Here is a 66,839-nt window from a genome sequence, read left to right as displayed (position 1 = left end):
GTAGTCGGTTTCGATGAAGAAAAAGTGGAAAACGTGGTCTAAAAATAGCGACGCCATCTCCTTCTAGGGGGACTTGCACTAAAAAAAACCAGATGGCAGCACGATGTAACGCCACGTCCCTATTCCTTCCTTCCAAAATTTCTCGATAGGAGCAGATGGGAATGGAACCTAGAACCTTCCGCTTACAAAGCGAAAGGCGTAACCACCTTTTTGAAGAGTACACAGCTAAAAAAGTAGTAATCCAGCTGCGTGTAAAAGGCCTGAGTGTAAAATAAATATTGCATTATTTTATGCAATTTTATGTAATTTTACACCCTGAAATATGTAACCCGTCACTATGGGAAACCTACTTGACCGAAATGTCAAGCTCATATATGTGTTTATCCTAGCAGCTTCTCATTGGTCTGATGGCCGAGTGGGCCAAGGCGCCAGTCCTTACTGTTGGTGCTGGGTTTGAATCCCGTCGGTTGCAACTTTTTTTTGTGTTTGCAAAAATTGTACATGCAGTGTGTAATATTAAGTGTTTATTTTGACGTAGGTGATGTGCATGCTTTTGCATGCGATTTTACAATCGGATGTTTTGCTGTTTAGGAACCAATCACAAACTTTCGAATGTCCCTGGGTGTCATCCATAAAGTATGTCACACAAAAATCGGCTGCGTCTGCAATACGATACTTGTATGGTTTAAATAGTTGCAAAACATGGAATTATCATATCCATCCAAAGTTCAACTTGAAATAATGACTGCTTAATAAATAAGTGCTAAAAAACGGCCCAAGTTTTCGATATTTTTTTGCACCATCTTTTTTAAGTCAGTCTCCTATAAATAAACTAATATTTTGAAAATAAAAAGTACGTATTTTTGGAATTTAAAACATTGAATACGAAATCCGGATTTTTTCCGTGTATCTATTTTTCCGAAAAGACCTAATTATAACCCACAACTTTGCCGAAGACATCAAATCGGTCAGAAAATCCCAGTTTCGTCTCACTAACTTTAATAGGGTTATCAGAACTTCAATCTTTTCCCCATTGAGGTGAAGAATGCAACAATGAAATTATGTTTTATTTACTCACCTTATATTTAGAATCAATAATGCTTTAAAAATACACCTTATTTAAGGGCACGTAACAGTTCATCCAAACCCTAATCCCATTTGTCAACGATGGGATGATTCCGGTCGCCACCATAAGCAAATTGAGGATTGACCCGATTTCAAACGGCAAAGGGAAAATAACGGATGACTATTGCAGCATCAGAGGGTCGTCTGTCATTATAGCTAAATGTTGTCATGTAATAGTTTTATTTTTATCTATTTCCCGAGTCACTCCCTTCCCAATTTTACCCTAGTTATATCGTTCTGTATAAACGCTTGCCAAATGTACCAAAAATCCCACGCGCCACAATATGACATGCCGCTAATGAGCACGCCAAGTACCATTAATCTGTGCGGTTTCGTCGCAATTTGTCACTCTCTTGGTGGGAAATTTTCGGCTTGTTAGAAATTCAGGAAGAGATAAAAAAAAATCCACTTGTGTTCGGTTTTGTTCAGCTTTTTTTTTTGTTTATTTTTTTAGATTTTTTTTTCTATTTCACTTAAAATAATGATCTTTTAATCATAAAAACAATAATTTTTCGGCTCCTCGCGTCCCTCTATTTCTCTCTCTTTTTCTGCGTTTTTATTTTCATTTTCATCTGATCATTTCCACACTTCAGAAGTCAATCCATCCCGAGAGAGGAAACGCGAGGAACGTCTTTCGGGCAATGAAAAGAAAAACAGAATAACAAAAAAAAAATCTTCTCTCCCCTTTTCGTTACACTTCACATTAGCTCTCAACTATTGTTCTTGTTTCTCTTTTGCTTTTGTTGTTTTTAATGATGTTTTATGATTTTTGCTTCGCAGATGATGGTAAGGCGCAGAAATTTCAAAATTTTATGATTTGCAGAGTTTTTAATTTATTTTTTGCTCAAATCAATCGCAACAAAAATTTTAGAAAATTGCTGATGGAAAGCATTTTTATATGATGCAGAGTTTTTCGCGCTTTTTTAGCTTCTCAAAAGTCTCTGAGTTGTTGCATTTTCAATTTCACGTTTGAGTCATTCTTTGCTTTTGTTTGTAGCTCTCTGTCTTTTTCAGTGAAACGGCTTTTTCGTATTGCAAAACGAAAAAGATTTTCTCGTTTTAGTTTTGTTTTCATTTGGGAATCGCACTTTGCTCAAGGAAAAAGTTTGACAATTTTTAAGAGGTTACAATTCAAGATCTGTCAAAATGTTTGGCAAAAGTTCACGTTTAGAAATTTGGTTACTTTGATGTAAATTGGATTGGACGAGACAATTAACGAAAGTTTGACAGATGAATGTATTATGTAACACGTTTTCGAAAAAATAGTTAAAATAAGGTTAAATTTCATCCAGTTTAAATTGAAAAGCGGAAGTATAAGGTTAGTTTTCTAAAATTTGTTGAGTTTGATACTCAAAACATAATAAATAATTTTGAAAAAGGTCAAACAATAATCCAATTGGAAATTGTCAAACTTTCTCCCAAATTCCCACTCGACTTCCCAGTTGCTCTCGCGCAACTTATTCTCTCACCACTACTCACCTTTTGTAAGCTTACTCTGCTTAGCTTCGCATCTCACTTATTCTCCTATTTTGATTAACATGTTTAACATGTTACGTGTGGTTCACCATCTCTTTCTCTCACTTACTTCTTTTGGTTTTGCTTGCTTTTTTAATCTTCTCTTTTCTCTCCTGCTTTTCATCATTTCTTTTTCTCCACTTCACTCACAGTAGTTTAGCACCGTTTTACTGTGTCAATATGATTCTCCTCGTTTCATTTCTCTTTCTTCTACGCGATTTCCGTTCTCGTTTGCTCCACTTTCTTTTCACGACTTTTTTCCGTGTTTATTTCATAGGTTCCTACGTCCGAGTTTTTTTTCCGCTATTTCTTATTTTGTGTGTGTTTCTTTTGCTAGTTTTTTTGTTTGTTTCAATAAGTTACATTTGTTTATTGGCTAAATTTATTCGATTCTCCGCATCCGTTTTTTCTTCTTCTCTCTCCAACTCTCACTTGCTCTCTTCCCGCTTCTCATTGATTTCTCGTTTCTACGTTTTATTTCCTTGTCTACTCTACACGCAATCGCACTCATCATTTTCACCTTTCATACTGTTAGTTTTCATCACTCTTTTTCTCTTGCATTAATCTGGGAACTTTTCCGTCAGTCAGGAAAGTTAGTAATCGCTGGATTTCTCACTCACAATCACTCTCGCATTTTTTTCCACCCTTTCGTGCACAAAACCAACGCAATTCAATGCTTCTTGGTTTGCCTATTTTTAATTGGGTTTTCCTTGCGCTTCATCGTCTTCGTCGAATTAATTTACCTAAATGGAGTAACGGACCTTCGACCATCTTCTCTCATTACGCTTTGAGTCAATATTTTACAAATTTATTTGCGTCTTCTTTCTTCACTTCGCTCTTGCTTTTTGCAACTTTCGGTTGAAGCGGTTGCTGGTCGCGTTTATTTCTATTTCTTCAGTACCGTCAGCAGGACATGGACATTGGGTCTGATGGGGTGAGATTGGGTCATGCAAAAATGTTGACATTTAAATGACCCAATCTCACCCCAAACCTTATGTCACTCCGGATGACGGTACTACGGCATTGAGGGATAATTTTGTTATGTACAACCTCAAAGATTTCTTCCAGGACCAGTTGTGATAGTTGATGCGGGGCAAACTTGGACAAGAGTAAGAATTTTAGGATTTTTGTCCATCTATATATTTTTTCTAACTTTTTCGAGAAATTGAATGATTTTATTCCAAATTATAGTGAACATTGAAATGATTCTGTTTGTTCATGAACAGGTTTGGTTTTAAAGAAAACTGAGAGAAAGTAATTCGAAATCAGTAATTTTCCCAAAAACAATTACTAGGATTTTGTCAAAGCTTCACCTGGTTAACAATAAGTATAAAGACAAGGGTAAGAATTGAGTAAATTCAACTCAAATCTGATGACATTGAGGGTAAAGATCCAACACAACTGATTAACAATTTACTCATTTTCCAAGTGCAAGCTAAAGGAGCCATTACACTACCGCAAACAAACTCGCAATTTTTCGTGTTTGACAGTTTGCCAAACTCGCAAACATGTTTGCGGCAAACACGCAAACAAGGCCAAATGTATGCAGGCTGACGTTTGTACAAACAAAGTAGGCAAACTGGCCAACTGTCAAAAAGTGCGAGTTTGTTTGTTTGCCGTAGCGTAATAGCTCCTTAAGTATTTTAAGACTTGTTCTTACTCTGGGTGTACGAGTGTACTCTCGAATGACCCTTGGAAAAAAAATCACTGTGAGTGAAACTTGTAATAAAATTGAATCATTTTTTTTGAGAAACCACTACGCCGATTTCATCGAACTCGAACCTACTCAGAAATGAGTGATTTTTTCCCCAAGGATCATTCCAGAGTACAAATTTTGGCAAATTTCACTCAAATTTAATATAAAATTAAGAGTGATTACGAAAATCGGACAGAGCGGATTCGTTCATTTGAATGCATTCAAGTTAGCGAATCCGAATTCGATAATTGGAACGACTGCACAATTTAAACTTTTTGACAGTTTGCCTGCATTTGTTTGCAGAAACGTCAATGCAGGTTGTGACATGTGGCTTTGTTTGCGAGTTTGGTAAACTGTCAAACACAAAGACAACACAACTGTCAAACTTTTTGACAGTTTGCCTGCATTTGTTTGCAGAAACGTCAATGCAGGTTGTGACATGTGGCTTTGTTTGCGAGTTTGGTAAACTGTCAAACACAAAGAAGTGCGAGTTTGATTGTTTGTTTGTCATAGTCTAATACCTCCTTCATTTAACAGCCAAAATTATCCCTTTCACAGTTATTTTCAACAAATATTTCGATAAAATCGGGTTTTTGAAGGTTTCTTATTATTCATTATTGAGTAGTATCACTCTAATTTGGGTTGCCCAATTTTGAATGGAATTCTCTCAAAACTAAGCAAAAGAAATCTTTCGAAATTAAAGCTTGATGAAATCTTGGTGAACTCACTGAAATATATATATATATTTTTTCAATCGAGCGTGTAAATTGTGCAGTGATCTTTCTGTTAGTTGAATGCAAACTTGTATTGAATCTTGATAAAAAAATTATCTGTTCTTTTTCTATTGTAAACCAATCTATTTTTTTTATCTGCTGTAAGAATAAGTTCAATTAAAATCAAATAAATTCTAAATTTGCCTCTTAAAATTCAAATTTTAACAAATCGATGCCTCTCTTGTACCAAGCTCGTTGGGATTCCTATGTAGTTACCAGAAGAGAGCATAGATGCATCGACATTGTCCATCACAAGTGAACCCAACTAAAACTGAATAAAAATCAACTCATCTTCAGTTGGGTTCAATTTTGACAAAACAACAAAACACAAAAGCATTTGAAAGGGTTATTTTCGATGAGTGTGTATTGGCCAGCGATGAAAAAATCTTCATCTGAAGAAATTCTTTTGACGCTCATCAAGAGAAAAATAAAATACAAGAGAACTTAGCTCTCCTCTCACGTGCAAGAAAGATCGGTAAAAAGAACCTCAAAAAATCATCATCTGAATTATTCGGCGGAACTACGATTTCACTACTACACTTACAGGTGTAAACTCATATGTCTAGAAATTACTTTTCGAAGGTGAACAATGTTTGTAAACAAACAAAATAAATAAATAAGAGTTTAACTGATTGATTTTTTCAAAAGTTTGGCAGTATGAATTTCGTCTCCTCTCTCTTTCGTAAGTAAAAAGTAGAAAATACCCAATTTTGAAACTCTTTAAAACTCATTCCAGAATAGTTTTGTTTCGACGAAATCTTGGTTAAAATAACGCAGAATGTTTAGTTGAATTAAGCGTGTAAGGCCAATTTTAATGCATTTTTTTTCAAATTTATCTTGTTCAAACATAAGAATCTGTGAATATTCTTTTGTAATTCTGAAAATTCGGAAAATCTGTAAAAACTCTTCAAATTATATCTGCTAGGAAATAATTTAAAATTCAAAAATCTTTTTTCAATTATTCAATATTGCTTTGTGAATCAAATTATTAAAATTGCTTCAAAATAAATATAAATATAAAAGGCGGTTTGATTGCCAAGTACTAGTTTGGGTTTATTTAAGGAACTCTGGCGAAAAAACGTTGATTTTGTGATAGAAACGGAAATCAGAGTCAGGCTAGCTTACAACGTTAGTTGTTTGATAATAGTGACCTACACAAATTGACAAAAATGACCGCGCTGGCTCTACTCGAGGAGAAGCATAAAGTTTAGGGTCCCCAGAAAAACGTGAACTTTGATTTTTCCAAAAATATTGAGACGGGGCTGAATGGCTGCTCCAAAGTTTGTATGGAGAATTAGGGCGGTTCATCACTGTTGCATACAATCCAAAAATTGCATGCAATATGTGGGAGTAGCGAACAGCACTAATTCTCCATATAAAGTTTGTAGAAAAAACATTCGCCTTGTCGAAATATTTTTGAAAAAATCAAAGGTCACGTTTTTCTGGGGGCCCTTAATTTTATGCTTCCCCTCGAGTTGAACCTGCGCAGAAATTTTGTTGGTCGGTGTAACTATTTCGGCCAGCAAGATGATTATTGAAAGGATTAACATTACCGAGAGTCAGTTCAGTTACTTGTCATGTATTTTTCAGTATAACAATTCTTTGCTCTTGTCAAAATTTACCCGCTCCTTCATTTCCTTTTTAAAGTTTGTTTCAAGAAATTCCCACTGTTTAATCGTCTCACAAGAATAAATTAAACAAATAACTATATTTTTTTCTTCAAACCAGTAAAAACGAGATAACAAATATGTCTGTTACGAGACACCGTTCGCGTCTCCGCCGACCCTTTTCTTCCCAAACAACCGCCTCGTCTCTCTCATTTCACGTGGTCCTATTTGCGTTCATTTCCTATTGTTTTCTCCGAAGTAACAGTGTTTTGCTTTCTTTTCGCTTAACCTAAGCCGCTTGGTTTTGCGCTTTTCCTCTAATCTACTCTTCTCGTACGCGGCGACACCTCTCCTCCAAAAAGTGAAACAAAATGCATCCTCTTTTTCTACCTTGCTCAAATGCACCCGCGGCAAACGCAGCAACAATTCAATACTATTTTACACAATTTTGCGCGCCGCAAAACAATTAAACAACTGAAAAATAGTACCACCACGACCAGCAGCAGCAGCAGCAACGACAACGCCATCAACTCTCTATCAGTTCTTGATCGGCTTACCGCGGCCGTAACCACCGTGATGATGTCCGCCGCCGCCATGCTGTCCTCCTCCGGTGGCCGCTCCGCCGTGATGTGGATGCGGCGTGTGCGGATGATGATGGTGCTGGTGCTGGTGATGGTGCGGCACGTGATGGGCATGATGGGCGGTGGTATGACCATGCTGCTGCTGTTGTTGCTGCTGTTGCTGGGCCGCCGCGGCATTGCTACTGACGCTGCTGTTGACGTGGTGGTTGTGGCTGTTGCTGATGCTGCTGCTGCTGGTGCTATTGGTAGCGTTGAATTTATGCTACTGGGCGGGATGCTGCTGGACGTGCATCACGTGCAGATTCTGCTGGTGGTGGTTCTGGAGGGGCGCCGCCTGGGCCATGTTCTGGTACGCGGCCGGGACCATCTGCGGGGCGACGCACATCATCTGGTAGTGCGGCGGCTGCTGCTGGTGGGCCGGAGCGTACGTCGGCGGTCCGGCCGAGGCTGGCGACGGTTGCGGACCCGGGTGGTACTGCTGGTGGGGCTGGCCAGGCGAGGGCGTCGTCGAGGGTGGGGTGGCCGCCGCCAGGTACTGGATCTGCGTCGGCTGGGGCGTTTCGTAGATGCGGTACGGCTGGAATGAGGGCGCCGCCTGGAAGTGCTGATGGTGGAGCGTGGGCGGGTACGGCGGGAACATCGGGATCGGGCCGGGCGTCAGCAGGGGCTGACCGGTGGCGGCCGCTGCCATCTGGGAGGCGGCCATCTGCGAGGGGGGAACCACCGACACTGGAAGAGAAGGGATGGCGGATTAGTAAAATATCACAACATCTGGAATGTGCTCTACAACTTTCCCGAAGAGAGTATAGTGTTAACGTGCTTTTGAAAGAAGATACAGCGTCTTAAAAACTCGTTTGAAACGTGATTTTCGAGCAAAAGCCAATTTTTGAAATATCAGAAACTGTATCGCTTTGCGCAAAATGGACACATAACCAATCGTTCCCAAACTTTGGTGAGTTGTTTAGGACCTGAAAAGGGACTGAAAAGTTGCTATGCTCATTAAATTTGAACAACTTATTTTTTCCATACAACTTTAATACACCCTAATGGCACATATGTATAACAATTTTTTGTGCAATTAAAAAAACATGTTCACAAGATCCTCTGTAATTACGCTTAGCTTTAAGTAAAATGTAATTACAAAAACCGACTCGGTGAAAGGATCGACAACGCCGTCTGAGCTGAAAGCAGTTCGGGCAATTTTCAACATCATCGTGTCTTGGGAACGTTACCGTCCAGTGCACCGTGACGTGACACAGTGTTCGAACCGTTTGCAGTTTGGACATGGTGGAAGGAATTGTTTCATCAAGAGTCGTTGTGCAACCTGCGGAGGTGAGCACAAAACTCAAGCTTGCGAAACAATCAACGAGAACATGGAAGCGAAATGCTTCAATTGCGACGGCGACCATTCTACCAAGAATCGTAGCTGCCCAAAACGAGCTGAGTTTGTAAAAATTCGGCAGCAAGCGACGACGAGGCACCAACCAAATCGTGGCAAAACACCACCAACATTCACGGACGTGGATTTTCCTGCTTTGGCGTCACCAGGAGCTGGATCTGCTCGTGTGGTTTCAACTCTGCAGCCAATGCTGTTGAATCAGCGGCAAAAAGTTGCATAGAATACAACACCTCCTGGCTTCAGTCAGCAACCTAGGGAAAACCACCAACATCAACGGATGAAGGCAGTAGTGACCTGTTTTCATCACAAGAACTTCTGAACATTTTCACCAAGTCTGTTTGTCCCATCGTTACATTTCTACACATAATTGTCCCACCAGGGTCAAAACGACTTAACGTTCTAAACTAAACTTAAGGATGGCCACCAACGCATTATTTCTCTTCGGGTCGATTCCTAGCGGCGACTTCTGCTAGGACATGGTTTTCATCATGTCTCGACCAGCTTCCGCTGTTTTTTGACAGTAGGTGGCAATAGGTCAGCTGTCTGCATTGGACAGTATCGCCGTACCTTACATCAAATCGGCCTTTGCTGAAAATGTTTTTTTTTACGTTTTCCACGTAGGGCCACCGCCACCGCCGAACGTTCGTGGTTCCGGAAGCTTGGGCCGACAACCTGCTCCACCACCGAGTTAACGTAGCTCCGAAAGCCTCGGCCGGCAACCTGCTCTTCCTTTGCCCAAAATTGAGTTCCAAAATAATATTGAGCTCGCCGGGAAAATATTCACTTGTTCCGTCGAAACCGCAAAATTCTTCGTCCTCGCTGTCGCTACACCCGTACCCACGTATAATGGACAACGCATCCATTAGCCTTTTCAATCCACTTTCGGCAAACAAATCTTTAAAATCGTCTGCAAATCAATAACAAAACAAACGAGCAAGTGTCAACTGCTAATGCGAACCACTGACAGCGAGACAAATATGCGTAGAATTTTTCAATGTCGAGCAAAGTTCTACGCATAATCGTCACGCCACCTATTTTTTTTTATTTTGAACATGAAATATTATCACAAAAACTTTTTTTCTAGAAAACTCGTTAAAATATATTTTTTAAAGATAAATGAGCAATTCCAGCTCAAATCAGGATTTTTTCTGTTACTTTTGTACCCGACCCTCTCCGATTTCAATGAAACTTTGTAGACATGTGACCCTGGGCCTATATAAGCCATTTTTGTTTATATGGAGCCAATAGTACTCGAAAGTAGCATTTGAGAAGGGCGTAAGGTATTTAAATATTTTTGTATTTTGTAATTTAAAAAATACTATATCTCGAAGCCGTTGCATCGTATCAAAAAGCGGTCAAAGACAAACTTGTAGGAAATTGGACGGGCTTCCTGAAAAAAATACACTGAAACAAAAGTATACGCCACATCTTTGAGATTTTTTGATTTTTAAGTCTAAAACTTAAATTTAAAGGTGTTGTCACGATTTTTTTTTCGTTCAACATTTTTGAGGAAATAGCCTAAAATGTAACCAAAAGACTGACGAAAAATGCAGGATGGTATGTCTCTCCTAAAAAAATACAAAAATCATTTACTAAAACTGTTTTGACATAGGACTATGTCTTTACTTACTATACTGGGGGGCCAGTTCAAAATTTCGATCCCAAGCGTCACATTTGGCGAACGTTATTTCAAACGGTAATATCTTCATCCAGACACATTGGAATAACATAATTTTTGGACCATTCGATTCGGAAAACCTTCAGCAATTTTCTATAAATCTCTCAGTATTGGCAGAATAGTATAACTATTCAAACAATTCAATGTTTTAAAATGCTTAGAAATAGCTAACAAAACGAACGCTTTTGAGGAAAACCGCCGCAGCAGAACTGGTCGTCGACGATCGTGAAAAGAGGGGAAGTAATAGCGAAGTAGAAGTATAAAAATGCGTTCTACCCTTTCCACTCCACTTAGTTGCCACCGAGATGCTGAACAAGTCGGGTCGGCTCATAATATCTGAGCCGCAGACGGGTGAAGCAGCAGCAGCAGGGAGAGAGAGAGCCCTGGCAACGCAAATTCTCTCTTCCGGAGAATTACCTTTATTTTCTAGAGAGAGAGAGAGAATCGGAGAGCAGCACTGAAGAGGGCAAATTGTGTGCGAATGCCGTAGGATGGCAGATGCAAGAAAATTGCCAAATGCGCGTTCACAAACATACACACACACTCCCGTTTCATGGTACACGCTGATTGGGTTCGATGCGTCGAGTTTCCCTTCCACGGATGTTCGATTGATGTATCTAAATTCGTCACCTGAAAAGGCCATCAGAGACTGCGACCAACTACAGATACACCCGGGGACGAGCAAAACCGCCAGCGGAGGCAGTGGAATAAAATCGCTTAACCTAGTAGACTGTGTGAAATTTGTTGTAGCCCTGTTGTATGGGTTAGTACAATGAATCTACTACGAGCTCGTGTAATTGGTCACGGCCCCGGGATGCACAGCCGGGTCAGTCAGGAAGCTTCCCCCAATTCGTTCGAAGATTTCGTTTACGCCAGTGGTGGCCAAAACCTGAAGTGGCCGGTGCCCTCAAGAAGGTTCCCCGGGGCCTGGGGGACATTTACAGAACCATACGAGATGTTGCAATATGGGTATCAAAATTCATGGTATTTGATACTGAACATGAAAATTGACACTTCGACAGTAGTGGCCACAACCTGTACTGGCTGGTGCCCTCGAAGCAGGTTCCCCGGGGCCCGGGGGACATTTACAGAACCATACGAGTTGTTGCAATATGGGTATCAAAATTCATGGTTTTTGATACTGAACATGATAATGGCCATTTCGACAGTAGTGGCCACAACCTGTACTGGCTGGTGCCCTCGAAGCAGGTTCCCCCGGGGCCCGGGGGACATTTACAGAACCATACGAGTTGTTGCAATATGAGTATCAAAATGCATGGTTTTTGATACTGAACATGATAATGGCCATTTCGACAGTAGTGGCCACAACCTGGAGTGGCCGGTGATCTCAAAGAAGGTTCCCCCAGGGCCTGGGGGGACATTCACAGAACCATACGAGTTGTGCCAATATGAGTATCAAAATTCATGGTTTTTGATACTGAACATGAATATTGACACTTCGACAGTAGTGGTTACAACCTGTACTGGCTGGTGCCCTCGAAGCAGGTTCCCCCGGGGCCCGGGGGACATTTACAGAACCATATGAGTTGTTGCAATATGAGTATCAAAATTCATGGTTTTTGATACTGAATATGATAATGGCCATTTCGACTGTAGTGGCCACAACCTGGAGTGGCCGGTGATCTCAAAGCAGGTTCCCCCGGGCCCGGAGAGCCTTTTACTAAACCATACGAGTTGTGGCAATATGGGTATAAAAAATCATGGTTTTTGATATTGAACCTGCAAATGGCCATTTCGACAGTAGTGGCCACAACCTGGAGTTGCCGGTGCCCTCATGGAAGGTTCACCTTGGGGGAACATTTATGACAATTTTTCCGACAAATCTATGAAACAATATACAATAATCTTATTCCAGATTTCACTAGCAATCCAAAAACTCATTCAAATTGTTTGGTCCTATGTCTTTCGGTTATGTCTCTGACAAACCATCTTGAACTTTTTTTTAAAGGTGGTCTAAACGTCAAAATTTTTAAAACCCAGTAGTGGGGATCGATTTTCCAGACAATTTTACATAAAAGTCTCCATATTGACCATTGTTCTATGTCCAATACTTGGGACAAACTTATGGGAAATTGGATGAGCTTTCCAGTAAAAAATTTACGAGACTAAAAACCAAGTCTGCCATATAGAAATTGCCAAAAACCACAAAAAAACCCGTTTTTTCAACATTTTTATTTTTAAAACCGCTGTATCTTCCCAAGGATTGGACATAGGACAATGGTCAATATAGAGACTTTTATGTAAAATTGTCTGGAAAATAGATCCCCACTACTGGTTTTTAAAAATTTTGACGTTTAGACCACTTAAAAAAACATTTTTATTAAATGATTTTTGGAGAGACATACCATCCTGCATTTTTCGTCAGTCTTTTGGTTACATTTTAGGCTATTTCCTCAAAAAATTTGATCGAAAAAAACCGTGACATCACATTTAAATTTAAGTTTTAGACTTAAAAATCAAAAAAAAATCTTATAGATGTGGCGTGTATTTTTGTTTCAGTGTATTTTTTTTTCAGGAAGCCCGTCCAATTTCCTACAAGTTTGTCTTTGACCACTTTTTGATACGACGCAACGGCTTCGAGATACAGTAATTTTTAAATTACAAAAATATTTAAATACCTTACGCCCTTAATCTTCAATCGCGATTTTCTCGATTGCGTGTTTTTGAACATGGGACAATCATGCGTAGAACGGCAGTGAAAGGGTTAAAGCAGGGCGGTCACGAGATTTCGATTTTCTAACTCCCGGGAAGTTTTACAACAAATAACATTACACCCAACTGGCAGTCGCATGATTGTGATGCATGGCGGCATGAAAGTATATCAGAATCTGCATGAAATCTGTCCTCATGCATTTTTTGCGATATAGGGGTATGACATTTTTGCCCGTTACCGACAATTATCGACATTACCGACGGCTTTTTGGTTGTATTTCACAAAAACACTTAGCAGAACGAGGATTGAACCACCAACTTCTTGGTTATTGATCCGACACGCTACCACCGCGCCATGGACGCTTGATGAAAAGTGAGTGAAAGAGCACCAACATATGCTTCTCTTTGGAGTGTTGCTCGGGGACGGGCCAGCATTATATGTGTTGGTGAGAACTGCAGATCGCTGAAATTTTTACATGCGGGCAAAAATGATCTACGGGTTTGCTGCAAAAAATGTTATAAAATATGACATTTTCTGCACCAAATCCAATGTTGCAGATTTTGAGATATATTTTTCCTTTGGGTGTAGGAACGTGCTGACCCGGCGGACTGCGAGGATAGCTTCGCTTCGCTTTGCTAGGAGACGCTCCCATCTCCACCGCGCACCAGGGACAAGGAAAGGGATTTGGAAGACGGGAAGTGTTGATGCTCCACTTTTTTCAGAGTATTAATGGAAAATCTCCACGGTATCCTCAAGTAAGTTTCGCTTGGAGTTGGACGGTTTTTTTTTGGGAAGGTGAATGGTCTGAGGAGCCACCACGAATTCTTCGTGTGCTCTCATTTCTAATGGGAAAGCTTTCAATTCTTCTCATCTCTTATTGGATGAATTCTATCAGTCGCCCAGGCTACTTTTAGCGAGGTATTTTAAGATTCAATTTCAACTGCGCTTGCAAGCTTGCATGCAATCATGTTTTCAGTTCTGATATTCAACTTGCATTCAATTTGATTCTTTGTCCGGTTCTTGGATTCAACTATATCAGTCTCAGTCCTCCTCAACTACCAATGCTCCACGGTTAAGTGGAAAGCATTTTGCTTGCCAATCCTAAGGACAGGATCGAACCCCGCTGTGTGGGCTTAAAGTTTTCCATTTAATTCAAATTTTAATGAGTCCAGAACTTTCTCGTTGGGAGCAGATGGGTATGACCCCGCGGACTGCGAGGATAGCGGAAGTTCGACGAGCGGATCAACGAGGACTCGCCTACGGGGTAACCTGGACGAGCCAAGGGTAGCCCTCCAGAGCATCGTTAACACAACAACGGCTACCGAAGTGATCGGCACGACCAGAGGACGCAAACCCAAAGGGTGGTTCGATGCGGAGTGCCAGCGAGTGACGGACGAGAAGAACGAGGCCAGGGTACGCGCCGAAACTGTGAGTGATACAGTGAGCTGCGAAGAGCTGAGCAACGATCCCACCGCCGAAAAGAACGGGAGTACGACGAAACGGTACTTGCCGCGAAGCGGAAGCGCGGCGAACGATAAGCGGAAGTTTTACGTATTTTCGTTTTTTCCAAGACTATCTTTTCAAGAATGCATGCATCCTGTATTAGATATTACACCATTTTAAACCCTTTCCCAAATATGCCTTTTTTAGCCCCCTAACCATGTAAAAAATCGAGGGTGAAAAAATTACGTTTTTTGAATTCAACTGTTAGTGATAAAAAGTCCAAAAAACTAAAATAAACCGTGTTCCTGTTTTTAAGGTGTTAAGTCTCTGGAAGACTTCTCCCCTATCGGCCATTTGCCCGCCATGTTTGCTTTAGAAAAACATTCAAATCTTGATTCAGAATGTTTCCATCAAAAAAACGGGCTTCTTTATGTTGTTTGTAGTGATAGTGATTATTTTTTCATTTCAATTTACTATTTGTGAAACCTGAATTCAGAACCATCATTGAAAGTCATTGCCCCAAAGTGGAGGACACCATCTACGACCCTAATCATTACTTACAACTATGCCGAAGACACTAAAGCTATGAAAAATACCTTCCCAACATAAATATTTTCGACTATTCCAAATGTCCAATTAGTGTGACCAGCTCGTAAAATTTTAAGGAGCCTGTACAAACTCATAATGCAAAATAGCTTGTTTTTGACATAGAGAATGCTTCTAAAAAACTTCCAATGCTGCCAAAAATTCTAGAAGTTTCAGAAGAATTAAAATTCAAGTGGCTTCGCCGATGAGTTAATACTCCGCTAGAGCTGTAGAATCCTGATCTGGTGAGATCTTTCCTCTTTATCTATAATTATTTACAATATGATTTTATTCCTTTATACTATTATTATTATTTGTCAAATTTACACTGACTTTATACTATTATTATTATTTGTCAAATTTACACTGACTTTATACTATTATTATTATTTGTCAAATTTACAACCACAACTGTGCTAGAGCGTTTGGTACGGTATGTCCACGCATCCTTTCTCCCCAGTTGATTCTGTGAAGTGTGATCAGGTAACAGAATCCTCTCTGCGGTTAATGCAACGCAGTAGGCCTGGCCGTTTTAATGAGTACAGCTCGGTTATTCTCGAATGTACTACACTGCCCATATTCGCATAAAAGTCCCATATGCAAAAACAGCAAGGTGAGAAAAACGCATTTGAATTTTTTCCCACACATAAGGCTACGTGTTAAGTTTTTGTGAAAAAACTGGATTTCCTCCTGATTTCTAGAACAAAGTACTGGATGTTACATGCTTTTCTGAAAGAGCACACGATGTTGAACCAAACTGCATCAAACCGATGAAAATGCATATGGGACATTTATGCAATCAGCGGCAGTACAATCATTAACAAGAAAGGACTTCTGGCCTAATCCTACCACAAGTTCTTCCAGGATGCTTTCTTCGGACTGGCTGCGCTTGCGTTCGATTATATTAGAGAAGTCGATTTGCGAAAACGTAGAGGATTACTCTACTTTGTTGATGAATTTGGGTTATTCTACACATCATCGAAGTCTCGCCCTGGGATGTCCAAGGCCATCCAAGGGCTACTTGGAGTTAAAACCGGTTCTTCTGCCGCCGAAACATACAAGAGGTTTTCAGATTTTGAGCTCGGCTCCCATGCAGCCGCTCGACACGAAGGCACATTCGCTCTTTTAGTTATTCTCTCAAAGTTTCTCTATGTTGCTACGTGGTGACAGCTTACATTTGAATGCAATCATGGGAAAGGTGACGGAATTTCGGTAAAATGTCAAACGAACGTGCCCTGAGCGATTTTTTTCACGGTTTTGAAAATCTTTGGATGGGAATTACAAATGCCACTCCGATGAGTTATAAAATCTGATAATAGAGAAATATTTGAATAAAAGTAAAACTAAAATTTTAGAATGACCCCGGTCGAAAAAGAATATGATTTGCTCCCGAGTCCCAGGTCTAGAAATGTGGACACTTACTGGCTTTCCGGATGCGCGGCTGCTGGCCGGCGTGCGGGTGCTGCTGCGTCGTCTGGAATGCGCTCTGCGGCGGCTGCAGCACGTACGACATCAGGATGGGCTGCGGGGCGTGCACCTGCTGCTGCTGACCCGGATAGGCCTGCGGTGGCTGCTGCTGCTGCTGTTGCTGTTGTTGTTGTTGCTGCTGCTGTTGCTGCTGCTGCTGCTGGACCATGACGGGGTTGGGCGTTTGCGGCGTGTGCGGGCTAGAAGACGTGTGACTGTGGTTTTTTTTTTTTTTTTGGGAGGTTTGTTGTGTTGGGATAGCACATGAAACATGTAGAAACACCAGAATTAGTATTATGAATGCTGATTAGAAGTGGGTGGGGGGAGGTTTTGTTTTGTGGTGGGGCGTGAGGTTAGTTCCGATGAGACCCGTTACCACAAGCGCGTGAAAGAGAGAGAGTTGTAGGTACTTACCGCGAGGGGTTCGGTGTGCTGGGGCTTCGCGGCGTGAACGGCTTGGCGGCCGGGTTCAGCGTGAAGGTTTTCTTTGGTGGTGCCTTGACGGCGGGCGCAACGTCGGTGGCAACTCCCGTGGCGTCCACCGGCGTCACGACGGAGCTGACGACGGCCGGGCTGACGTTGACGTTGCTCGTCGCAGTGTTCATCGCCGAGGACGCCACCGGAGGTGAAGTCGTGCTCGGTTGTGGGTTCTGCTGCTGCTGCTGTTGGGGTGGGGGTTGAGATTGTGGCGTCGGTTGAGATTGAACCATGTGCTGGGGAGGTTGTGGCTGCTGGTGAACCAGTCCCGTTTGGGAGGATTGGTTCTGCTGCTGCTGGTGTGGGGGTGGTTCCGAGTGCTTTTGCGAGATTGGCGGTGAAGATTCGAGGGGCGGTTGTTCCTGCTGCTGCTGATGCTGTTGAACTCCGTGCTGGGAGGGTGGTGGAGGCTGCTGGTGCATCGGCGGTTGCTGTTGCTGCTGTTGGGGTGGCGCCAGCTTGAAGTCTTGGCCAAACTTGCGCAGGTCGTCCATGTCACGCCGCACAACGACTTGGCGTTGGGGTTGTGGCGGAGGAGGTTGCTGCATTTGTTGTTGTTGTTGCTGTTGGGGCGCTTGGTTGATGTGTGGCGGCGGCAGACCAACGTGGTGCGTCGACATGACGACCTGCTGGGGTTGAAGCTGCTGCTGCTGCTGCTGTTGTTGCTGATCGTTGGCCACCACCGGCGGAGGTGGCATGTGAGTCGCGTGGTGTGGATGAGTCACGTGCATCGGCGGTTTGCCCATGGACTGCATCTGGCCGCCGGCGCCACCACCCTGCTGTGGTCCCAGCGATGGCGGCGGTTCGGCGTAGTTTGGCGCAGAGCTCGGATATTGCCGCACGGTACGCTGCGGCAATGGCTTAGTGTTACTATTTACATTCATGCTACTGCTGTTGCCACTGCTGTTGGACATTTCCCGGTCGCCGTTCATCTTGTTCATGCTCGTGTTACTATTTACAACCGAAGGCTGGCTATGCTGCTGCTGCTGCTGATGGGGTTGATGCTGAACGTGGCCGCCGTACGGCGACTGGTTCGAGTGCATCGCGTACTGAGACGCGCCTCCGCCGTGCTGCTGATTGCTAGGTGGAACCTGCTGCTGCTGCGGGGGCATCGACATGTTTTGATAGCTGTTGTTCTTGTGGGGTGGAGCTTGTGGGCTCAAAGGTTGTTGCTGTTGCTGTGGCTGCTGCTGCGGAGGCAGCGTCTGTTGTGGTTGAGACTGCACTTGCTGTGGTGGCTGTGCCACCTGTTGCACTTGCTGAATTTGCTGAACCTGCTGCTGCTGTGGTGGTCCTCCTCCGTTGTTGGTCAACGGCGGTGGCGTGCTTCGGGCGGTCAACTTACCCGCGTGACCCTTGCGCTTGGCCGGTACGATGTACTTGGCTGTGTTCGATGGCATCACCCCACCCTTATCGTTCATACTATTCGGGTTCGACCCGGACGACGGCTGGGGACTCGCGCTCGCCCCACCCCCCGGTCGCACCACCGCTGCGAATGCGTCCTCCTCGTCGCCGTTCTCCAAATCGATCCGGTCCTTGTACACCGGATTGTTCTCGATTTCGTTCGCGATCCGCTCCGCCTCCGACTCCTGGTGCTTAAAGTCGTCCGAGTCCTTCTTCGTAATCTGCACCGTGTACCCGGTCAACGACTGATCAAACGTAGACTGCACTCCGTAGATCGTCTCGTTCTTGTGGAACATATCATTCACGTCCCACCCGTTCGCATTCGCGTCCAACTCCAACGAAAACTCGCCCAACCCGCCGTCACCGTTCAGCCCACCGAGGCCACCGCCGCCGCTTTCGTCCCACGGCTCGAGTTCGCGCTCCTCCGGCCGGCCGTTTCCGTTGCACCGGGCCGAACTAATGGCCGTGTCCGTCTTGAAGGTGTCCCGCGTCGCGTAATCCAGGTCCACGTCCTTCGCGGCAATACTGACGATGTCGCACGGCTTGAAGATGAGCCGGTCCACGACGGTGTCGACGACGATCTTGTTTTCCGCTTCCGGGCCGCCGTGCTCAATGCGATGGGCCATTTCCAGCACGACCTGGAGGAAGAGAGGTAAAAATTGATTATTGGAAAGTGTTCATAAAAATAGGTATGCACTAATACTATATCAGACGGATGCCTTCCCAGCTACAACGCTAAAGAATCATTTGAATGGTTCTGGATTTTAAGATACACCCGTCACCATCAAAATATTCATCATTTTTTTTAAGCAGCAAATTACCTTACTTTCATTTCAAAAAATATTGTAAGGAACCCGTTGACTCGATTTTTCCAGCACTCGTCATACTTAACCCATTCGCTAAATGGTCCCAAATTTCGCTCATTTATAAAACTATTCTATATGAAAGTTAAAACTCAAAATTTGAAAATTAGACACATTCTTTATTGGGACATTCGAGTGGTCCTAGCCAAGTTAGGCTCGTTAAAACTTAAAAATTTCTTTCGACTTTTTCTTAAAAAATATATGCAAATTCTTATGTTTTAAACAAATGGTTTTGCAAATGAGCAATTCTCTACAATTCTCTTTATTTTTTATTTGGCTGATTGGTTTGGTGTCTTCGGCTTAGTTGTAGGTATTGATTAAAATTATTCGAAAACGATAACGAAACTTCTGTCTAGTTCGGGACGATAACGATAACACTCGAGGGGAAGCATGAATTTTGGGCTCCCCAGAAACACGTGCATTTAGAATTTTTCAAAAATATTTAACTGGGCCGAATGGTTTTTCTCCAAAGTTTCAATGGAGAATTAGTGATGATTTTTAAATTATTGATTTCCAGTACGTTCAACTCAATTAGTGGGGCAAGACGAACAATGCATGAAACATCATGTTAATTGGCTAACAATTGAACTGTTATCACTTAGACACATCAGATCAGAATGTATTTAAAACTCTTTTTAATTTTTTTGATGAAGTAATAACATTTTTCTAATAATTTGATAGTTTTCTTTTTTACATTTCGGTAAAATACCGTATTCTTTGAAAATATTCAAATTATCAAACTTTACCATGTGGGTATCAAACAAAGCGAAATTTTATGTGCTTTTTCACTTTATCACACAGCAAAAAATCCTATGGTAAAATCGCATGCAAAAGCATGCACATCACATTCGTCAAAATAAACACTTGCAAACACAAAAAAGAGTTGCAGCCAACAGGATTCAAACCCGGCACCAACAGTAAGGACTGGCGCCTTAGCCCACTCGGCCATCAGACCGATGAAAAGCTGTAATGATAAACGCATTTATCAGCTTGACATTTGATGGGCTACATATTTCAGGGGGTAAAATTACATAAAATTGCATAAAAAATGCGATATTTATTTTACACCCAGCACTTTTACACGCACTTGAATTACTACTGTTTTTAGCTGTGTAGGGGTTTTTTGGAGAATGCTTAAATTTTCACAAAGTACCTATTTTTTCGAAAATACTCAAATTTTCAAAATTTGCTATATGGGTACCAAACGATACGAAATTTGTTATTCATTTTCACACAAATAGAGTTTTTTTTAACTAAAATTTTCACAAAATACCGTATTTTTTCGAAAGTACTCAAATTATGATGATTTGCATCAAATGAAGCGAAATGTGTTATGCATTTTCAGTCAACTAGAGTTTTTGCCTTCTTCACCATACTGAGGAAAGGCTATAAAATCACTCGAAAAATAAACTTCTCAATTCGACTTCGTAGACCCACCTTCACGTATACCTATCGACTCAGAATAAAAAAAATTGTCGCTCGACTATCTCCGGATTGACTTCACGGATTTTAACCGTTTTGGTTTCATTCCGTCCATTGAGTCTCTATTTAAAATCAGCAAAAAACATTTTGAGGAAAGTCCGGAAGATCGAAAGACCGAAAATGCATTGCAAAAATTAAAGCGGCCAGCCCTACTACGTTGTGTTTACCGCAGAGAGTATTCTGAGAGCGGATCACATTTCACAGAATCTACAGGGGAGGAAGGATGCGTGGACATACCATACCAAACGCTCCTGTTTACAGTTTCATATGTGTTTTGTATAATGTGTTAAGTGTAAAATATAGTGCAGTTATATAATCAATTAAATATAATAATGCAATATAATGATCATTTAATAAAATCCCTTCACCTATATATAATAACCACACCACTTGGGTGCACACAAACAGCGACACAAAAGAAATGAAAATGAGCATGCAAAAACAAGACAGCGCGTCCCCGTGGTCAGCGCACTCGAAAGTCCGGAAGATCGTAAAAAGGGTGGTTTATTAGGAATTATTAGAAAAATATTTGAAAGACCTTTCCAACGAGCCCGAAACATCGAAGATCTGATAACCCTATCAAAAGTTATGAGCACTTAAGTGTTATTTATACACTGTTTTTAGATCGGATTACAGATATTTCGATAAAAGCAATATCCGGATCGATAAACCACCGTTTGTTGGATAATTAAAAGGCCTTTCAAATGATACTATAAGATTGAAAATCTGCTAACCCTATCATTTGTAGTAGAGGTGGGCAAAAAAAGAGCGAGCCGCTCAAAGAGCCGGTTCACTGAAAAGAGCGAACGAACCGTGGCTCACAAAAAAAGAACCGCGGTTCTCTTTTAATCTCCGGTCTTTTGAAATTAGTATTAAATTTGTTTTTTTTTTTAGAATTGGGAATGCAATTTCAAAAATGTCAATGCATATAAAAATTAATCCCAAAAGTAAATGATTTGTTAAAATCATACCAAAAATGTACTGAATACTGAATATTTTATCGATTCAATCAGAATGAAGAAAAAGTTCACAGAATATTTTCTCCAAATAAAATATTAGCATTATTTCAATTCATGTAGAAATTAATCCAATTCAAAATTACAAGCCATTTTTCCGGCAGCTTAGATTAAAGTTTGGATGCCATTCTATTACTCGAATGTTTAGGTTCGAGTAGAAATCCTGACATGAAGACCACCTAGACCTATGGTTTTCATGGGCATCTTCTCGTTTTCAGTTTAATTTTTTTTTATCAAATAATTTATAAAAGTCCAATGTGAAATAACTTATAAAATCACACGATTCTTAAAAAAACTTTTTCATCCAAATTTTGAAAAAGAGCGAAAGAGCCGTTCAAAAGAGCGGCTCTTTTTAATGAGCGAACGAAAATGAGCGGCTCCTAAAAAAGAGCGATTTTGCCCATCTCTAATTTGTAGGTTGAACATTTTTATTTTACCAATCCTAAACTGGTGGATTAAGTAACTTTTTTTTGTTGAAACGCTCAAATTTTCACAAAAAACTGTTTTTTTTAAATACTCGAATTTTCAAAATTTGTAAAGGGAGCGAAATTTTGAATGCATTTTCACATTATATTTTTTTGTAAACGAATGAAATATTCAGGAAATGTTGTATTTTTATATTATATTCTCAAACTTTTACAATTTGCAATATGTGTGGGTATCAAAACGAAGTTTTTTTTAAAAATTCAACAAAAAATTTAGTACTTTTGAATAAAATAGGGTATTTTGGGAACAATTTTGTGCCTAAAAAAACTCTAATGAAGTATAAAAGCAGACCAAATATTGCTTCGTTTAATACCTGTACTGCAAATTTGGAAAATTTGGGTATTTAAGAAAAATATACGGTATTTTGTGAAAATTTTAGTATAGTCCAGACTCGATTATCAGAAGGCCTCGGAAAAATTTCAATTTGGATTGTCGAAACTTTGGATAATGGATAATGAATCACACAAACATTTTTTTTGTCTTATTTTTGTTTGCTGAGCTTGAGTATGACCCATGAACTACTCTAAAGTGATTAAGATTTTTTTTAAATCCAAGGTCCAAGCTAAAATGACGGTGATTAATTATTGAAAAAAAAGCATTCTGTGATTTAATAGGCAGACCTATTTAAATTTGACTATAATGGGGTCGCAGAATCCGAATTTGATGTTAAAAGCGAGACAAAAATTTTTTTTTGTTCATGATTTGGTTTTCCGACGTCCCATACAAGCCTTTAAAAAACTGTTTAGGGGTCTTACTTAAGCTTAAAAATTAAGCATAAGCCAACGAAACATTTTTTTCGTGATTTGATTATCCACAGTGAAATTATATCAAGGCCTTCGGATAACCGAGTCTGGACTGTTGTTTTTTTTTTTCATAAAAAAGTTAATTAAAAATCGGCAAAGGACATCCGTGTACCTATTTTTAAACAGTTTTTATCAATACCTACAACTTTGCGAAGACAGCAAATCGATCAGAAAAGTCCACGTGGTTCATGAAGGTCCTATGGACAGCTGCCAAAATTGTTTAGAGCCTTGCATGGGTGAACCAATAACACAAAATGGCTTCTTTGGTCACAGGGAAGGTTCCTACAAAGCTTGAGCAAAATAAACAAGTAAAAATGCATGAAATCAATTTGCTTACAACAAAAAAAGTTGCACAAGCCTCAGTCATTTTGAAAACTGGATAAAGGGAGCAACACAAACAATCTCGAAAATTTGCTGTGTCGCTCCCACCACAGCTGACGCACTTAACGTACGATTTGTGCTGGAGTGCATTGCGTGCTTGTTAATTCACGAGAAAATTCCCCTCTCAAACAACAAAGACAGCCTTCGGGCGTTCAAGATTCTTCTCTCTTCTAAGATTCTACCAAAAATTTGCAATTCTGACTGCATCAGCGGCGCGGCGGCGCTAGGGGATGATGCACATTCTCTGCTCACCGAACGTCGCCGTCGTTGCTAAATTATGTAGGTCGTCGTCGTCGTCGTCGTTCGTTCGTCCGTTCTATCTATGTACGACCAGCGAGTCAAATTCCATTATGTAGGGGAATACCTATGTTTAGCCCCAGGACGACGAAACGGTTAGTTAGAACGCAAAGTGAGAGAGGAGACGCTATTTTCCAATAAAATTGTGCGCGCGACATTTGTTGTCTGGGTGGGGGTGGGGGAAGAGGATGCTGCTTTTGTTGTTGTTGCTCTGTTTTGCCCAGAAGTGCACTCCTTTGTGAAGGACGTTTTTTTTGTTGTCGTTGTCGAGCAGCGTGTCGATGCAATTAATTTGTGTTTAGCAGCAGCGATGGGATGCGCCCAGGTGATGCACTTTTTTTCCGCTCTCGCAGACTCTTTCACTCTTTGTAGCAGAGGGGAAAATTGCAGACAACATTTTCTGATATTTTTTGTTTGTTTGCGTTGTGTTCTTTGGCAGTAATTAAAACACCTCCGCGAAAATGCTTGTTTTAATTAGTTGTCGGACCTGCTGTTGCTGCTCACTTTGAGTGTTGTTTTTCCTCGGAAAATAACGATGGCAATAAAGTTAAGCGATTAGGTGGGTGTGGTTTTATTTTAAATTCTCTATTGAAGTAGGAGACTAATTTTGGTGCCAGTTAATTCTAAATTATGATGATCATTTTCGTAAATTGTCAACCATCCATCCATAAGGTTTTAAATTAACCCTTACCTCAGTTTCAGAGTGGTTACAACTTTCCCAATATCAAATCCGTGAAATCTGCGCCATACTATTTCTTTTAAACACCAACTAGCTAGATGATCTGGAACAACTTTTATCAAACAAGATAGAAGAAGTATTCATTTATTGTTCTTCAAAAAGCATAAGAAGTTAAATATTTCAGACTACTTATGCTGACAATTTCATAAGATCTGGCTGAATCCCGTGCGAATACCAACAAATTGATTTTAAACATGTATCAAATATATATTTAAAATTAATTCGACTATACTTAACTGCACAGAAAATAAATTTCTTATCAAATATGAGCAATTCTATACCAAACCGGAAATTGATTTTATTTGTGTTTTTATTTGGTTCAAACTTTGTGGGGGCCTTCCCTATGACCAAATAAGCTATTTTGCGTCATTGGTTCGCCCATACAATTTTGGCAGCTGTCCATACAAAAATGGTACATACATATTCAAACAGCTATAACTTTTGAGTGAATTTTGTGATCAATTTGGTGTTTTCGACAAAGTTGTAGGTATTGTTGAGGACTATTGAGAAAAAATAGGTACACGGAAAAAATTGCAGATTTTTCAATCAACATTATTTTCACAAAAACTCAATTTCCTAAAATACGTATTTTTTTTTATTTTCGAGATTTGTTTATATGTTTTGAGGGACAAAAACCCGCAACTATTGAGCAATAGAGAAACATGGTCAAAAAATCTGACGCCGAGTTACAGGGTTGTTACGGGAAAGTCGAAAGAAAATCCACGCCAAAACAGCGCCGACCTAAAATCCGAAACCACGCAAAATCCACGCCATATAAAAAATATCGCGATCAACATTTAAGAAATTTTATTTTTTAATGAAGAAAAACTACTTCAAAAAGTATTTGATTAAAAAACTCGTTTTATGTTTAAAGGCTCCAAAAGAATGAAAGCAATAAATCCATTTAAAAATTTTAAGAATTTATGATTTAAGAATTTAGGAATTTTAGAATGTATATGCTTAAGAATACTAAAATTATTCTAGATTTGAGAATTTTTTTCTATATTGTTTTGAATTTGATATTTTTTAGTTTTTAAAATTTGACTTTTTTTAAATCTTCAAATGAAATGATTTAAGAATTTAGGAATTTTAGAATGTATATGCTTAAGAATACTAAAATTATTCTAGATTTGAGAATTTTTTTCTATATTGTTTTGAATTTGATATTTTTTAGTTTTTAAAATTTGACTTTTTTTAAATCTTCAAATTTTCGATTACCCAAATTTTTGGTATTTTGAATTTTTTTTTTTTTTTTTTTTTATAAAATCATGTCTTTATTGAAACAATTTTAATTTTACATTTTACATTTTCCCAGCAGGCAACTTTCTATTCCTTCTTTCTCCTACCTTCTATATCTAGCAAATATTTAAATGCACTCCAAAGTTCTGCCTAACAAGTTCTCTATTGTTCCATCTAAATTCCCGTATGCTTTTCTGGAAAACGAACAAGCTAAGGACGGGAAATTTACCCACACAGTAAGCGACATAATGAGCAGATAACCACACCGCTGCTTTCTGTAGGGGACAATTGTCTTGGATACACCAGGACAAGACGTCTTCAATTCCAACCATGTTTACCCCATATCTTATTCTTAGAATCTGTTGAACCCATTCACGGACTTCTTTGCCAACTTTACATTCCCTAATTCGATGATAGTTTGAATCCACAACTCCACAAAAATCACATAATTCGCTGTCTACTCTTCCTATGTTATATTGAATTAATTTTCTTTTATTTGGGATGAGATCGTTGAACAATAAATATAATTTGGATTTATCATAAGATAACAAAAAATTCCTTTTAAAAACTTCCCACAAAGGTGGCCAAGAAATTTGATAAAATTCAGTTTCAACTCGAGGCTTGAAGTTATTCTTGAAAAGCAAAAATCGGTACAATGCCTTGGTGCTATTCAAATTTTCCCCATCCAATTCTTTGGCTTCAAGAATCCAATCTTTCCCGTTTCTAGTCAACCGTGGCAAAAATTTAAAGTCCAACAGGTATTTTTCATTGCCCAGTCGGTTCAAAATATTTCTTATAAAAAGAGATTTACATTTTTCCTCGGGATCAATAAGACCCAGCCCTCCCCGGTCAATATCTAAGTAAAGTTGTCGTCTATCCACGCGGAAAATACAAGATTTCCACAAGAACATCCCAATTACTTTCCTTATTAACGCAATATGCTTGTTTTTGGGAGGAAAAACCTGTGCAAGATACCATAATTTTGACATCAAAAAAAGTGTTAACATACCAAACCTTATCCAATAAACTCATTGCACGAAAATTGTTTTGATTTATTCTATATTTAATGCTACTAATAATATTTATATAATTGAATTCAATTGTTTCACTCCATGTACTGAAGAAAGTTATACCTAAAAGTTTCAATTCCCTAACTTCAGTGACGGGAAAGGGTCCTCCACGACACTCGTTTAACCTTAGAAAGCAAGATTTGTTTAAATTTAATCGTATTTTCGAACAATTTGAAAATGAGTTGATAATACCTAAGACAGTATCAAACTCTTCAGAACTTCGAAGAAAAATATTAATATCGTCCGCAAATGCAATCACTCTAAGGATCTTATCGTAGGCAAGAACCCCGAGCACAGCTTGATCTATTTTACGTATCAATGGTTCTATATAAAAAATAAACAGAAGCATGCTCAATGGGCAACCTTGCCTTACTGAAGATTCTATTCTTATTTCATTTGTCAAAAATCCGTTGTAAAGAACCCTAGAGGATGCTTTCCCGTAAAGCTTTTGAATACATTGAATAAGAGTTCCTGGAAGTCCAAATTTAGCTAAAACCTTCCATAAAAAACTGTGATTAACCTTATCGAATGCTTTTTCTAGATCCAAACTTAATAGAATTCCTTTGAACTTTTTACTTTCTACAGATCTTGTTACTAAACGACGAACGTCGCATAAGTTATCAATACAAGATCGATCACCTACGCAGGCACTCTGTCCTGTCCCTATCAGGTCACACATGTATACCTGAATTCTGTTGGACAGAATTTTTGTCAATAATTTGTAGTCTGTATTTAATAAACAAATAGGTCTAAAATTACTCAAAATAGCTGCGTCTCCCTTTTTCGGGATCAATGTGACTATTCCACTAGAAAATTCCTTAGGAGGAGTACTTTCTCCTTGGAGATACGAATCTAATAAACGACAAAGATCATGTTTCAATATCTCAAAGTTGGTTAAATAAAATTCATATGTTAGGCCATCTGGGCCAGGTGATTTCTTGCGGGTACAGCTTTTCAATGTTTTGGATAGTTCTTCGATGGTGATTGGCCGTAGAAGGTCTATTTTTCCTTGATCTGATAAACTTTTACAAATTGAGCTTAATGAATCATCAATTTCAGTCTGATCAGAGTTATCGATGCAACATTTGAACTGTTCAGAAAAATAGCTATGAATTTTTTTACCGAGCTCCGCATTGCTGCAGATTAATCGCTCGCTGGCATCATCTTTCAACTGAAGCCCAAAGGTACTGCCACGGTGAGTGTGTCTGGATAAATGGTAAATGGTCATTTTCTCTTCGGCTGTTATAGAATCCGCAGCAATTTTTTCTTTCAAATTTTTAAGACGATTTTGTTCCAAATCCATAAGTTTTGATTTAATTACCTCAATTTCCCCATCATTTGCCTCTCCTCGCGATTGCTTTTCCGATAATTCTTGCAATCTCCTAAGAAGTACACCTTTTGAGTTCCTAACAGCTTCGTTTAAACGCCAACTTTCTCCTTTATAAAAACTTTTAACTTTCACTTTAAAGTGAGAGTTCCACCAAAAACTTAAGTCGCGCGCATATGCATTCCTTTGTTGTAATTTAATATATTCTAATTTGAACCGTGCACTTACGTCACTCATAGCAAGAAGTGTTGGATTAATCTTCCAGTAACCTCTGCCACGTGTCGGTAATTGATTATCTTTATATAATAATTTAATCACAACTGAATGATGATCTGTAAAAGCTAAGGGATGTGTTGTACAGTCCGTCACATTTTCAAGCAATCCAGCTGGTGCATAAAAACGGTCCAGTCTGGATGCTGAATTCCCCTCTAAAAAATGTAAATTGATTTGCTTTCCGCGTCTTGGCAATGTCCTGTAGGCTCAAAAGATCCACTAAATTTTTTAATCCACTCGAAAAATTATTTTGCGTCCCTTTCGTGTCCTTAGCATCCAAAACACAATTGAAATCCCCACCGATAAGCGTAAATGCGCATTTTGGTTTGTTTAAATGAATCGTCAAAGCTTCCGTGAATAAATGGTCCCGTTCCTTACGCATGTTGTTTCCAGAATGAGCATAGATATTGATCATATTTACATTGTTAACAATGACTGATGTTATTCTTCCGGACAAATCGAGTATGTAATCTGAGAACTCCAGCGTCTTTCTAATTAAGATAGCTGTACCTTTTTTATCAGAACTGTTATTAACTAGTGCATTATGAGTATAAACAAAAGAAAAATCTTCATAGCTTACCTCCTGCAGAAACGCTACATCGATGTCGTGATTCATTATAAAATCTTTTAACAAACCTTTGTTAGCTTTACAGTTGCTGCTGTTCAAATTGATGGTTGCGATCGTATATACAAAATTCATAATTAAACTAGTGTTAGTAATCTAGTGTTAGTTTCGACATATTGTTGTGTTAGTGAAAAGTTTGGGTTAGTATTGCTAGTTGAGTGTTAGTAAATCTTATGGCTTGTGTTGGTGTTAGAAGGCGTGTGATAGAGATACTCCCTTCCCCCTTCCCCCTCACTTCTTACCCCTCCTACGGCCCCCTCAGACACGGCCCGACTTCGCGATCGTGATCGTCGCTCCTGCGAGAGCAGCAGATCTTTGAGAGTAGCCGGAACAATAAACTGTTTACCCTCTCGTGTCAGATCCCGAGGTATCTGGTACGCTCTTTTTTGGGCGTCCTCGCTTTCCCTTCTTCTTTCCCTTCCCCTTTTGTTCCGACCAAGCCTCAGCATTCTCCATTGTTTCGTCGCTTCGTTCGTTATCACCCGGATTGATGATAACCATTTCTGAGTCTGCCACTTCCCGTATCTCATCCGAGAACAACGGATTGAGCAGCAATGCGCTCTGTTCGTTGGATTGCTTACCCGTAGACTCCGTCCCGCCCAACTCCCAAACATCCGCATCAGATCGACCCGAGGCCCCGTCCGTAGAACTTCCATTCGCCGGCCTATCTTCCAAGCTCTCCTGATCAGGAACAACTTGAGCTGCAGGCTGTTGGACTGCCGACTCCTGACCAGCGGGCTGTTGATCCGCAAGGTCGCTTCCGTTCCCCTTCGTTCCCGCCTCCTGGCTTCCTCCCGGCTTGTTCAACACCACCATAGTTGGCGTTGGTAGTGGAAGAGCCGCCGTCCCGTTCGTGACAATGCTGGCAAACGATCCCTCGCTCGGCTTGGTCAGCACAGTGAGTCTGCCGTTTACAGGTTTCCGGTTTGGGCAGTTGGCCTTCAGATGGTCGAGTGCTCCACAGGCAAAGCATTTGTTTTGCAAGCCATCATAGTAAATTCTCGCTTTCACGTGTTGGATGTTCACTTGTGCTGGAATCGCTGCCGTAACTTCCATGTGGAGTCCGCGAACCCCGTTCCAGATCGGAAAGCCGGTCTCCACTGGAAACCTTTCCCGCACCATCAGCTGAATGGTGCCGAACTTGCACATGGCCGCAGAGATCTGCCTGTCGTCCACCTCGGGCGGCAACCCAAAGATCCGGACGTACTTAAACGTGCCGTTTGCGGCCGTAACATTGACCCACACCGTCGTACCGTCGTCATACTCAAAGTTGACCCTGTTCCCAAGCTGCACCAAGGCACCCTGCATTAGCTCGTCCGATTTGAACCGGATGAAGACACAAAAGTCATCCCGGTACATAGCGCTGAGCACGTCGCTCGTCCACTGCTGCTTCGTGAAGAATTTGAAGACTTCTCCATTGTTCGGGTTCTTGCACCAGCTCCGAACCGGAGCTTGATGGTGTTCTCCCTCTTGGGTTCCATTTCGGCTGCTGCGAATGTTCCGAGTAAAGGCAAATTTGCTGGCAAACAATGCCAGCCGGACAATGTCCGACACCAACTATTCACAACAATGTAGTATGCGAGAGCGACTTGAAAAACACGTCTTTGTCACTTGAACTCTGGCTGTGATTTGAATTTCAGATTGCTAAAATTTTGAATTTCGAAATTTCAGATTTTTTTTAATTACGATTTTAGAAATTTCGATAAAAAATAATATGTATTTTGATTTTGTTTTGTTAAAATAAAAACCATTAAAACATTTTTTTTCGAATTTTTGAATTTCTGAAGCTTTGAATTTGGAATGTTCTGATCTTTTTATTTTCGCCAAGAATGTTTAAATTTAGAAAAAAATATTTCTATCGATTAAATTCCATTCCAAAATTCGAAAGTGGAGGCCAGCTTCTGTTACGTCCAATCAAGCTCATATCTGGCGCCCACCAGAACAAGCCCCAATAATAGTTTTTGTTACACATTATAATGTCTGTATTTTCGGGAAAAGTTTGTAATATTTGATTTACAAAATTAAAAATAAAATAAATCCAGTATAAAATTAAAAATAAACAAGGTTGAAATCATTACTCAAAACTCAAAAGAAATTAAATATTCAGAGCCGGAAATGTTAAGAAATGATAAGAAACATATAAAAAATAATCTATACATAATCTTCATCTTCATTTTTCGACGTTTCGTACAAAGAAAATACAAACACACATTTTCAGAAGAAAATTCCATTAATAAAAATTATGAAATTCTTGCACTCAAAGGAAAAAACAAAGTATCGTAATTCCTGATAATATTTTTTTAATAACTTGAAAGTAATTCTATCTCTCTCAATTAATTTATTTAGCAAAATTGCCATCCGCGCGAAATCCGCGCCAGATCCGCGCTATCCACGCGAAACGCGCCATCCGCGCGATCCGCGCCGTCCGTAACAACCCTGGTTTGGTTGTCTTTATTCCTCGATATTTTCACTTGCTTGAAGAATCTCTTCCTCGTCGGTCCCTTGGATTCTATTTGCTTTAAATATCTATTCCGGTTGTCAATAATTTCACTTTCTCATGGCATACATAGACACTTTTCTTTGAGAAACGAAGCTTTGAAGGGTGTTTGACATTTATTTGTTTTTGTTTGCTGGACGTTGCCATGATTCTCTCCCATAGTTGGTTAGCGAGAAAAAACTTATTTCAAACGAGTCTTCATTTTGCATCGTTCTGTTGGAGACATGAAACAAATCTGACAAATATTGAATAACAAATTGACAAAAAATCATGCAAAATTTTCAACAATGATATTTGAAATTGTCAAAAGCACTAAATTCCAGATCAAGACTGGGTTAGGTAAATTGTATGAATTAAATTAAACAACAAAAAAAAATACAGTTTTGTAAATCTACGCCATCGCAGACTAAATCCGCGCCAAATCCGTGAAAACGAACCATGTTTTTCAAGTCATCCATAATTTAAAACCACGTGAATACTTTAGGGAGGAAGTCTGAAATTAAAAAAAAGTGCCTACGTGGTTTATTGACGGCCCCTATCAGAAGTTCTTTATGGACCATCCATAAACCACGTGGACACTTTTTTCAAATCTCTATTTGATTTTGACGAAATTGATGTCCGGATCAATCATGCGACCCTGTGTTGAGAGCGTAATTAAAAGACCTTTCCAACATATTTGAATGTGAGGAAGGCATCAATCACCTTACGTTTTTTCAAGTAATTTTGTCCCTCAGAATTGGGCCAAAGTGTGAATTTTGTAGTCATATTTTTTTTAAGAATTTAAAGTATTTAAAGTTTTTAAAGTTTTTAAAATATTTAAAGTTTTTAAACTATTTAAAGTATTTAAAGGCTTTAAAGCATTTAAAGTTTTTAACTATATAAAGTATTTAAATTATTTTAAGTATTTAAATTATATAAAGTATTTAAAGTATTTCAAGTATTTAAAGTATTTAAAGTATTTAAAGTATTTAAAGTATTTAAAGTATTTAAAGTATTTAAAGTATTTAAAGTATTTAAAGTATTGAAAGTATTTAAAGTATTTAAAGTATTTAAAATATTTAAAGTATTAAACTTGTGCGGAACATTGAACTAAATTTGCTATTCATCTGCATTCACTATTTCTTGTTCCTGATTTTCTGTTCTTCTTTCACTCTCCGAATCATCTGTCTCTTTTTCGTCATTGTGAGGGGATCATCGATCCATCCGCATTGACATACTATCTTTTCATTTTTCTGCCTTTTTCATATTTTTCACTGTCTTTTTCACACTTACTACTAGTCTTTGTGAGGGGATACTGAGCTCGATTTGACCTTTTCTCATCTATGATTTTCCTATTCATCAGTAGTTAGAATCAAAGCCGGGGATTGGGGAGGGAGCATCAGGGCAGTGGACAGTATGCTGTAATGGCGGAGACTGGATGTGGATAGTGGAAGACCAGAACTACGCCAAAAGGGGAAAATAGTTTATTATTTGTACAATTCTCAAGGATTGTCCAATTAATACATCTATTGACTTCTGTCAGTCTGCCAGCTGTCTGCCGCGCCCATTATTGGAGGTTACTGTCGGAAGGAGATTCTCTGCCCCTGAGGACACCGTGAGTGATTTTGCTTGTTCGCGTCCAACCACCCCTTTTGGCCCTTCATACGACAGTAATTTGAAAATGCTCCTTTTAAGTCTGAGCCACTGTAATTCTAGGCAAACGCTACATACACAGAAAAAAATCAATTCCCGTAATCGTGAATTAAGTTCACGAATGTGAGATCCACGAAGGAATTTATTCATGAGTATGGTGCATTTGCACCATAAACGTGAATATATTCCTTCGTGGTTCTCATAATCGTGAACTGACTGTGGCCCTGTTGGTTATCACATCAAATCAAATCAAATCAAATCAAATCAAATCAAATCAAATCAAATCAAATCAAATCAAATATTTTGTTTTCTATTATTAAAATAATCATAAACTTGACTACAACCCTGTTGCTTATCGCTAGGGCAAGAACAAGAAAAAGGCCAACAGTTCTATATGCAAGGACGAAACTCTCGATGCTAGCAGCAGCTGCAAAATGCAAGGATCCATACGCTCTGCATTCAGCAACTTCACAAAAGGGGAACAAGGAGCTGGCTCGTTGTTCTTATTGTTGCTGCTGGTGCATGCCAAATGCACACAACTCTCTCCCCCTCCCCCCCTTCGTGTTCTTTGTGTTGGCCCGATAGAGGAGACTAGCGCGTTGTGAATGAATAGTCTCCTTCTTTGGGCTTCTCTCATTCAGCAGCGTTGCACGAAGGCAAGAAAGCAATAAAAACTCTGCCACTGCAAAAATGGCCCTTCCAAATGGGCGAGACATGCACATAATCCTTCTTCGCCGTTTGTGGCTTGGATGTAACCAAAGACGTTAAGGAGAGCAGCGCACCGAAAATCGATAATTCGTTCAACATTTTTGGCGTTTGAGAAGTGTCTCAAATCACGAATAAACTCAGCTTCTCAAGCAGATAAACCACTGCCCGAAAGAGGTGGTGCTTTGGGTTGATATTTAACGAAATCTTGAGGGCCCTTACCTGAAACTGGGACGAGAATGTCCGGAACACTCCCTCGAATATGACACCGGATGCTGTCTGGACCTGGACGATGTTGCCGACGTGTGATGTGGCCGCGTGCATAAACAGCGAGTTGTTGTAGATGCCGTCCGCAGCGATCGAGCGCTGTCGTTGTGTCCTGAAGAGGAAAGGGGGAAGAAAAGAAGGGGTAGTAGTTAGTTTTTGGCTCTGTCTTAAATTTTGAATTATTTGTCAATTGTTGCAATTTGAATAGTAAAGACTATTTCGAAAACATATGTCGTTAAAAATCATATTCTGCTGCATTGGGATGTTCGACTAATTTTCAACAAATTTTTATGGGAGATGTTGTTGGAGTCAGAGTCGGTGGCGTCGAGTCTTTTTGATGAGCTGGAGTCGGAGTCGCCAAATTTTCAGAAGTAGGACTGAGAGTAGGAGTCTGAGTCGCTTCAAAAGCTACCCAAACCCGTAGCTTTGCTGCGTCATAAAATTTCAATTCAATCAAAAATCGAGCAATTCTATCCGAAATCGATCGATTTCATGAGATTTTAATTTTAGTATCTTTAATTCAGTTAAAACTTATTGCGTAAATACGGACATTTTACGTCACCGGTCTACATACAGTTTGACAGATGTCCGTATAAAATTGACATGTTAGCATTTGCAGGGTTGTTACGGAGAAGTCGAAAAAAAATCCACGCCGTTCCAAAACCCAATCCGCGTTTAGAGTTTATTTTTTATGAATTAAAAATTTTTGGAACAAAAATCAAGAGATCCATCAAAAGGAACACAACAATCACAAACGATTAAATAAAATTGTATTCAATAAATGCAATTTTATATCAAGAATAGCCGCATGAGGCCGAATCTCAGAACGCAGAATCTTGAAACGCCGAAAATTTTATGGACAAATTTATTTTTGCTAGGATCAAGTAATCCAGAGGGAAAAGCCATAACAATAATTTTGGTAAAAAGAGAAATTCTAAATATGAATTAAAACATTTTGAAATATAAATATGAAAAATAAAAAAAAATCTAAAATTTATGGAATGAAAATGATCATAAAATTTACAAATTTGAAAATCTTAAAAATTCATAAATCTAAGGAGGAGGCAGGGGGGCAGAATGGTCCGCCTAAGTAAGTAAAATACTTGATGATTCTCGCCAAAGAGTCACTCATAAAAATCGAACCACCAAATTTGTTTTATTTTATTAAGAATTTAAGAATTTAAAAATTTAAGAATTTCAGAATTTATGGATTGAAGAATTTAAGAATTTAAGAATTAAAAAATTAAAAAAATTAAGAATTTAAGAATTGAGGAATTTAAGAATTTAAGAAACAAGCCCCAATAATAATTTTTCTTACATCCTGGTATATAACTTCGAGAAAAGTTTGAAAAATGATTCACATGATTGAAATCCTTTATAAAATAAACAATAAATAAGGTTGAAAAGAACGATACTCAAAACTCAAAAGATATTAAAAATATTCAAAGCCGGTAAAAATTAGTTGAGTGTAGTAATAAATTTGTTTAAGAAATCCTCATCAATACATTTAAAAAATAATCTCTTCATGAAGATTTTTTTGACGATTTTTATTAAGAAAATACAAACAAACATTTTCGGCAGAAAACTCAATTTTGTATCAGTAACAGAAATCGAAACAAATTAAAAAAAATCCCTGATTCCCTGATAATACATTTCTTTATTACTTTTATCTATCAAATATTTTAAATATTAACCAAATTTCACATCCGCGCGAAATCCGCGCGAAACGCGTCATCCGCGCGATCCGCGCCGTCCGTAACAACCCTGCATTTGAAAATCTGTATCTGAAAAGGAATTTTCTGATCGATTTGGTGTCTTCGGCAAAGTTGCAGGTATAAAAAAGGAAAATTCATGAAAAAGTTAGCTCATTTCAAGAAAAAAAATCATAAAAATTCAATTCCCAAAAAGAGTATTATTTTCATAAGGGTTTTAATATGCTGAAAAAGACAATTTTTGATCTATGAAGAGTGCGTAGCATTTTTATCACAGATTTGATAATTATTTTAAGAGACATAATTTTTTCAAAGAATTGTAAATGCACTATTTTTTCAATTTGTGTTAAAGGTTTTATCAAATTTGCAAGTAAAACACTCTTTTTTTTGATAAAATGCACTGTAAAAGCTATTTAAAGATTAATGATTGATTCCAGTTAGGGACCATCCATAAACCACGTGGACACTTTAGGGGGGGTATACGGCGATTGTCCACGCTCCATAGTTTTTTTGTATGGACAGTTGTCCACGAGAAGGGGGTTGAGATTTCCAAAAAGTGTCCACGTGGTTTGTGGATAGTGCCTTAGGCCGTTGCAAATATTTTTCAAAGTTTATGTCACCCCCCTTCAAAATTGGTCTGAAAATCAGGGGCAAAAAAATATTTTTCCAAAAAACTTCAAAAGTTCCATGAAAATAGAAGTCTAGTCAACTGAAAACAATCTAAAATGCATTTTTCTGATAATCATGTTGAGCATGTTTAAAAATGTTTTGAATTTTTATGAAATTCCAATGTACAGCACCGCAAAAATTTTGTTTTTTGCAAAAAAATAAATTATCTTCAGTACTTAGATTTTTTCGAAACTAATGATGGCAAACCAACTGGACAGGTGTATAGTGCATTTTAAAATACTTTTTTAATTAAAATGTTGAAACCATGGCCAGTAATTTCAATTTTTATTTTTTTATTATCCTTAACTTTCACGTTGGGAACAGATGAACCTAACCCAGAACCACAAAGCTAACACCGTAACCATTCAGCCACCTGAGGATATTCGGCACCTATGGGTTCGATTTTGATACCGAACAAATGAAACATTTGAATAAATTTTAAAATCAATTCTAACATTTGATGTTATGTTTTTGTAAAATTTCCATAAAAAACTTTTTTCTTCGCGAACAAAAAAGTCGTAGATACTTAGATATTTTGAAAACTAACAATGGGACCATCTTTTGTGGAAATATTTTTTTTAAATAGTTCCTATAAACATATAAAAGACAATAACTTATAGGACCTTTAAAAAAACAAAAAAAAAAAACTCTTGAATTGCAAAACAACTGAACTGATGTAAAATGTATTTTGAAACCCCTTTCCAATCCCATCCCGTAATTTCAATTTTTATACTTTTTTATTTATTTTTTGCCAGACTTTGATCAAAGTCGAGGGACATAATCTTTCAAAAATATTTACAAAGGCCTTATGATAATTTTATAGATTGAAAGCTTGTGAATCTCATTACAAATTTGTAATTTTGAGACTACCAATCGGAAAAAAATATTTATTATAGTCCTGCCTCGATTATCCGAAGATTTGATAATACGAAGAATTCTAAGGAATATCGGATAATCAAATCTTGATTAAAAAGGTTTTTATTATTTTCTTATTTTGACATTCGAGTTTTGCGACCGAAAATGGTAATGCCTGTCACAATACCAAATCCTCCCCCATCTTGGATTTTAAATTTTTAGATTGCTTTAGAATATCACTTTAGAGTACACAGCAAAAAATGCACATTACCTTCGTCAAAATGTTCATTTTTTGCAAACACAAAAAAAAGTTGCATCCGAAGGGATTCAGACCCAGCACCAACAGTAAGGACTGGCGCCTTAGCCCACTCGGCCATCCGACCGATGTAAAGCTGGAAGGATAAACGCATATATGAGCTTGACATTTCGGACTAGTAGGTTTCCCTTACTGATGGGTAGGGTTAGTGAAATTTCACGATTTCGCGGACAGCGTGAAATCCGCGAAATTTGGCTTTTTCCGCGAAATCCCGTGAAATTTTATGTTTGTGTGAAACTGCAACGATTTTTCTCAAAATATTTTATAAAACTCAAATAGGAATGAAAATAATCTTAAGAACTAGAGTAGAATTAAGCAAGTGGATACCCTTGTTCAATTACTAATATAGGGTTATTGAATTTTGTCGATTTCGCGGATGGTGTCAAATTCTTGAAATTTATCGATTTTCAGCAATATTTTTTTTATGAGATCGTAATAAATATTTCTACCACAGAGGTTATTTATGTAATTTCAATTGATAGGCTAAGTTTGAACCATTTGAAGAATTATTCAGATTTTTCAGTTTTTTTAGAAACTAACTAAATTTAGTATTATTTTCATTCGCTGTATTAAAAAGTTTCTACTATTTTATTTGAAAAGTATAATTTCAAAATCCACAGCACCTAAAAGGACCTAATAAAAACAAGTTATGAATAGCAGAAAAATAATTTCAAAAGAGATTTAAAGATTCAAGATTTGTTCAAATCAAAATAAAATGAAGAGTATTTTTTATCTTCAAAATCACATTTGAAAAACATTTCAGATTTTTTTCAGAGTCCTGTTTAATTTTAATGTTATTTGATTATTTGGGTGGATGATTCCCGCGAAATTTAAAAAATTCCACCTTTTCGATTTCGTTACAAATTATTGTATTTTTGTCTATTGATTTTAAATTAACTTTTTGAAATGAGATGAATTCCTTAAAAATTATTTTGATTGGGTTAAATGTCGCAGAAAATTCAAACTATTTTATTCATTTTGGCTGGACAAGATTGTCAAATCTTGCTTTGAGATGAAATTCAAAAAAAAAAAAATGTAAACTGATAAAACAGAAGAAAATCAGCTAAAACTTTTTAGCTTTATTCGTCGAATATTAAAAAAGCAGTTCAATAAATGAGAATAGTTACGCATGCCCTACATTATGTTTCGAAATATATAAAGAGCCATAAACTAGTTAAGAACTTTTTTGAAAATTGGGAAATTTTTTTTGAGTCACGTTCAAATTTAGTGAAGATTTTTTTAGTTTAGTGAATAATAATGTATAATGAAGCTTAAAGAGTAGTTTCTGTGATTTAGACTTAAGATTTTCAGAGTTATTTTAACATTTTCCACGTTCTGCGAAATTTGCGTGAAATTTGGTGTTTTGAATTTGAGGTTCCCGTGAAATTTGCTATTTTCGAGCGTGAAAAATCACTAAGCCTAATCATCACATAAAATAGCATAAAATAATGCAATATTTATTTGACACCCAGGTCTTTTACACGCAGCTGGATTACTACATTTTTAGCTGTGTAGTATCTGGAGTTTTTTTTAAATGTCCTATAAACGAAATTTGTTTTTTTTTTTGCTTTTTGAGTGTTTTTGAAAACTATATAGGCGGTTCTAAAAACGCCCAAAAAGCAAAAAATGAAAATTTTGTTTATAGGACCTTCTAAAAAAAAGAAAAACTCTAGATATATTCTTGGATAAATTTAAGCTCAACTATCCAAAATAAGACAATGGAAAGTTTTTTTTTCGTGAGTCAATTATCCGAAGTATTTTTTCTGAGGGCTTCTGCACTTTGTGAAACTTTTCGCTTCAAAAATAAGACTAAGATGGCACTTTAAAGAATCGCTAAATGTTCCAACTAGCTTGCAAGATTATGTAAAAAATTTACCCTTTTTGTATCAACCAGAATGATTTTTGTAGCATAACTTTTGAAGGACCAATTTTTGTTATTTGCGATGGTCCACGCGCCATACAAAAAAGTTTTTTGTATGGAAATTGTCAACGATGGGGGGGGGGGGACCTCTCGATGGTCTTGAGGTAAAATTACACATTTTCTAATACAAAAGATGTACCCCTTCCCAGATGTAATATTACCACGATTTGTTTTACTGTGTACGGAAATGCAAAAAGTAAAACAGTCTTAAATCTTATTGATACATTCGATCATTGTCACATTTATCGTAGAAGCTTGTACGTGGCCTGCACTGTAACCTGAAACATAAATTTCGCCTTCAAGATTTTGTTTTCCTCACAGTAGGTTGATCAAACAACTTTAAAAACTTTAGAACCAAATTGTCAATCTTGATGGAATTTGGGAAGGTGTCGGGCTCGAAAAAAGCAATATTCTGGACTCTTATATGATTCTGGATTTGGAATTTTGGGAGCTGAGACGCCAGTACAACAAAATTTGCCAACGGATTATTCGTTCTCCACGGGGGAAAAAAATGGTGATTGAAGGTAGACGTGTTTTGTCATTTCTAAATCGATGATGATTGACCTTTGAAACTAATTTTCGACGAAACTTTCTCTATAAAATATTCGGACTACGAAGATAGAGGAGATATCCCAGCAGAATTAAATCTTTCTTTAGCGAAAATAATACCGAAATACTTTTCGAATTCTCCTTTAAAAATAATTGAAGTAACAAATTCAGTTTATTTACTTATTTACATAGAAAAGATGCGATTATCCACGTATTCAAATATCCGAATACTCCAATAATGATCCGTTTAGATACCTATCCGACATCTAGCTCAACCGATAACCGAATCCTTAAATTTGTAAGGTTTTTTTTGTTTTTTTTTTTTTTTATGTCTGTTGATCCTGGTAGTATCCGGATTCGGATAATCGGGAAACAAGTATTTTGGATTGGATGTACTGCATCCCTAATAGGTGATGGTTTTTCATTACATTCACTTAAGGAGCTGTTACACTACGGCAAACAAACAAACTCGCACTTTATCGTGTAGGTTTCGCAATCAAAATACTCCACCACAAAACGAAAAAATCCTTCCTCAATGACAGTTGAACTTTTCAGGAAACCTAAACCAAATCGTCCACGCACCCTTTTGTAACCCGAGTCCCTCACGAAGTAAATCCCATTTTTCTTAAGGATTCCCAAGCCCGCGATGTCCCAAGGAAACCCCGAGAACACGAAACTCGCCGTACCATTTTGTCTGCTTCTATTCCTTAAGTCGTTGTTGGTTGGTCAAATACACAGTGCTTCTTCTTCTTCTTCTTCCCGATGCAGTCTGGGACAAGTCTAGCAAATAAAACCACGACACAATTCTACCCTAAGGTAACAACAACAACAGTCCGATATCCGGCGAAAAGTACTGCACTCAATATATATTCCACGACGAGGTCCGACTTTTATTCTTTTTCGTTGTCAGTTTATGTTGCACTTTTCTTCTTTTTTTCTCAACTCTCTTGTCTTGTGTTTTTTTTTATGTCTTACTCTTTATTCTTAGTATGTGACAATGTTCTATATATGTTTCCGACCGACCGACTGTGAGTGTTTTCTTCGTTTTTATTTTGCTACTCTTCCCCGCAACAACATTGCACACTAGTTTATTTCTATTTTGACAGGAAGGTCTCCTCTATTCTTGAACACCGCTCACTTGCCGATTCTCTCCTCTCTCTCGCCACTCGCTCACTCTCTCAGAGTATTTCAATTTCCTCGAGGGTTTCCGACCAGGACCGAGGAGATTCCTTCCTGGTCCTGCCACCTGCTCCTTTCTCTCACTCGCGCGCTCGCTCCACCTTCTTGACAGTTCCCCGAATTTCCCGATCGACAATATTGACAAAACAGTAATTAATGGCTGCTACTACTCTGCACCGGTTACGACCGGATCCGGATCGTGGGGACCGGCTTTTCTCCGCGCGTGAATCCGCGGTCGCATGTTGGCCAACTTCGAACCTTCGCCGGATTCCGGGTTTCTCTCTCACTCACGCACACACGAACACTCGCACGATGTGGCCTCTAGACGGCCATGGTTGATTTTTCCGAAACAGCAGAAATTCCGGCTAGTAGCGGACTAACTGCACCAATTCCGGGTTCTAGTTGTGGACTAACTACATTGGACTAGTTTGAAAAATTAACTATATTTCTTCGCTTGCTTCTTCCTAGTGACTTGTTCCGACTCGTCCACCGACTTCACAAATCGAAGCGGAGCAGGGCGCCACCTCAAGCAAACGTTGCGTTGAAACTAAAAAACTCTAAATATATCGCAGTTTTGCCCCCTTCTTCTCGTCACTTCTAAGCAGCAGGGAGGGACACACAACCGGGCACTTCTTCTGGGAGGCCCCCGGATCGTCGTCGCGGAAGAATTTTCCTCGCCGACTTTTTCCTTCTTTTTTTTGCTCAAACTCTCGTCGCGAAGCGAAAAACCGTGCGACGAAAAATTTCCTCCAACTTTTCGGTGTAAATCACACAAAGCACACTTAAAAATGTACAAGAAAAAAAAAAGCAATTTCAAAAATGAAAACACTTTATCACAATCAAGTTGCAGCTGACCGCACGCAATTGTCCGGAATTATTTCGCGAAAAACGGTTCCCTTTTCCGACGGATTCCGTGTCGTGTTCGTCGACATATGCACCACAGCGAGGAGGTCTGGTCTGAAGTCGCGGACCGTTTTTCCGACGGGGAGCACACTGAACAGAATTGAGAGAGAATTGAGTTTTGAGGGGGGGAAATCATCGTGGAAAATTGGAACACTGCGGAAGAAGAAGTGCTATACTAAGAAATGGTCGCACACACATTTTCCCATTGAATGAGAGCGGGAGAGAATGCTTCAAGTTTCAGGAGAGAGAGAGAGAGCGGAAAAACAGATCGATAGTGGTCGTCGGGTTTGGGTTGAATGGAGCAGCATGTCGAGACGGTTTTCCGCGAACTTATGCTGGTTAGGGAAATGAGATAGGGTAAAGTGGGTGTTATGGTTGTAATTTTGATTAAAAAAACATAGATTTTTTTATGATAATTAGTTCATTTTAAAATCCACAATCGAAATTAGAAGTTGGTATTTTATTTGAAAACTTAGCTTAACATAATGTTTATGTATTATTGAACTCTACTTAAACAATCCTCTTTAATCTATTCAATGATTTCTATTCTTATCGCTCTTTTTTATTATATTAATTCCATTCTATCTTTTTTTTTTCAATATTTTCTATTCAATTCTATTCCATTCCATTCTATTTCATTCTATTTAATTTTATTCAATTCTATCCAATTCTATTCAATTCTATTCAATTTTATCCAATTCTATTCAACTCTATTCAATTCTATCCAATTCTATTCAATTCTTTTCAATTCTATTCAATTCTATTCAATTCTATTCAATTTTATTCAATTCTATTCAATTCTATTCAATTACATTCAATTACATTCAATTCTATTCAATTCTATTCAATTCTATTCAATTCTGTTCGATTCTATTCAATTCTATTCAATTGTATTCAATTCTATTCAATTCAATTCTATTCTATTCAACTCAATTCTATTCTATTCAATTATATTCAATTCTATTCAATTCTATTCAATTCTATTCAATTCAATTCTATTCTATTTCATTCTATTCAATTCAATGCAATTCAATGCAATTCAATTCTATTCAATTGTATTCAATTGTATTCAATTGTATTCAATTATATTCAATTCTATTCAATTCTATTCAATTACATTCAATTACATTCAATTCTATTCAATTCTGCTCAATTTATTCAATTTAATTCTAATCCCGCCCGTGTGGATCAATCGGACCGCGCACTGGACTCACAATCCAGAGGTCGCCGGTTCGAATCCCACGGCGGGCGCTATAAAATTCTTTGTGTAAATACGGGTATTCGGCGCCGTCGCTCCGTGCCATACTTTCATACACTTAGGAGCCCAGGGCGGCGAAGTCCTTGTAGATAAAAGGAAGACACTAGTGGTTGGTACTAGCAATAGTGGCCGACAGCTATAAAGTCAACTTCGTTTCTATTCTATTCAATTCTACTCAATTCTATGCAATTCATTTCTGCTTAATTCAATTCTATTCAATTCTATTCAATTCTATTCAATTTTATTCAATTCTATTCAATTCTGCTCAATTATTCAATTTAATTCTATTCTATTCAATTCTACTCAATTCTATGCAATTCAATTCTGTTTAATTCAATTCTATTAAATTCTATTCTAATCAATTCTATTCGAATCAATTCTATCCTAATTAAGGCGTCCAATTTTCTCGGGAAACGGGAAAAATATTTTTAAGATCCTGAATAATTTTGGAAACAGCCATAAAATCGACGTTTTTATTTCATTTGTTATGTCTTTCAAGCTTAAAATCATAGAATTAGCTCAATACTATTAATTGGTGATAATCTATACTTCAATCTTAACAAGAACAGCAGTTTCTAGTCTTTTTTTTTAAATTGTTGTTTTTTGTTCATTGAATCACAATTTTTAATCCAATGTGATTGAAATTATTTTATATTAATAATAATCTTAAAATTATTATTAATATATTTCTTATATTTTTTATATGAAATGTTTTTGTTGGACTTAAACTTAAAAAATTTAATTGAAACTGTAAAAAAAATAAGAAACGAAAACAAATAAAATTAAACCATCCAATGTAAATTTTTTGAAATGTTTAGATTTTCATGTTTTATAAAAGACATATTTTACAAATTATTTTTAAGTCACTACCGCCAACTGGGAGAAAACTGGGACTGCAGTTTGAGTAGGTACAGGATATTTTAGAGCAATAAATTTGAAAATCGGTGTACCGATTGTTTTGTTAATTAAAAAATATTAGAACATTATGCAAAAAAAGATTGGCTTAAGGGGTTACATGTAGAAAATCACAAAATTTCATATTACGGAAAATTTATTGATCCACTAAAAAGATGATTTTCAATCACACCTGAATGTTTCATGAAGATATTACATGATTAAAGTGAGTTAGAGACGATTTTAAGCTCAACATTTTGCCGTCCGCAAAGCGGACTGTCGAACTTTCTGAGCGTTTTTTCTCGAAACACCGAGTTGATTTACGGGTGCCACGATAAGTCGAGATGGGATGGACCAAATTGGCTGAAATTTGGTGTGAAGACTCTCAAGACATATCCTGTGTGCATGACGAATTTGACGATTTTGAAATTTTGCTTTTTGAAAAATACAAAAATCAAAAACATACAATTTATATTTTTTATATGAAAAACACAAAAATATTTCTATCTTTTTTTTTAATATATTTTTTTAATCAGCTTTCGCCATGCACACAGGACCGGTTTAACGAGTCTTCACCAAAATTTTGAGCCGCTTTGTTCAAAGCAGTGTTGAGATATCGTGGCACCAGTTTGCTGCTGACTTCAAATAGCTATATCTCGGCAATGATACAACCAAATCGACGTCGTCGTGCTATCTTGTCGCACCCGCCATTTTGACGTTCCGAGAAAAACGCGTTTTAATGTTTGACCTTGAATATTCAAAAACGAGAGCACGCAATGTAAACAATAATAAACACGTTTTGTTTGGCTGACCATTCTGCGCATTGTCCCAAAGTTTGGTTGAAGTTGGTTGCTGGAATCCCGAGTTATAATTACAAATGTTAACGGTAGTCTAGCTTGTATGTGCGACAAACGCATCCTGACTTTCCTGGCCTGAAATCCCTTTGACCTTGTGTCGCACTTACATCAATTTTCATGGAGTGACAAGATAGCACGACAAGATTGAAACTACTTTCATATGTAAAGTGACAAAAATGCACGGAGTTTTTTCGGTTTTTGGTGAATATCTAAGGATTGAAATCGAATTTTGGGGATCTGTGAAGGTCAAAAGGTGAGGCATTGTGAGCTGCACAAAATGGCGTTCTTAACTCAATTTGGCCCAAAATGCATGTACGACAAGTTAGCACGATGGCGACGAAATGTCTTCAAATTTGTTTTGTTGATAGATGAAAATGTATATTTTAACAGATTTAAAATAAAATTAAGTGTGTACTCACACCAACCTCTGACTTTTTTGTCGATTGACATGTATGTAACCCCTTAAACAGTTGTCTTAATTCGTTACTATTGTCCTGGTTTGCTCCAGATGCCAATGTTTGATGAAAATAATTAAATATGATTTTTTTCAAGTATAAATAAATAAAAATAATGAAACAGTTTGAAGCGTTAAACATTTTAATTTAAATTTTAATAATTTTCCCTTATAAGCCAAATAAATGTTGATATAAGCTGAATACAAATTTGCTAATACTTTAAAATTCTTATCAAACACTAAGTATTGAACTGTTCACCTATTTCCACAACCTAATCTGAGTTTCCAGACAGAAAAAATGTTTTTTTTTTTCAATTTCAGGAATTACCGGGACAAAATATAAAAAAAATCCCGGGATTCGGAAATTCCCGGTTTAGGGATAATCCCAGGATTTTTGTTCCGGGAATTCCCGGGATGGACGCACTAATTCTTATCAATTATATCCTAATTAATTCCATTCAATTCTATTACGTTTTATATTATTTTATGCTACCCTCTAAGAAAAGAGAAAATTCAGAGTCTTTTTCTGAAAATTCCTATAAACATATGAAACATATTTGCTTTTAGGATCTTTTCATAAAAAAACTCTAGGAATCATCTTTTTGTTGTTTTAACGTTTGCCAAAACTTTTCAGCAAATGCGCCCATTTCACCCCATCCCTCCCCACACACATGTGGGACGACGATCGAACGAACCTACAGAGTGCTTCACACATCGCAACATACCGAACCGAACCAAACCAACCCATTATTGTACACTGTACATATATGTATTCGCACAAAAGGAGCCCGGCTTGCGACGACCAGCGGAGAAGAGCAATAAATTTTCCTCCATTTTGGGGCCGCCGCCACTAGCTTTGTGTGTGTGTGTGTGTGCAATTCAATTTTCTCTCCAAGTTTTTCCTCGAAGCGAAGACACATTTTCCCAACATGAGCGAGATATGAGTTTGAGAGAGGGTTTGGGAAAATTTTAAAATTGAGAGACTCACTGTTGGGATTCTCTTCTCGTCGATGACAGAGATGTCAGCGCAACGAGGCGTGGATTGACAGTTCCTTACCGGCGAATGCCCCAAAATCCGAAACCGCGTGGAGACGGATGGTTGTTATACCAGTCAATGTAAAATTTTAGATAAGTTTTGAATTTCATGTTTAATATAAAACATATTTTACGAATAATCTTTAAGATACTACCGCCAACTTGGAAAAATCTGGACTACAGTCTGAATAGGTACAGGAGATTTCAGAGGAATAGATTTGGAAATGGGCCGAAAGCAAATTTTAATGCTTTAAAAATCTTATCGATTACTAAGTATCGGAGTATTGTTCACCTATTTCCAAAATCTACCATTAATTTCCAGACCAAAATTTGTTTTTTTTTTTTAATTTTGGGAAATTACGGGACAAATTATAAAAATTGCGGGAATTTCCGATTTAAGAGACGCTATAGATCGTAAAAGTGAATGAAAAAATTGTTTCATACAAAAACATCTTCTTTAAATCGCTAATATCTCGTCAGGGTTAACTCGGATCGTTTTGCGGTCCTCGACAAAGTTGACTTGATACTTGACAATGATCCGACACATTTAACACAACCTTTTGGTTGATTTTTGAATTGTTTGCTTTTCCCCTTACATTTTTGCAAATTTTCCCATCCAAACATCAACGATAAAAAGCGACCCTAAAACTTTTTTGCTCAAAATTGGCACAGTTACTTATTTTGCCTAAAGAATCGAACCAAGGGGTACCTCTTAAGATTTTCCAAAATTTTCAATTTTTCTTGTCACCCTACTGTGCACTTATAATAATTTCTGGAAAGAATTTTCTTGTTTGGGTCATTCTCCACCAACTCACACAGCAGTTGCCCCGACCCTTCTTCGATTTGCATAAAACTTTGCTCTAAGAGGTTATTCTGGTCCCTGATCACGAATCCGAGGTCCATTTTTCGATATTTCGTGACGGTGGGGCGGTACGACCCCTTTCATTTTTCTGGTTTTTTACTAAGACACGTTTTTCAATGATTTGTAGCTCGTAACCGTTAATAGAAATAGATAGAAATTTGGTGTCAAAGGGACTTTTGTGTAAAATTGATGGCGTACTCAAAATTCCGAATAAACGTATTTTTCATCAAAAAAAGTTAAAAAAAAGTTTTAAAATCGCTGCCATTTCCCGTAACTCAACTGTCAAAAATCGTGAGACATGTCATTTTATGGGAAATTTAATGTACTTTTCGAATCTACATTGACCCAGAAGGGTATTTTTTTCATTTAGAACAAAATTTTCCATTTTAAAATTACGTGTTTTTTCTAACTTTGCAGGGTTACATTTTAGAGTATAACAATGTTCTTCAAAGTTGTAGAACAGATAAAAACAAAAAATTTGATATATAGACATAAGGGGTTTGTATGTATTTTTCACGAGTTATCAGAATTTTACAAAAAAGTTTTTTGAAAAGGTGATGATTTTGACCATTGTTGACCAGTTTTTCGAATTTTTAACCCCAAAAACTCAATCGTGTGCTTTTGAAAGTATTTTTTTCGGAATGTTCAGGTAATTTTGCATAAGAATGACCCATTAGACGATTTTTGTGGCTTGTGTACTGCTTGTATGTGGGGATTTCTCGAAAATAAAAAAAAAAAAAAACATACCGGATACATTCACCCATCAAATTTTTTTTTTTATTCTGATTCTCGCAATGCACGAGTCACAACAATCGTTCAAGGGGTCATTCTTATGCAAAATTAGCTGAGCTTTCAAAAAAAAAAAAAAAATACTTTCAAAAGCACACGATTGAGTTTTTGGGGTTGAAAATTCGAAAAACTGGTAAAAAATGGTCAAAATCATCACTTTTTCAAAAAACTTTTTTTGTAAAATTCTGATAACTCGTGAAAAATACATGCAAACCCCTTATGTCTTTTTATCAAAATTTTTGTTTTTGTCTGCTCTTTTTTCGGAAAATGACCCTTCTGGGTTATTTCAGATTCGAAAAGTACATTAAATTTCCCATAAAATGACATGTCTCTCAATTTTTGACAGTTGAGTAACGGGAAATGGCAGCGGTTTTAAAACTATTTTTTAACTTTTTTTGATGAAAAATACGTTTTTTCGGAATTTTGAGTACGCCATCAAATCGGGCGAATCCCGGGATTTTTTTTATATTTTGTGCCGGGAATTCCCGAAATTGTTATAAAAAAAATCATTTTTTGGTCTGGAAACTCAGATTTGGTTGTGGAAATAGATGAACGGTAAAATACTTAGTAATCTAAAAGAATTTTAAATTATTTGCAAATTTGTATTCGGCACATATCAACATTTATTTGGCTTATTAGGAAACATTATTAAAATTTAAATTTACGGATCCGCAAAATGCCTAGCGCTTTAAATATTTCCCATCAAATTTAATTTATTTTATAAATAATTACGTTTAGTGATGATTTTAAACTTGAAAAAAATATTTAATTATTTTTCATCAAACATCGGCATCTGGAGCAAATTAGGACAATAGTAACGAATTAAGACAACTGTTTAAGCCATTATTTTTTGCATAATGTTCTGATATTTTTTAATAAACAGAACAATTAGTAAACCGATTTTCAAATTTATTGCTCTAAAATATGTAAAATATGTTATACATCATGAAATTATAAACTTTTCTAAAATTTTACATTGGATAGTATCATTTTATTTGTTTTCGTTTCTTTTTTTACAGTTTCTAGGAAATTTTTAAGCATTTGAAGTCATTTCATGAAAAATAAAAGAAATTATTAAGAATTTTAAGATTATTAATATGAAATAATTTGAATCACATTGGATTTAAAATTATAATTCAATAAAATTCCAAAGCACAAAAAGTTGCTCAAAATGGGCATAAAGTAAAAAAATATGGCAAAATCTGTTAATGTCTGGCATAGAGAAGGGTGAGTCTTTATTCTGGCTGACACTTGAAAAAATGTGGCATTCCCAGATTTATCTGGCAACGCAGGGTTGTTACGGAAAAGTCGAGAAAAAATCCGCGCCAGATCCGCGCCGACCCCAAACCCCAATCCGCGCCATATAACAAAAATCGCGACAAACAAAGAAGAGAGTAACATAATGAATAAAATTTTAAACGAAAAAAGAATAATACAGAAGGCATTTGGATCAGTACCGTTGATCAGTTGTGGATTCATATCCCACCTGTACAAAATGGAACCATTTTTGCCATTTCTGAAACAATATTAGCATTTTTTGCAACACTTTTAATATCGTTGCTTTAAAAACAAATTCAGGAAAAAAATTAAATTCGAAAATATAAAAAAAATAAAACCATTAAATAAATAACCAAATTATAAAATATAGGGATTTGTACTTGATAATTTTCGCCAAAACTTTTACTCTGGAAAATCGAAACACGAAATTTCTATTATTTTCTTCTCTAAATTTCTCTAGACAAAAATATGACTCCAAAAATGATTCGAACTAAAAAAACGGCAAATTTTTTCAATAATTTAAAAATTTAATAATTTAATAATTTAGTAATTTAATAATTAAATAATTAAATAATTAAATAATTAAATAATTTAATAATTTAATAATTTAATAATTTAAAAATTTAATAATTTAATAATTTAATAATTTGATAATTAAATAATTTAATAATTTAATAATTTAATAATTTAATAATTTAATAATTTAATAATTTAATAATTTAATAATTTAATAATTTAATAATTTAATAATTTAATAATTTAATAATTTAATCATTTAATAATTAACTAATTTGATAACTTAAGAACTTTCTTAAAAAATCAAAAATAACAAAAAAATAAATTGCAATATTTTTGTAATTTTTCAATTTAATAATTTGTACTTTTTCACATTTTTTGAGTCTGTAAGTTTTGACAATTTCAAATTATGAATTTTGTTTCTTTTTTATTTCAAATTGTTGAATTCCAGATTTCTTATTTTTTTTATTTTAACATTACATTTTGCTTTAAGACGGAGATTTTAGCAGATTTCTAAGTGGATTTCGTCATGTTGTGATAATTGGGAGTAGAATCAATTCTACCTGAATCAGAGTGGCAACAGAATTTTTATTTTTTTCAATAAACCAAAAATTTAAAAATTTAAATTTTTATATTGAAAAAACATAAAAAATCTAAAAAGTTTCATAGCTTCATTTTTTTAAATTCTGTAATTTTTTGAACTTGGTAATTAGATTTTAATAAAATTGGTATTTATTTGAATTGTTAAGCAGATGTTTTAAAAATAATGAGTTGTAATGTTATGTTAAATTAATATAACAAATCTCAATACATTTAAAAAAAATCGCTCCTTGAAGATTATTTCAAAGTTTCGTATGAAAAAAAAAAACAATCAATAATTTTTAGAAGAAAATTTTCTTCATTAACAACTTCTTAGAAATTGATGTTCTCGCACTCAGCGAAAAATATTGAATTTATTTAATTTCTAATAATATTTTCCTTTGTAATTTGAAAGAAATTCTATCGTTCTCTATTATTTTGTTTATCAAAATTGCTATCCGCGCGAAATCCGCGCCTGAGAAAAATTAGCCAGCAAATCCGCGCCAGATCCGCGCGATACGCGCCATCCGCGCCATCCGCGCGATCCGCGTCTTCCGAAACAACCCTGAACCTGGCAACTCTGCTTACAACAAATCAAACAGATACCAATTTGTATGAAAACTTGTAAGTACTGAAAATGCAAAAAAGAAAATCCAAGAAAGGCTGATTTCTGATAAATTTGCTCATAGGCAATTTTATTAAGAAATATTTTTTAGTTCTGTTTACTCTGTGAAAATTGTATGCAGCAAATATAAAATTATCGAATTAAAATTACTCAATTAAAACAGGGCTGAAATATGATTTTTTTTAAATAAATTAAAAGAAAATAACAAAGTCGAAAAGTTGATTTGAAATTGAAGAAGTACGAAAACCAATTCCAATTTTTAATAATTTCATATGCCATGAGTGATCTTGAGTATAATTTTTTTTCTACGTTACTTTAAGTTCAACCATCTATGACTAACGTGCTGCTAGGTAGAAGCCACTATCACAATCATTTCATCGTTGAGCAATTCTCTACGAAATCGGTCTTTTTTCTTCAATTTTAATTTTTGTATTTTTTAATCCGGCTGAAACTTTTTTGGTGCCTTCGGTATGCCCAAAGAAGCCATTTTGCATCATTAGTTTGTCCATATAATTTTCCATACAAATTCGGCAGCTGTCCATACAAAAATGTATGAAAATTCAAAAATCTGTATCTTTTGAAGGAATTTTTGATCGATTTGGTGTCTTCGGCAAAGTTGTAGGTATGGATACGGACTACACTGGAAAAATAATTAAAAAATTTGGTGATTTTTTAACTTTTATCACTAAAACTTGATTTACAAAAAACACTATTTTTAATTTTTTTATTTTTGATATGTTTTAGAAGACATAAAATGCCAACTTTTCAGAAATTTCAGGTTGTGCAAAAATCACTGACCGAGTTATGAATTTTAATCAATACTGATTTTTCAAAAATCGAAATTTTGCCGTAAAATTTTTCAACTTCATTTTTCGATGTAAAATCAAATTTGCAATCAAAAGTACTTTACTAAAATTTTGATAAAGTGCACCGTTTTCAAGTTATAGCCATATTTAAGTGACTTTTTTGAAAATAGTCGCAGTTTTCATTTTTAAATTAGTGCACATGTTTGCCCAGTTTTGAAAAAATATTTTGAAAAGCTGAGAAAATTCTCTATATTTTGCTTATTCGGACTATGTTGATACGACCTTTAGTTGCTGAGATATTGCAATGCAAAGGTTTAAAAACAGGAAAATTGATGTTTTCTAAGTTTCACCCAAACAACCCACCATTTTCTATCGTCAATATCTCAGCAACTAATGGTCCGATTTTCAATGTTAATATATGAAACAATTGTGAAATTTTCCGATCTTTTCGAAAAAATATTTTTGGAATTTTCAAATCAAGACAAACATTTTAAAAGGGCGTAATATTGAATGTTTGGCCTTTGTGAAATGTTAGTCTTGATTTGAAAATTCCAAAATATTTTTTCGAAGAGATCGGAAAATTTCACAATTGTTTCATATATTAACATTGAAAATCGGACCATTAGTTGCTGAGATATTGACGATAGAAAATGGTGGGTTGTTTGGGTGAAACTTAGAAAACATCAATTTTCCTGTTTTTAAACCTTTGCATTGCAATATCTCAGCAACTAAAGGTCGTATCAACAAAGTCCAAATAAGCAAAATATAGAGAATTTTCTCAGCTTTTCAAAAATATTTTTTCAAAACTGGGCAAACATGTGCACTAATTTAAAAATGAAAACTGCGACTATTTTCAAAAAGTCACTTAAATATGGCTATAACTTGAAAACGGTGCACTTTATCAAAATTTCAGTAAAGTACTTTTTGATTGCAAATTTGATTTTACATCGAAAAATGAAGTTGAAAAATTTTACGACCAAAATTTCGATTTTTGAAAAATCAGTATTGATTAAAAATTCATAACTCGGTCAGTGATTTTTGCACAACCTGAAATTTATGAAAAGTTGGCATTTTATGCCTTCTAAAACATATCAAAAATAAAAAAATTAAAAATAGTGTTTTTTTGTAAATCAAGTTTTAGTGATAAAAAGTTAAATAAAAAAATCACCAAATTTTTTTACCGTGTATTATTTTTTCCAGTGTAGTCCGTATCCATACCTACAACTTTGCCGAAGACACCAAATCGATCAAAAAATTCCTTCAAAAGATACAGATTTTTGAATTTTCATACATCATTTTTGTATGGACAGCTGCCGAATTTGTATGGAAAATTATATGGACAAACTAATGATGCAAAATGGCTTCTTTGGGCATACCGAAGGCACCAAAAAAGTTTCAGTCGGATTAAAAAATACAAAAAAAATCGAATGACCGAAATCCTAGAGAACTGCTCCGTTATCTCGCAAACACAAACTCCAAACATTTTGCAGTTTGTTTACTTTTCACCACTCCCAGAAACGGATAAACCGCTCTCGAACCGTTTGCCTGCAATCCAGCATCAGCGCCATCCAAACTAGAATGCGACTCATACAGGATGTTTATTTATATGCTTTTTTCTCTTCTGTGCTCCAGCTCCAGCTTCACTCCAGTTTTATTGCGCCTGTCAGGTCAACATCCAACTCACAGCTTCCAGAATCAGTGCAGCTAGTAGAGATGATAACAACAAGAAACTTAAATTCCAAAATGGAAAATAAATATAAAATTCAATAAAAATAAAATGAGTCAAAGACAGGATCAAATTTTCGCCCATTGTCGTTGTTCTCTCAGTCAATAGGGCCAGGCATACTGCATTGCATTTACCGCAGAGATGACTCATTGAAATGTCTTGTCTAAAGGGCCTTATACGTATACCTATTTGTAATCCAAATTTCATTTTTTAAATATAAGGCCGAAATTATTATCATCAAAACTGCGATTTCAACACAAATGATTGCAAATAAAAAACAAACTCTCCACTCTGTAGCCAGGCAGCAGGCAAGTGCACATATCTAACACAACAAAGATGGCGCTGCTCGCCGTAGAGCATGATGTTGCATGGTTCAACGTGAGCAAAAGGGGGAGGGTAGCTAGGCTGAGCGCTCACACAAGTCATGACAGGTTGGGAAGTTTTGCCAGCCCCTCTCGCCTCGTGGTTATTTTCATAATGGCACCCATAGGCCAGTGTTATCGTGGCTATGACGAATAATGTTGCCGATGCTGCTATGACTGAACGAAATGTGTGTTACGGAAGAGGTGGATGAAAAAGAAAAAAAAACCTTTCACGTTTATTTACACTTTTCTAACACGACAGCCACCGCGGTCAGTGCGAAAATCGAGCACGGCACCAATACCAGCTCGTGGTGGTGAATGGATCTGTTGCGGGCAGGGTTGCCAGGATGAATTTTGTCATTAAGGAAACTTTTTTTTTCAATATTGAGCAATTTTTGTATTTTTTAATCCGGCTGAATTTTTTTTGGTGCATTTGGTATGCTCAAAGAAGCCATTTTGCATCATTAACTAATGATGTTCATATACTTTTCTATAAGAATTCGGTAGGGGAAATAAACCTTTTCTAATCAAACACCTATCTTCGTCATATGGAGTTTGATGCTCGATTAAAGCTCCAAAAAAACTTTTCAGGCTATAAACTTACCGGCAACAGCACCGCCTCGAGTAAGCACGCAAATTTATGCCACTTACTGGCCAAAAAAATCAAATTTAATGCACTTTTGATCATAATTTCTATTTTGCGAGACCATTTCTCATCATTTTGGTGGCACACACATCCACACGCAAGATCAGAGGTTGACTGCATAAGAAAAGTCGCCATTAATATCTTTTCACTTGCGCTAACGATTTCAAAGCGCTTAGGTTATAAAATTGCTTCCAACTACCGGCAACATGTTCTTTTGACCAATATTTAGTCGCTCACTTGAAAAATAATCCCAAAAAATAATAATAATTTGCAAGCCAAACATTCAATATTACGCCCTTTTAAAATGTTTGTCTTGATTTGAAAATTCCAAAAATATTTTTTTCGAAAAGATCGGAAAATTTCACAATTGTTTCATATATTAACATTGAAAATCGGACCATTAGTTGCTGAGATATTGACGATAGAAAATGGTGGGTTGTTTGGGTGAAACTTAGAAAACATCAATTTTCCTGTTTTTAAACCTTTGCATTGCAATATCTCAGCAACTAAAGGTCGTATCAACATAGTCCGAATAAGCAAAATATAGAGAATTTTCTCAGCTTTTCAAAAATATTTTTTTCAAAACTGGGCAAACATGTGCACTAATTTAAAAAAATGAAAAACTGCGACTATTTTCAAAAAAGTCACTTAAATATGGCTATAACTTGAAAACGGTGCACTTTATCAAAATTTTAGTAAAGTACTTTTGATTGCAAATTTGATTTTACATCGAAAAATGAAGTTGAAAATTTTTACGACCAAAATTTCGATTTTTTGAAAAAATCAGTATTGATTAAAAAATTCATAACTCGGTCAGTGATTTTTTGCACAACCTGGAAATTTCTGAAAAGTTGGCATTTTATGTCTTCTAAAACATATCAAAAAATAAAAAAAATTAAAAATAGTGTTTTTTTGTAAATCAAGTTTTAGTGATAAAAGTTAAATAAAAAATCACCAAATTTTTTTTACCGTGTATTATTTTTTTCCAGTGTAGTCCGTATCCATACCTACAACTTTGCCGAAGACACCAAATCGATCAAAAAATTCCTTCAAAAGATACAGATTTTTGAATTTTCATACAACATTTTTGTATGGACAGCTGCCGAATTTGTATGGAAAATTATATGGACAAACTAATGATGCAAAATGGCTTCTTTGGGCATACCGAAGGCACCAAAAAAGTTTCAGCCGGATTAAAAAATACAAAAATTAAAATTGAAGAAAAAAGACCGATTTCGTAGAGAATTGCTCAAAAATACCAAACTTTGAAGGTCTGTACCGAGCTCCAGGGTGCTCCAAATTTCAATGTTATATATACCAAAAGATGCGCAAGGATCTGGCCTACACGCCAACGATGTTGAAAATAAACGCTTCAGTGGCCAAAATGCCTCAAAAAGTTACATTTTTGAAAAAAATCTTTTTTTACGGGTTAAATCCCATTTAAAATTGAAGGGCGGAGCGCCAGCTCCTGTTACGTCCAATCAAGCTCATATTTTGGATTTGGGCTTAGTATGCCCACCGGAACAAACCCTTGAATGCCCGCCAAAAAGTCATTTTTGTTACACTCTAGTGGCCAGCAACACCACCAACATGCTGGTGCAGCGCCTGTTGGAGTGAGCAAGTGCTGCCAGGAAACATTCGCTATAAATGCTACTTTTCGTGAGTGTTCGCTTAAAATTTCATCAATTTTGGCAGCACTATGCAGACTCAAAAGAGCGCTGGAAGAAAAAAAGAACTAGGCTGAAAATAGAAAAATGGGCGTGGCCCAATGCACTCGACTGATTAGAATGCATTTTTGAAATATTTTTTTAAATGCTTGTAAAAGGAATAGCATAACCTTTAATAAAAGAGAAAATAAACAGAAATGTTCACAAAAAGTTGCTCTACTCGTTGGTGTACTTGGTTTTAGTAAATTTCAAGAAACAATCCAGATTATCCAGCATCATTCAAACACGACCGCTTATAGGAATAAAGTTATCAGGAGGTAAGAAATAAAAAGTTCTATCGAGTGACTTTTTGATTTTTTTGCTCAGTTGCCTTTTTCATTGAAAATTCTTAGATCCGGATTGAAAACGCGAGAATGAGGTTAGATTGCTAATTTTAAAAATCATTTCAATCACCTTTTTTCAATCAGTGCTTTACTTTTATGATAGAAGTGACTTTAAAAAAATATTTGTCCACTTGAATAACCTGCATTCTTAATTGATTAGTTAGATTTTGGTTGATTAAAACGTTTCCTTATTTTGAATCAGATAATGAACTGGTTTATTCGACCATCACAAAAATATTTTCGTTTATATCAATTAAGCTATATATTTCTCACCTGAAAATGGTTTAATTGGAAATATTTTTTTCGAAAAGATCGGAAAATTTCACGAATGTTTCATATTTCAACATTGTAAATCGGACCATAAGTTGCTGAGATTAGACATTAGAAAACGGTGGGTTGTTAGAGTGAGACTTAGAAAACATCCATTTTCCTGTTTTTAAACACTTGCATGGCAATATCTCAGCAACTAAGGGTCGTATCAACAAAGTTCAAAAAAGAAAAATATAAAGAATTTTCTCAGCATTTCAAAAATATTTTTTTTCAAAAGTGAGCAAACATGTGCACTAATTTAAAAAAAATGAAAAACTGCGACTTTTTTAAAAAAAGTTACCTTAAACTGGCCTTAACTTGAAAACGGTGCACTTTATCAAAATTTTACTGAAGTTCTTTTTGATTGCAAATTTGATTTTACATCGAAACATGAAGTTGAAAAAATTTTGCGACCAATATTTCGATTTTTTGAAAAAAAAAATCAGTATTGATTCAAAAAATTAATAACCAGGTCAAAGATTTTTTGCAGAACCTGGAAATTTCTGAAAAGTTGGTTATAAAAATAGTGTTTTTTTCCAAATCAAGTTTTGGTAATAAAAAGTTAAATAAAAAATCACCATTTTTTTTACTGTGTATTATTTTTTTTCAGTGTAGTCCTTATTCAACTTTGCCGAAGACACCAAATCGATCAAAAAATTCAATCAAATGATACAGATTTTTGAATTTTCATATATCATACAGAAACTTATCAAATCTAGCAAAACAGTATAAACGGGCCAAAGCGAATTTGTACGTGAATCCTCCTCACGTCATTGAATGCTTACATTTGAAGTTAGCAGAATACACTCAATGACTCAATGTTCATTGAGTCGATTGCGGGCAGCGGGGCCACGCGGTTGGATTGTTCCTGTTTTCGGGCGTTCTTTTTTCTCGTCAGTTCTTCCTTTATCCACGTTGATCGGAAGGCACACCGCCGCTGGTGTTCGTTAAACTTACTGTGTTACAAAATAACATGTTAATTTCAGTCGATTTCGTACAGCGATGCGGCGCGGTTGCTTGCAGGATTAATCGTGTTTTTTGTTTTAGACTATGACCACGGGGTTGTTTTGCATGTTTAATCGGGATTTCGAGCGTCCATTTTGTGGAGTGATAAGTGCTTATCATTTTTCCGGCATCGTCAGTCGATTGCAAGTAGCGGGTCGCGCGGTTGACTTGCGTGTTTATTACTGGTTTGAAGATTTTTTTCGTTAAATTGTTTGGTCTTAGCGCCAAAATTTTGAAAAAAAAAGAAAGTGAGATTAGATTTCCCTGATTTCCATATTGACTAATGTTTGAAGTCATATCCTACAGCGGTATTTTTGTTAATTTTTAGGCCAAAAGTAATGTTTATATTTGCTATATTTTAAAGTTCAGATGTGGTTAATAAAAGTCGTGTTGACTTTTTTTATTGCAATGAACAAATTGCAAAAACAAGTTTATATTTTCAAGAAAGAAAATGGGTGTTGTTAGGATGATTTGAATGCTTACATGAAAAATTGCTATTTGTCAACATCAAATCTTAGTTGTATGATAAATCTAGAGTACTTTTTCAAAAGGTCCTATGTGCAAAAACCTCAATCTGAGAAATTTGATGATAAAGTTTTGGTGCACATTTTTAAATCCCATTCAAACACGTTTGGGTATTTTTCGATTCTGAAAACGCCCAAATGGGTCTAGAGTAATGCTTTTCAAGTGTACATCTCGGGATTATATAAAAGACAAGATTACACTTAGTTCTGACGCAATTTGGTTCATACAACCTGTGAGTGCACATAGGACACGTTTCATAGAACAATTTTTGCACATAAGACATTGGCATTGGACTATATTCATGTGGCATTGCTCATAAAACTTTATCAAATAAAATGTAAATCTCGATTTAAAAAAACTACATTTTTGTGGTAATAATGTATTTCCAACCCTCTCGCAACGTGTAGGCAACAGCTGACGAAGAGCATGAAATATTTCAATGCTTCCAGCGCGTGAGAGGAGAGAGAAGCCGTTATTTTCCAATGAGCCTTCTGTCAGATGGGTGGCGGGTAGGATTATTTACCATGTCAAATTAACCAATGCGCCAATGTAAACAATCATCATTGTTTACTTTGGCGCATAGGATAATTTGACATGGTAAATTATCTTATCCGCCTATCGTGCTGTGAGCGCACATACTACATGTTATAATCCTTCGTTTTTGAAAGTTTTTGGCCCAAGTAGTGTAAACATATTATTTAACACTTATAAACAAGTGTTCCGATAGCCCCAGCAGCACTGCATGCGCACAATTTTTATGCCAAAGTGGCGGATTACCTGGAGGCGGGCTAGCGCGGATCCTGGTGATGTACAACATCCGCGAGCGGGACTGCACCGTGGACGCGTACCGGTTGCTGAACGTATATGCGAATCGCCGCCTACAACAAAGGAACAACCTACCGAAGAAGGCGCGGCAGAGTGAGAAGAGGTCGAGGAAGACATTTCGGTGCTGGTGGAAAAGCAAGCCAAAGCGACCAAACGGAGAAGAAAAAGGACCGGTTTGAGTCGGTGAACACCGGGATGAAAAATATCTGATTTCTACCTAACCTAAACTGTGCTCAAGATTCGGCGGGACGAGACCGAAACCAATAAGAAAAAGAGCTGCAACATTCTGCGGTTGATGCCGATCGACGTAATCACCAAGGCCAACCTGAAGGACACTATTGGCGACGCCGGCTCTCTGTTTGAACGATACTTTGTGAGGCAACCAAAAACGTTCGTGATCATCTTCCACCGGCGATTAAACAACGGACTGGAACGCGAGAGCGTTATCACCGGGTTCGCCGAAATGAACCGGGACAACAAGGCGAACCTGAAGCATCCGGAGCTGGCAGTGATCGTCGAACTGATCAAAGGACTGACGCTGATTAGTATCGTGCCGCAGTTTTCGCAGCTGCAAATGTACAACTTGATGGAGATTTTCACCTAGGATGACGGGGACGCCATGTTTCTGGAATCGAGAAGCAGAACGAGATGTAGTCTGGCCAGAAGGTTGCTGCTAAAGAGATTGAGTCAAAGGTTGGAGAAGAGAAAAGTGTAGCAAAGGACGGAAAAGGTTCGCAGAAGGAACCGGAACCGGAGGATGTTCAAAAGCCATAAGATGATGCTATCCCTAAAGAAAAGGCTTAGCCTGAGCAATAAGTTTGACCTTAGATTCACGATTTTTGACTGTATTTTTTGTAAGGTTATGATTTGTAAAATGTATAACTAAATTCATTGACTTTATTTCATGTTGGCGCAACTTATTGTACATGTTTTGTCGCCGTTTTTGCACTGGAACGAAATCTAATAGCGATCTAATTGACACGGGATGGTCATGCGATAGAGGTACGTGTTGATCACGATGTAATCGGCACCAGCTTTGAAGATGTCCAGATGAGTTTCGGTGACCGCGTTCGGGTTGGTCGCGTGGTATCGGCCGCATGGTCCTGGCTAACTTGCTTCGACAGATGCGTCGAGTAACCTCCGTCGATGACGATGTACGATCGGTGAGCAATCGGTTGAACCTGCGGTAACGAAGGATGCAAGATGTTGATTCAGGAGCTGCCCTGAGAAACTTGCTCTTTGCCAAAGAATTATTCCGATCTCAGGGGTTGGATCTCCGAACGGGTTCTACGGCTGTTGCTTGGCCGACGGGTGAGGTCAGCTTGGGATTTGAAGAGCGCAAGTCGCACAAAACTGGAATCAATTGCAATGATCGAGGTGCTTATGCGGCGGTCCGCGCGCATTTACAACCTCCAGCATCTTCAGGTTAACGAACGCCTCGAAGTCATGTCCCCGAGCAAGTCCAGGATCTCATCCGAGTACTGGGTAAAGTGCTCGTATGAATCGAACGCTGCTAAACTGCCAGGGCCATGAACGAGTCGGTTAGGTTGCCGACTTGATGCCGTTTGGGAGGAGTCTGGAAAAACGGAAAGCATCGGTTCACAAAAAAAAACAGAGGCACAGACGAAAAACACTTGTAACGTGCTGTGCTGTGGATGTGCTGTTGGCAGCAAGAATTGGAAGTTGATCAGCGGGACTTTGCCGGACAGCTCCAGATGCTGCAGACGAGTACGCCCAATGGACGTAATCCAGCATTGCATTGCAGACTGCACGATAACAGAGGTAGAAAGGTAGTCGTGTGGAATATCCAAGATGGTAACATCCGAAAAGATCAACCACTGCAGGTTTTCGTGCTCTTAGACAGACAGATGGACTTTATCTGGTTGTGACGTAGTTCTTAAGCTGGCTGATGAGCAGCTATTAGGACCTGTCGAGCGCGAAGAGTCATAAGCGATTCTTCAGCGAGGTAAGTTCGCTCAGATTAGCAGCCAATTCCTCCGTAAAACCAGGTCGTTTATGGCTGGCTGTGAGAAAAGATCATCACGACGACGAAGGCACGACGCACTTGTCGTAGTGTCCATGCTGGAACTGAAAAACCACGGCGTAGTACTGACAGATATTGCACGGCCGCCATGCGACCGCGTATTCCGTTACGGTGGCGCTGCTCCAGCTGGACGATGCCCTGCGTAGTCAGGAACAACACGTCGTTATCGGAGCGCTTCGGCAGAGTCTTTATAACCCATAATAATGTACGGTTTGTCCGACTGGATCCGCTTGGTGATCAATTCTTCATGAAACTATTCGTACGGAAAATCACCTGAGTCGAGAGTTCCTTAAGTGCAATTTGTATTTTTTTCGCCCCTCAAGAAACAATGACCAAACGCACCTCGACGTAAAAGCACCGGGAACTTAAGGGGTTACATACATGTAAATCGATAAAAAAGTCAGAGGTTGGTGTGAGCACACACTTAATTTTATTTAAAAACTGTAACCCTTAACCGCCGCAACCTCTATGTTTCCGCCCGCTCCGGTGGCCTCAGAAACACTAGTCTCAGCAGCTCGTGCATTTTTGGATTTTCGGACACGTTGTCCCAAGCGGCCCAGACGACCTGCATCTGCGTGCGTAATTATGAGTTTGCCGTTGGCGAAGTTGTTGATAGCCGATCCGCCCGGGTTCCGGCAATCTTAATGTACTCGACGTTCGTCTTGAGATTCTCTGACAGACCATGACCATAAAGCGGATGGCGCGCTCTTTTTTAAGGTTTCTAGAAGCGTCCTCCGTACCACGTCCGCCGCCGCTTGTTTGGTCGTTGTCGGGGGACCAGGTACCGTAAAGCAGTGCTGCGGGTGATGAAAAAGTAGTTTAAGGTTAAGGTTTATTAAATTTAAAAGGATAACATTTCCTCCTGAAATGTGTTAACCGGTACCGTGGCCATCCGAAGTCGTCCCTGGCCAAAAAGGTGGGATGTTTTCTGGCCTTCCGGATGTTTTTTTTTGTCGGTTCCGTGGCCATCCGGAAGGCTTCCCTGCGCAAGAGGGATGATGCTTTTTGGCCATCCGGATTGCCATGAAACGGACAAATTCTATCCAGGCGGCCAAAAAGCATCCTCCCTTTTGCACAGGGACACCTTCCAGATAGCCACGGAACCAAGAAAACCCATCCGGAAAGCCAAATAATAGCCACGGTACCGGCAAAACCAACCCGGAAGGCCAAACAAATATTCGCCCTCTTGCACAGGGACGCCTTTCGGAGCCGATCCCATGGTCCAGGAATCATCTTTGGGAATCACGGTAATTTTCCACCCTACTTACCGTATTTTTTTTTGTTGCCGCAATCCTTCGCCCTCCGACACTTTTCTTTTAAAACTCAAACAGTCCACAACAATGATCTGTCCGCGATCCTATGAACCAAAACAAAAAACATATTTTATGCTGTTTTTTTGAGTTGTTTTGGTATGTCATGCTGGGAGTCGTATCCGCCAGATTCGGGAGAGAGAGCTCATTGGTTAAATTTCGCTCTTCTCTTTTGCTGTGTCAGGCATTGAAACATTTCATACTCTCTTACAGCTGACGTCTACACGTTAACTGGATTCTAGACAAACATTATTTTTAAAAAGATATATGGATATAAAAAAAATCTATCATTACTTTCTAATTATTCAATAAAATGCGTACATACGTCGTTATTATATTAGCGTATGTGCATAACGATTGAAATATATTTAAAATTGTACATAGGTTGATTTGTTATTGTCGTATGTGCATCATTTTACTGAATGCACATAGGACACTGAGAGGTAAAACGACGTAAATTATTTTGTATAAAAATTTAAGAGAATGCTCATAGGTTATTTTGCATTTCGCTAATATTTTTAAAAATTAAATACTTAGAAGAAATCGGGTTTGAGGATAGTGTAGTTTTGGATATGCAGAACGTCATGCATTGAATAACTCAGTTTGTTTACTTTTGGCGCATAGGACCTTTTGAAAAAGTACTCTAGAAATCATGTTTCAGATAAATCGCAATTCCCTTCATTGGCAGCACTTCCACTCGATTCCCAACTCCCCTCGCGCGCACGCCATCCGTCAGCGAGAGTGTGTGTGGTATTGGTGGACGGATTGCCCCCATCCCCCCCCCCGTGGTGGTCATATTTGTATCGCCCGTGTAACACACAATTTAGCACAACTGATTTGACTAATTTCGTCAGCACTTTTTATTTTTTTTCGCTCCACACTCTTCTTTGTTAGCCCCGTCTGCCCTTGAGCACTTTGTTTGAAACAGAAAAAAAACTAATTAAAATTGCAAACTCACCTCGCCGGACCGCCCTGGCCGGGCCGGGACGCCTTGTTCCGCTTGTTCATCGTGTCGTAGTCTTCCGGTGCAGCACCGTTTCCGCCGCCGCCGCCGCCCGACGACCTCGAGGAGCTGCTGCTCGCTGAGGAGGAGTGGCCCAAGTAGGAGCCTTCCCGGTGATGGTTTCGCGTGGGGACCGGAATTTTGGCGGCTTGTGGGGGGTGTTGGAGGCGCGCGGACCAGTTCCGTTGGGTTCCGGAGAGTTTCTTGCGGGTTTGGCCAAAAATAACAACACACACACACACACGAACACGCGATTTCACAACGGCAAGAGTCTCTTTCTTCGTTTGTGGCCGCACACAAGGTGGGGGAAGGTTGGCCACACGCGGGAAGCTGTTGCTGGCCTGGCCTTTTATGTAATCCTCCGTGCGTGACTTCCTCGTTTCGTTCGCGATATTTGGAATCTACGAGGGGGGAGCCTGATTTTCGTGCGAGCACTGCTCTAGAGACGATTACCGGTGGCCACGTTTGTTTTTCCTTGCTCCAGGTAGGGGACAGTAGAGTTACGAAATGAGATCCAGCCCGATTTCGCTACCTACTCGCCACTGGTCCTCCTTCTTCTCCGACGGAGGGAATTTCCGCGCCGCCAAAACACAACAACAAAATGGTTTACCTAAGGAGTTTTCGTCGTAATAACCGACCGTGCCGTTTCGGGAACCTAGTCCTGGACCTCGCGCCACAGGAATCGTGCAAAATGACCCGAAAAACGCGAAAAAATAAACCCAAAACACTCGCGACTTTTGCTTCCTGTGAAGAGAAACACTTTTCCTCGCACACTTACGTGTGTCGTCGTCCAGCCGTCGTTGACAGCTCGTCGAAGTTCCCTTTCCCACTAGTATTGGTGAGGCCGAACTTCCCCTTTTCTTCTTGGCGTCGTCGTCGTGGCGAATTTCTCCCTTCACTTCTCTCCTCTTTCTGCACTCCTCGCTTCCTCCCTCTTCCCCTTTATAAACCAACCTCACGAGGGAAATCTTGCCAACCTTTTTCGTCGACCGAATTTTTTCGGTCCACTTTTTGGACTCTTCGGAGACTTGCCTGGCTCGGAACTCCGGTTTGCGCGTGCGGTCACTCGCGACGACTGTCGGTTGCGGGGTGTGAAAAACGAACAAATTCTCGATTAAACTCGGGATATGGCGCGCTCGCGAGCTGTGAACGGAAAAACGCTTTCTTCTTCCAAAAACTCGCAAGTTTCACTGTGGTGGATGAGTGAGGTTGTGTGCGTGAGAGAGGTTTTGTACACGGTGCTGTGAGGAGTGTCAACTTTGGGTAGTAATGATACCCAGTCAGGCGATCATCGGTTTAATGGATTCAATACGGTACGAATTCCGTTTCGAAAAATGCTGCTGTCAAATCGCAACATGGAGTTAAATTTTCTGTGCAGTTGCTGTGAATCTCTCGATACTGAATTCTCTGATAAGGCGACCCTTAACGATGCTCCATCGTTGAGGAAAGAGTCTGTTTTCCATGTTAGTAACCTGGCGGCTGATCAACAGTATCAGCGACGACGTACACACAAAGAAAAAAGCAGAGTTCGGAAACTCACTCACGAGTTATTAGTTATTTACTCAACCATGAGGAAAAACTAAGTGACCTGCGAGTAAATTACTCAACACTCTCGGTACGTGTGAGCGACTTCCTCATTTACTCACAAAGAGGGCTTTGAACGCTCACGAGGGCTATTTTAGAAAACAAATTTCGAGATGTCAAACTCTACATTAGTGAATTTCATGCTCAATAAAGGAGAAAAGCTCGGAACTTAACCTCAAAGGTAAACAACGGAATGAACTTTTTTGACAGGTGTCAGTTCCGGCACTTAGCAATTAAAATTATAATTTTGTTCCGGTTGTTCCGTTTCGCATGGACACAAATACTCCTGGTCACGGGGCAAGGACACGGCCACGGGAATGGCCAGGAACAGACACCTACACGGCCAGGGACACGAAAACGGCCAGCAGCACGGGCACGAACAAGGGCAGGAGTCCGGACAAGGACACGGCCTAGAGCACGGCCACGGGAACGATCAGGAACAGGCAACTACGTGGTCAGGTGCACGTATACGAACACGGCCAGAAGCATGGACAAGCACACGGGCACTAATACGGAAAAAAAAACTCGGATTATGACGTTTCGCGTAATCGGAAGCAAATTCAAATTCAAAAAAAAGCTAATTCCCGATTTGACACCTGTCAAACCACTCAAATGGCACTCACAAAATGAATACTGAGTTCTTTGAGTTCATTTGCTACGTCACGGTTTTCTTGCCTACCCTGTTAGACTGAAGTCCCGCGGTCGTGCGATTCGAAGCGTTATCTACTCAAAATCGATTGAGTCCTGCCATTTTCGAGCGTTTGTCGAGCGTTTTGATCGAATGTCAAAGGCGACATTTGCAGTTCTTGTTTATAATAGTAGGCGTCGTAATTTGATGACAGTTCAATTTGTTCAAGCCCATTTTTTCACTTGTGAAAATTCATATTTTTTTAGTAAAATTAGTGAAATTTCTGCTGATTAGTGGGTGGCTACAGTGTGATTAAACATTTTTTAAAGGGCAATGAAGTTTTGCCAGCAGAAGGAATTCACGGTGCTTGGAAAATATGGTCAAGATTTGTGATTTGACGCAGAACCGCACAACCCAAGTGGCCATCAACGAGAAACAAAGAACCATCAGCCGGTACACTGGGTAAGAATTTTCAAATCAACCATCTATTTGTGTCTAATTTTCTGTCAATTTCATTTTTCAGGCTTTGATTTCTATTTCACGTTTTCCACCAAGAAACCAGTGTCGATTCAAGTGTCTTGTTATTATAAATAATCAGAGAGAGTTCAATAAAAATAAAACGCTTTTAAATAAATAAAA

The 66,839-nt window shown here is 37.9% G+C and overlaps 1 protein-coding gene across 4 annotated transcripts; it reads right to left on the bottom strand.

Moving 5' to 3' along the window:
• Positions 1-6,672: 6,672 nt before the first annotated feature.
• Positions 6,673-64,072, bottom strand: LOC6045570 (ataxin-2 homolog). 4 transcript variants are annotated; one of them, XM_038259150.1, is made up of 6 exons: positions 63,944-64,072; positions 34,082-34,238; positions 17,314-19,062; positions 16,958-17,208; positions 16,499-16,758; positions 6,673-8,026 (listed from the first exon to the last, which is right to left on the bottom strand). In XM_038259150.1, the coding sequence occupies exons 1-6, from the start codon at positions 63,991-63,993 to the stop codon at positions 7,560-7,562; spliced, it is 2,934 nt and encodes a 977-aa protein (XP_038115078.1). In that variant the 5' UTR covers positions 63,994-64,072; the 3' UTR covers positions 6,673-7,559. The 4 variants fall into 4 exon arrangements, with proteins under 4 accessions (XP_038115078.1, XP_038115075.1, XP_038115076.1 ...); XM_038259147.1 differs by having other exon boundaries at positions 16,958-19,062; XM_038259148.1 differs by having other exon boundaries at positions 16,499-16,743; positions 16,958-19,062.
• Positions 64,073-66,839: the final 2,767 nt, after the last annotated feature.

The sequence above is a fragment of the Culex quinquefasciatus genome, chromosome 3 (genome assembly GCF_015732765.1).
Source record: "Culex quinquefasciatus strain JHB chromosome 3, VPISU_Cqui_1.0_pri_paternal, whole genome shotgun sequence".
NCBI lineage: Eukaryota > Metazoa > Arthropoda > Insecta > Diptera > Culicidae > Culex > Culex quinquefasciatus.
The sequence above is the reverse complement of the archived record's forward strand: the minus strand, read 5'-3'. Positions and strand labels throughout refer to the sequence as shown.

Excerpts from the sequence above, each read along its gene's own strand:
- LOC6045570 (XM_038259147.1), bottom strand. The coding sequence starts at position 63,993 with ATGAACAAGCGGAACAAGGCGTCCCGGCCCGGCCAGGGCGGTCCGGCG. Across the intron at positions 19,063-34,081 it reads CATTCTCGTCCCAGTTTCAG|GTCGTGCTGGAAATGGCCCA; the intron begins GTAAGGGCCCTC and ends CTCTTCCTCCAG. Across the intron at positions 8,027-16,498 it reads GCCGCGCATCCGGAAAGCCA|TGTCGGTGGTTCCCCCCTCG; the intron begins GTAAGTGTCCAC and ends CTTCTCTTCCAG.